We start from the raw sequence: 72,089 nt of genomic DNA on the forward strand, positions 1-72,089 counted from the left end.
TCATTTTAATAACATAATGAATAGGCTTATATTATTTTTATTTATCTAGCATATTTCTCAAAAGTAAACACCTCCTAAATAATTTAAATATTTAGTTATTCTTAGAGCATGCACAGCGAGGCTCAATCGAGCGGCTCGAGCTGGCCCTTAGCAAGCCCCGCCCCATTGTCGAGCTCCCTGGCTCGAGAAGGGGTGCGATGTGGAGAGCCCGACTCTAGGGAAAAAGTGTGGGGCGTGTGCATTGCACGTGCTCCTTTTAAAAAAAATTAAATTTTTATATTTTTAATTCTAAAAATAATAACAACATAATTTTAAATGTAGTTTTTCTTTCTATAATGAACTTCACGTTGTAGAGAAGCCTACTCTTTTCATATGGAATCCAATACAAAATCAAATTAATGTAGTTTCTCTTTTTTATAGTGCACTTCACATTGTAGAAAAATCTACGCTCTTCGATGTGCGACTCAAAGTGTATATTTTTCTAAATAGCTTTAATTGTAATTATTGTTATTTTTAAATTTAAATTTAATGAAATTTTTTATTTAACATTCAATATTTATTTTAATCTTGAAATGTATTATTTTTACAAAATGAAATTTAAATATATAGAGCCCTTAATAGAGCCCCCAATGGGCTCTTCATTGTGGATGCTCTTAGATCATCCAAAAAAATATACTCCGTCCATCCCCATAATAATTTTGTAGGATGGAAAGACATGAGTTTTAGGAAGAAAATGTGAAAATGTGAAAAATAAGGATAAAGAGGTATTGGGAGTGCTAAGGTGAAAAATAAGGTTAAGTGAAGTATTATTAGTGGTGGAGTATAGTCCAAAATAGAAAGGGAAGTTTTTTGGGGCACAATCCAAAAAAAAATTATGAAGTTATTTGGGTGATGGAAGGAGTATTATCTTCTGAAAATATGAATTTTCTAAAATTTGAGAATAATTGTGGCCCAAAAAAAGTCAAGAAGTTATTAGAAAGGCGGAGGGAGTATTATCTTCTAAAACTATAGTAACTTTTTAAAATTTGAGAATAAAATTGTATCTTTTGCTAAAGCTTGTTCCTTCCTAATTCTAATGATATCTTGAAGCCTCAATCCCCTATCCTTATACTGCCTTTGATCTTATAAAAAATATTCATTTTTAAATGACACATGTTTTAATAAAGTAGTTAAATGTGTTGTGAGTGGAGTACGAGTCTTACTTTATTGTGAGCGAAAAATTTATCAAATATAGTCTGGATACATTTTATGAGGACGAACAAAAATGACAAATTTGATACATTTTATAAGGAAAGGAAGTATCATTTTAAATGGAAAATTTAATTGATTACATCACTCAAATAAAGTGATTCTATTGGGCATTTACTTTGCATAATTGGTAAAATGTATGATTGAGTATTTTTACATCACTCAAATAAAGTCATTATGCAACTGCTAGCTACTCATCACTATGAGCAATGTCTCAAGTAAGTTCTTGTCGGGTCAAGCAATAGTTGGTTCGGGATTTTATCACGGCGAATAGTCTGAATAAGGAACTATGCCCGTATCACAGACTCATGTGTGACACTCTTCTTTTCGTCTCATTGCATTTTTCTCATTGAATTCTCGTGTCTCTTCAAGTGACATTTGATGTTCTTCCTCTTGCTTAGCTCTTCACTATGGCTATAGTGAAAGATAACTGAATTTCTACCTTCTACTGTTCTTTCGTAACAGTGATCGTGCATTCTTAATATTTCTAAGTTTATTGAGATATCTAATCAATCAATAAGACATAAAACTTAAATATAAGCATCTATACATTCGCATGAAACGTGAACTTTTCAACGTTTGATAAAAAAATCATTACCTCTTTCTTTCTTGTTGAGCGTGACGATGTGATGAAGTGATGATCTTTTGTTGACTGACTCTTTTATACTAATATCAAAGTTAGGACTAATTGGGTAACTCTTGGATTCAGAGCAAACGAACTGCTCTGATACCACTCTATCACGACCGGCCCTAATTAAGGATAATTAAGCCGGGGAAATCGTGACTAATGGAGGGAGATTAGAAGCGGGGTAGAAAGGGGAATAATCAAACAAGGAAGGATCGCATTTCATCATTGTTAACAAAAGGGATATTTAAAATATAACGGAGGTTTAGTCGTATAGACTCAAATAACTAGTAAGTTCGGATAACTCCAACTTAGCCAAAATAACATAAAACTTCTGAGTACGCAGCGGAATAAGGTTCTGATTACATGTATGAAGACATGTATCCCTAGAGTTCATTAATACATAATAAGACAAAAGAGTCCCGCTCGTCACTTCATCACCATCGGCAGCTACTCAACCTGCACATTTAGAAATATATGTAGGGCTGAGTACAAAAGTACTCAGTGGGCACGTATGCCTAAGTATAAAAATACATGCTTCAAAATTTTAAATTGTCATGCCATCACAAACAGTACAGCAAGGGAGTTTTAGCTAAAAGGCCCAAGCTTACTAAATTCATTTGTGATTCTTAAAGTTCGACTGCAGTCTAAGTTCTCTTGTAATCTATCATATCTGGAACTTTGTGCCGGAGAGGTGGCCACCTCTCACGGTCACTTGACCGGCCAACCCGCTAGATGACTCACGGTCACTGGTGTACACTAGCCCTGGCAGGATAGCTATCAACTGCTCAAGACCCGAATTCGATTACATAACTGGCAAAGCCACATCAGATAGATATCATACTAAAATTCAAACATTTTATGGCAAGACAACAGTTGTAATATTTTCCAGTTCAAAGATTTGTAACGAATTAACTTGTTCAAAGGTAGCATTAAACTCGTTTGATAGATATATAAAACTGAAATTAACAGTTAAATCATCACATGCATTCATTCGTATAAGAGGCCTACGACACGCAGGGGATCTCTATACGTATAGTAAAAGTAATGCCCACCTGATAGAAACTTTCTGTGGTACAGTAGCTCCTTGTCTGATTATTAATCTTGTGCTTGACCTTTATTACGATAATATAAATAAGATACTGCTCGAGCAAAATCCTCAAATAATGAGAATATGAAATTAACAATGCATGATCCTCTTATGCATGAATTATTATTCTGAAATAATAACCGGGGAATTTCTATTGTTAATCCAGGCTATTGGATTTAAACTAAAGCTAAGTCTCGTCTCGTGAAGCCGGATAATTAACTAAAATTAATCCGTTCTCTGCAGGGTGTTCTACTCCGCCGATTAAATAAACCCCGCTCTTCGTAGTCGATAGAAACGAATAAATAAATACTTCGACTTACTCGCTTTTATTCTCGTAAAACTCAATCGGGCTTAATAAATAGGAGAAAGTACTGTTGTCGGTTTAAATAATTAAAAGGCTCGACATAAGGCCGTGCGCCTAATAATTAATATGAACGGCCCAATTGAAATAATTCATTGGCTTAAGTAATTAAATAAATCTTGGCCCAATGAATAAATAATGAATTGTTGGGCTCAAATAAATAAATCAAACAAGGCCTAGTTAATATAATACAATAGTCCAAAAAGATAGAATGAGTGAGGCTCAATTCCTTTAATAATTCTCAGCTCAATAGAAAATAATAAGGACCCAATTAATAAATGCAGTTGGGCTTTTAATATATTAAAACTCAGCCCAAAATGGAAAAATGGCTGCGGCCCAATGAAAAATAAGGTAAAGCAGGCCCATCCTTAACAAAACAATTGGGCTTGATTTAAATCAAGGTTCAGCCCGAAGTCAATTAAAAGTGGCCCAGAATAAAATACACCAAGGCCCAAAAGAATTACTCTCTCTCTCTCTCCTTCATTTTCAGTCGACCCTCTTCTCTCTCTCAACAATGATTCGAAAATTCCTTCTCTCAGAATAGTCGAAAATTCCTTCTCTCAAAATCAGTCGAGCCTCATTCGCCGTCTTTGCTCCGACCGGCGTCGGCTGCCGCCGAGCCTAGGTCCGGCGTGGCCGCACCTGCCTCTTCCTCCTTATCCTCTCTTCACCGCTGTACGAGCAGATCCCCAAATCGAGCCCTAATTTTCGTCCGCGATGCCGCTGCTGACTTTTCCGGTCGTTCCAGCTGCCGGCGTGGCCGGCGTTCATCTGTTGACCGCGCCGCCATTTCCTTCGCGTTCATCCGGCGACCAGGAAAAGGTCCGCCTGTTGTTGCCCTCTGGAGTCGGTGGGTTCGAGCTGTGCTCTGCCGCTGTCACCTCGGCTCTGAAAATCCAGCGACATCGCCGCCTCCTGAAGTCCGACCCATCGTCTGTCCCCTTCTCTCCCAGGAAGCGAAGCCGAAGCCGCCGCCGATTTTTATTTTCCTTTGTGAACGTTGTCGCTGCGACTGTTGCTCTGGAAGCAGCGAAGGTCGCCGCGTCGTCGCGTTGCCGACCCTGGGATCAGCGAGTTGTGGTCGTCGTCGGGGTTTTTCTCTAACCGCGTCCGGCGAGCAGCAGAGCTGTGCCTCCGTCGACGCTCTTCGGTTCGGCGGAACAGGGCAGCCTCCCCTCCGTCCGATTTCAAGTCTCTCACTCACACAGGTTTAAGGTGTTCTAAACGAAAATCCATCAGTTTGGTTTCTAGTGTTATTCCAGTTGGTGCAGCCCATAAATCATCTTGTTTCCTATTTGATTATGCAAGAGATTAAACTAAACATGTAGTTATTTCCATATCATAGGAATTCTTACTGACTTCGTGATTCCTAAGCCCCTTATGCATATATATACACACCTGTATACTATGTATTTCCTTCTAAACATATGCTTGATGATATGATGCATGAACTGGAGCTGAGCTTAGTATTTACCTTGCAATTGTTTGGTGTTTGGCCGTCTGTTGTTGTTGTTGAATTCATTGGGGAAGAAGCTGAAAAGAATTGTGGGTTCATCTTAATAAATGCAGGTTGATTAAGAATGGAATGGGGAGTTGAAGCCAAAGCTTACCCTCCCTTGAAGTCTGGTAGCAACAGCAAATTCTTCTGCTCTCTCTCTTTCTTCAAATTCTTGTGCACTAAGGAAATTTGAAGGGATTGTTGGGTGTAGTATAAAGGGGTAGATAGGCTGTCATAGGGTGGCTGATAGAGGGTGGTTGAAAGACCCCTTACTGCTCCAGCCGCATGCGCCGCAAGCTAGAGGGGAAAGGATGGGACATGAGTGTTATCAGAACTACTGTTGTTGCAGCTATTTTATTCTATGTACACACACGCACCTTTCTCTTTCCTTTCCCCTTTTTCTTTTCTTTATTGCTGCGTGTACTAGCTATATGGTAGGAGTAAAGTGAAGAAAATCCTTCAGTCTTCGATAAATCTATATCTTGTGTATCTGTAATACTAATCTCGAGTTTTGCTAAGAAAATTGCGTGTTTGCAATCAAACATTGATTATTCCCATTAATCACGTATCTTGAATATCGATATCTAATTTCTTGCCTGCTAATTCTACATCAAATCCGTAAATTCAATTCGCTTCACATGTCGTCTAATATCTAAATTAAATCCGTAGATTTAATTAGATTAACAAGTCGGAATATATCCACGACTCAAGTAACAATAATAGATAGAAATAATATTCTATAGCATATAAAATTAATAACCTGACTTTGCTAAGTCAGTTATCATTCTAGAAAATAAATCATTGTCTACTCAATGAATAAATCACGATCATTTCACGTGGAAATATCTAATTCAGAATCTCAGCTGGATTAACATTACTGGAGGATGCAATAATTAAATATCGCATTTACTAATCTTAATCATAAATAAAAGAGCGGGCTACTACATACTACCCCTCTTAAAAAAAATTTCGTCCCGAAATTTGCATATCATCGCAAAAGTTCTGGGTATTTTCTCTCGTCTTGCTTTCAAGTTTTCGCGTAGCTCTTTTTTTTTTTTTTTTTTTCATATAATGACTCATAAGGTGCCATATTAATGATCGCCTGATAACTATTATTATAGGCAAACTCAATCAATGAATGAATGCACTAATTCTCAACTTCCACCTCTGTTTATTACTACTACTCTTAACATGTTTTCGAAAATCTGAATTGTTCTCTCAAACTGTCGATCTGTTTGTGGGTGGAAGGTAGCATTGAAATTAAACCTTGTGCCCAATTCCTTCTGTAAGTTCATCTATAGTCTGGGTGTGAACTTTGAATCCCGGTCTGAAGTGATTGACATGGGCACGCCGTGCAATGTACAATTTCTCGAATATACAGATGGGCTAGCTTGTTCGATCTGTAACTAATCGGTATTGTTATAAAACGAGCGCATTTCGTGAGTCGCTCCACTATTACGCAAATGGCGGTGTTTCCTCTTTTCGACTTGTAAACTAGTTACAAAATCCATTGTAATGTGCTCCCATTTTCATTTTGAAATGTTCAATTGTTGTAGCTTCCACATGGTCTTTAGTGCAAAGCTTCGCTTGTTGGCATGCTAGGCATCCCTCAACAAATGAAGCTATATCTTTCTTCGAACCTTTTCGCCAAAAATTTTCTCTAAGTCCTGATACATTTTGTGCTTTCCTGGTGGGCAGTATACGGCGGGTCATGAGCCTTACTCATTATCTCATCTTTGAGTTTGTCATCATGGGGGATATACAATCTTTCATGAACATTAACGCATTATCCATGTCTCATGGTACGTCTAGGCTTGCCTGATCTTATTGCTAAACATATTTTCTCCCAGGTCTCATTCTTTCTTTGCGCATTATCAGCTTTCCTATAAAGTTGGGTGTTATTACCATCGTGGCAATAATCCCTTCTACAGATTCTAGTGGTTGAACCACTTCTAAATTCATTCTACTAAAATCTTTCATGGGTTCCTTTTCCTGAGTGAGGGGAGATCCCAACTTAAGTTGAGTCTTACGACTCAAGGAATCGTCTACCTAGTTAGCCTTGCATGGGTGGTAGTTAATACTACAGTCACAGTCCTTCGCTAGTTCGAGCCATCTTTACTGTCTCATGTTAAGATCTTCTTGCTCAAAAAAAAATATTACAGATTTTTATGGTCTGTGAATATCTCGCACCTGACTTCATATAGGTGTTGTCCTTACTGTAGTTAATTCTAGTTTATGAGTTGGCTAGTTCAATTCATGTGGTTAATACTACCGTGATGCGTATGTTGTCACTCTTCCTTCTTGCGTTAACATGCAACTAAGTACTCTCATTGGACACGTCTGTATAAATCACATATTCTTTGTCAGCTGTTGGAACAACTATGGTTAACTTCTCCTTGAGCTTCTTGAAATCTTTTCTTACATACTTTTGTCCAAGGAAATTTAATTCCCTTCCTGAGTAATTGGGTCATTGGTCTTGCTATTTGGAAAATCCTTCTATGAATCTCTTATAGCAACCTGCTAATTCCAAGAAACTTTTGATCTCATTGAGGTTAGTAGGCGATCTCCACTCATGTACAACTTGTTCTTCCTCAGGTGTTTCTCATGGTCCTTCTCGTTCCACGAGTAGATCAAGACATCATCTACGAAAACTAAGACAACTTGCCTAAGTATGGATGGAACACTCGGTTCATGAGGTCCACAAACATGGCTGGTGCATTGGTCAAACCAAATGACACCACTACGAACTCATAGTGTCTATATCTGGTTCGGAAGACCATCTTGGGTACATCTTCTTATCAAATTTATAGTTGATGGTACCTAGACCTTAAATCTAGCTTTGAGGACACACTATCTCCTCTGAGCTGCTTGAAGAAGTCGTTTATCCTCGATAGAGGATACTTGTCCTTGAGTGTCACCTTGTTCAACTCTCCATAAGTTGATGTATATCCTCGGTAGAGGATACACATTCTCAATGTGCCATCTTTATTCTTTACAAAAGAACGGGTGCACCCTGGTGAAATCTCTAGGAAACATTTGGAAATTCACGTACGATTGTCACGTCTCTTATACTTTTCTCGGTTTCTGGTTTTCTGTGCAACTATACAAGGTAGGTTGGGCACCCTTTTCTCATCATCTTTGTTGCTTGAGGGGCGGAGATGATCGTCTTTCTCCTACCCATGCTAATCCCATGAAAACGTGTCGATTTCTTCCCCGTGGTCGAAAAGAAATTTGACTTTCATGGCAAATGATGTTGGCATAGTTCTCAACTAGCCATTCCATTCCTAAAATTATGTATATGTCTCTCATCGACATAACATACGAGTTATTCACTCCAACTTTGAATAATTTTTATGCTCAGCTCTAAATTTAAGCACACCTGTGCTATTATTGTTGTTGTTGCTATCGCTGGCGTGGTTACTGCTATTGGTATGGTTGGGCAAAGCTTGGATTGCTCAAATGCAGAGTCTGAACAAGCGAGTTTAGCCTGAGACCCGCCCTTTGTTGCTTATTCGGGTAACGATTTGTATAATGTTCATTCCACTTGCTATGCAACAACCTTCATTACCAGTCCTGGAGAGTTTCCCATGGTTCTTGTTCCACTTTAGGCAGGGTGGAGTTCCATACTTGTTATCCCCCATCTATTTTGATGTGTCATAGCCACGTTGTTGGGACGTCTGCCCCTGCCATGGCTCTTTTCTTAGCTTGGCCAGGGTTACTATATCCCATTCTTTTTTTTCTTTCTCAAAAGTTTTGAGCCCGAGTCTGTGGAGGTGCAGACGTAGGCGCAGTTGCTGGTCTCTCTCCCATCATTGTTGCCTCAATGCCTAACGCTTTGCTAAGCGACTCCACGTAAGACGATCCACCATGGCTTGCCAAAGCCATTCTAATCTCATGCCTCAGTCTGTCACAGAATTCTTTTAACCATCTTTTCATATGTGTCTACTTGCTCTAGCGCATATCTTGACGTATCGCAGAACATCCTGTCGTATGGGGTAATTATTGTTCTTCCCTGCTTCGGATTGTAAAATTCCACTCCTTTCTTTTTGCGATAGCTTTTGGGTGTATACTTGTCATATATTCCAGTCTTAAACTATTCCCACGTTAAATTCCCTAACTACTTAGATGTCATTGTCTTCCTCCTTACTTCCCACCATAAGTCAGCTGAAAGGATACACGAGACATTCCTGCGCAAGAAATTGAAGATGCGCTCACTAGCTTCTCAGCCTTCGTTGGATCTCCTATCTTATCGAAGACAAGTGGGTTTTCTCGTAGAAATAGTTATTCTATTCTACATTTGTTGTATGGTTAGTGGGGCTTGTTCTGGCCCCGGTACTGGGCCTCTTCCATTATCTCGGGGAATTCTTCCCCTTCCTCTCAGACACCCCCATTTAGTGGCATACTGATGAGTTGACATATAGTCATTAACGCATTGTAAAACATACAGATGCATATCATCACTTCTGTAAATTGTTTCTTGATTCTCAAATCTTGTACGGACTCTTTCTCATGCAAGCATATAAGTAACACGTGGCATAAGTGACTTGCCGCAAAAGACCAAATAGGTTGCTAAATACACATAGGAAATTTACATCAATAAAGACTATTTCATCGACATTTGGATATAGATCTACTCATCTATCCAAGTACTACATGTGGTGGACTGGTTGTCTAGCAGTTATCACAAAAGAACTTAGTCACATTGCGCCCTGTGGACCAGCGTTTCAGTACTAGTCCTAGTCAAACAACTAAGCCAGCATAAGGGCATAAAAAGCATCAGAACAATCAACATTTCTGAAAAACACAAATAACGTTCTACTAAATCCATAAGAGATGGTCTAGTTGGATCACGTGCTTGACCCTTCGGTCGAGGCATACGTGTCAGATGGATTTAATCTGGTGAATACTCGTTTGTCTTTAGGTCACTGGAAATCTACTAACAACTAATAAACTACAATGATTGAAATCACAAAAGATAATTAGGCAAAGTGTTTCAACAATTTTGTCAAGTGATTGAAAATGAATGACCTTAGGGTAGAAATGAATTGACTAGAAGGTCGAAACGAAATGACCTAATAATCTGAACCCGTTTGGCTTTTCAGATGAAAGTTTGAATATATAGGTTTAGAGACCCATATACGATGACTACTGAGATTTTGGTCATGTGGACTGGCCAGGTCCAACATAATTATTTCTCAGTCACACGGAATTACTTTTTCGAACTTGGTAACTCTTTGTTTATTGGGCTGCAAAAGGTACTTCTGGTCTGAGATCTCTACTTTTTTTTTTTTTTTTCACATCTAAAGTTTATCCTTGAGAATACGCTGAAGCTTCCCAAGCTTGGGGTCTTCTTCCTAAAATCAACACTTTTTTTTTTCTTAAAATCTTCTTTACACGAAACAAGACCATTCAAACACATTCGACCTTATTCAATATTCATCCTTTGAACGATCTTAATATCGTACTTCTGGTATCTAGCGTTCATTCTCATAATGCTTGTAATGCATTTATGTAATTCGAAGCACTCTCTCACGCTTTTACAGGAAATGGATTTTGCATCTCTGAGCATCTTTGCAAGGTATGTGTCACCACACACAATACTAAATCATGGAACGACTTTAGTTATTGCTTTCATTCTGATTACTAGACTGGATGTTTCACTCGAGACGTTCTAGTCGGGGAAATGTCCCTGATCAGCTAAGGTATGTACACTTAACTTGAGTATACCCCCAGGGTCTCATTAGAATCTCATTATATTGACTTTAGCATCGAACCGTTGTCGATACTTCTAGCTCTTGTTAAACTCCAAACCATCTTCGGGAACTCCTATCGTCTTACGCACTTGTGTAGATTTCTCTGGTCAATTATAATAGTCGGTAACTTCTAGTTGCCTACGTCACATCTCGTCTTTCCGGTTCGTAGTAGGCAATCCTAATCAATAAGGTTCTAAATCATGCTCGTGTGTAATGTAATTGGTAACTGTAGTAAAAAGGTTCCGAATATCTGAAATTGCAAGGTGACAGTTCTAATTGCAACACTATAACATCTTTACACAAAGCTTTATGACTCTATGTGAGTCTAATTCTGAAGTTCAATCATAAATCATGAAGGTTCTCTTCACGCCATAACTGGTGATAATTGAGGGGTTTGAAATGAGGCTTAGCTCATTATGCAACTGCTAGCTACTCATCACTATGAGCAATGTCTCAAGTAAGTTCTTGTCGGGTCAAGCAATAGTTGGTTCGGGATTTTATCACGGCGAATAGTCTGAATAAGGAACTATGCCCGTATCACAGACTCATGTGTGACACTCTTCTTTTCGTCTCATTGCATTTTTCTCATTGAATTCTCGTGTCTCTTCAAGTGACATTTGATGTTCTTCCTCTTGCTTAGCTCTTCACTATGGCTATAGTGAAAGATAACTGAATTTCTACCTTCTACTGTTCTTTCGTAACAGTGATCGTGCATTCTTAATATTTCTAAGTTTATTGAGATATCTAATCAATCAATAAGACATAAAACTTAAATATAAGCATCTATACATTCGCATGAAACGTGAACTTTTCAACGTTTGATAAAAAAATCATTACCTCTTTCTTTCTTGTTGAGCGTGACGATGTGATGAAGTGATGATCTTTTGTTGACTGACTCTTTTATACTAATATCAAAGTTAGGACTAATTGGGTAACTCTTGGATTCAGAGCAAACGAACTGCTCTGATACCACTCTATCACGACCGGCCCTAATTAAGGATAATTAAGCCGGGGAAATCGTGACTAATGGAGGGAGATTAGAAGCGGGGTAGAAAGGGGAATAATCAAACAAGGAAGGATCACATTTCATCATTGTTAACAAAAGGGATATTTAAAATATAACGGAGGTTTAGTCGTATAGACTCAAATAACTAGTAAGTTCGGATAACTCCAACTTAGCCAAAATAACATAAAACTTCTGAGTACGCAGCGGAATAAGGTTCTGATTACATGTATGAAGACATGTATCCCTAGAGTTCATTAATACATAATAAGACAAAAGAGTCCCGCTCGTCACTTCATCACCATCGGCAGCTACTCAACCTGCACATTTAGAAATATATGTAGGGCTGAGTACAAAAGTACTCAGTGGGCACGTATGCCTAAGTATAAAAATACATGCTTCAAAATTTTAAATTGTCATGCCATCATAAACAGTACAGCAAGGGAGTTTTAGCTAAAAGGCCCAAGCTTACTAAATTCATTTGTGATTCTTAAAGTTCGACTGCAGTCTAAGTTCTCTTGTAATCTATCATATCTGGAACTTTGTGCCGGAGAGGTGGCCACCTCTCACGGTCACTTGACCGGCCAACCCGCTAGATGACTCACGGTCACTGGTGTACACTAGCCCTGGCAGGATAGCTATCAACTGCTCAAGACCCGAATTCGATTACATAACTGGCAAAGCCACATCAGATAGATATCATACTAAAATTCAAACATTTTATGGCAAGACAACAGTTGTAATATTTTCCAGTTCAAAGATTTGTAACGAATTAACTTGTTCAAAGGTAGCATTAAACTCGTTTGATAGATATATAAAACTGAAATTAACAGTTAAATCATCACATGCATTCATTCGTATAAGAGGCCTACGACACGCAGGGGATCTCTATACGTATAGTAAAAGTAATGCCCACCTGATAGAAACTTTCTGTGGTACAGTAGCTCCTTGTCTGATTATTAATCTTGTGCTTGACCTTTATTACGATAATATAAATAAGATACTGCTCGAGCAAAATCCTCAAATAATGAGAATATGAAATTAACAATGCATGATCCTCTTATGCATGAATTATTATTCTGAAATAATAACCGGGGAATTTCTATTGTTAATCCAGGCTATTGGATTTAAACTAAAGCTAAGTCTCGTCTCGTGAAGCCGGATAATTAACTAAAATTAATCTGTTCTCTGCAGGGTGTTCTACTCCGCCGATTAAATAAACCCCGCTCTTCGTAGTCGATAGAAACGAATAAATAAATACTTCGACTTACTCGCTTTTATTCTCGTAAAACTCAATCGGGCTTAATAAATAGGAGAAAGTACTGTTGTCGGTTTAAATAATTAAAAGGCTCGACATAAGGCCGTGCGCCTAATAATTAATATGAACGGCCCAATTGAAATAATTCATTGGCTTAAGTAATTAAATAAATCTTGGCCCAATGAATAAATAATGAATTGTTGGGCTCAAATAAATAAATCAAACAAGGCCTAGTTAATATAATACAATAGTCCAAAAAGATAGAATGAGTGAGGCTCAATTCCTTTAATAATTCTCAGCTCAATAGAAAATAATAAGGACCCAATTAATAAATGCAGTTGGGCTTTTAATATATTAAAACTCAGCCCAAAATGGAAAAATGGCTGCGGCCCAATGAAAAATAAGGTAAAGCAGGCCCATCCTTAACAAAACAATTGGGCTTGATTTAAATCAAGGTTCAGCCCGAAGTCAATTAAAAGTGGCCCAGAATAAAATACACCAAGGCCCAAAAGAATTACTCTCTCTCTCTCTCCTTCATTTTCAGTCGACCCTCTTCTCTCTCTCAACAATGATTCGAAAATTCCTTCTCTCAGAATAGTCGAAAATTCCTTCTCTCAAAATCAGTCGAGCCTCATTCGCCGTCTTTGCTCCGACCGGCGTCGGCTGCCGTCGAGCCTAGGTCCGGCGTGGCCGCACCTGCATCTTCCTCCTTATCCTCTCTTCACCGCTGTACGAGCAGATCCCCAAATCGAGCCCTAATTTTCGTCCGCGATGCCGCTGCTGACTTTTCCGGTCGTTCCAGCTGCCGGCGTGGCCGGCGTTCATCTGTTGACCGCGACGCCATTTCCTTCGCGTTCATCCGGCGACCAGGAAAAGGTCCGCCTGTTGTTGCCCTCCGGAGTCGGTGGGTTCGAGCTGTGCTCTGCCGCTGTCACCTCGGCTCTGAAAATCCGGCGACATCGCCGCCTCCTGAAGTCCGACCCATCGTCTGTCCCCTTCTCTCCCAGGAAGCGAAGCCGAAGCCGCCGCCGATTTTTATTTTCCTTTGTGAACGTTGTCGCTGCGACTGTTGCTCTGGAAGCAGCGAAGGTCGCCGCGTCGTCGCGTTGCCGACCATGGATCAGCGAGTTGTGGTCGTCGTCGGGGTTTTTCTCTAACCGCGTCCGGCGAGCAGCAGAGCTGTGCCTCCGTCGACGCTCTTCGGTTCGGCGGAACAGGGCAGCCTCCCCTCCGTCCGATTTCAAGTCTCTCACTCACACAGGTTTAAGGTGTTCTAAACGAAAATCCATCAGTTTGGTTTCTAGTGTTATTCCAGTTGGTGCAGCCCGTAAATCATCTTGTTTCCTATTTGATTATGCAAGAGATTAAACTAAACATGTAGTTATTTCCATATCATAGGAATTCTTACTGACTTCGTGATTCCTAAGCCCCTTATGCATATATATACACACCTGTATACTATGTATTTCCTTCTAAACATATGCTTGATGATATGATGCATGAACTGGAGCTGAGCTTAGTATTTACCTTGCAATTGTTTGGTGTTTGGCCGTCTGTTGTTGTTGTTGAATTCATTGGGGAAGAAGCTGAAAAGAATTGTGGGTTCATCTTAATAAATGCAGGTTGATTAAGAATGGAATGGGGAGTTGAAGCCAAAGCTTACCCTCCCTTGAAGTCTGGTAGCAACAGCAAATTCTTCTGCTCTCTCTCTTTCTTCAAATTCTTGTGCACTAAGGAAATTTGAAGGGATTGTTGGGTGTAGTATAAAGGGGTAGATAGGCTGTCATAGGGTGGCTGATAGAGGGTGGTTGAAAGACCCCTTACTGCTCCAGCCGCATGCGCCGCAAGCTAGAGGGGAAAGGATGGGACATGAGTGTTATCAGAACTACTGTTGTTGCAGCTATTTTATTCTATGTACACACACGCACCTTTCTCTTTCCTTTCCCCTTTTTCTTTTCTTTATTGCTGCGTGTACTAGCTATATGGTAGGAGTAAAGTGAAGAAAATCCTTCAGTCTTCGATAAATCTATATCTTGTGTATCTGTAATACTAATCTCGAGTTTTGCTAAGAAAATTGCGTGTTTGCAATCAAACATTGATTATTCCCATTAATCACGTATCTTGAATATCGATATCTAATTTCTTGCCTGCTAATTCTACATCAAATCCGTAAATTCAATTCGCTTCACATGTCGTCTAATATCTAAATTAAATCCGTAGATTTAATTAGATTAACAAGTCGGAATATATCCACGACTCAAGTAACAATAATAGATAGAAATAATATTCTATAGCATATAAAATTAATAACCTGACTTTGCTAAGTCAGTTATCATTCTAGAAAATAAATCATTGTCTACTCAATGAATAAATCACGATCATTTCACGTGGAAATATCTAATTCAGAATCTCAGCTGGATTAACATTACTGGAGGATGCAATAATTAAATATCGCATTTACTAATCTTAATCATAAATAAAAGAGCGGGCTACTACACACTATTAGTGCCAAAAGTACCAATAGAAAAAAAAATTCCAAGTAAATTGATACTTTTGGCACAAATGACAATATTAGTGCCAAAAGTACATACAGAAAGCCAAAAAAAAAAACCAAGTAAATGACAATATTAGTATCAAAATTATCAACAGAAAAAAAAAAGTCCCCCAAGTAAATTGGTTCTTTTGGCACAAATGATAATTTTAGTGCCAAAAGTATCATTCGATAATTAAATCATAAATAGAGAATTTAAACCATAAATCGAGAATGTAAATACTAAATGGGGAATCTAAACCCTAAATGAGAATCTAAGCCCTAAATGGAGAATTTAAACCCTATGGAGAAGTGTTCAAAATGGTCATACAACTGCACCCATCTATATAAGACAAGGTAGTGTATCAACACAAGTATATGTCACTATTGGCACTAATATGGTCGCTAGTATCATTCGTGCCGCGCAATTAGGCGTGACCAACGGGTAAAAAAGGCAGAACGCGTAAAATATGGCCAGATTTTGTGTTTTTCAAAGCAGTGGCCAAAATTTATATTTGCTTGTTCAAAATGGCCATATGACTGCATATTTTCTTATTTTTATCTATTAAGACTAATTTTTTAGGGTGTGTTCTCTATGGTTAATAAACTTTCATGAGAAAATGAGGGATAACAAAAAAAATTCTCCTTTAAATGTCTCATTTCCTTTTCCTCATTTTCTATAAACAAAGAATTTCATTATTTCTCATTCATTATTTCCACTTCAAGGAGGGAAAGTGTAATAGTATTATTTCTTCTTGGAGTGAAAAGAATGAATGAGAAAAGATGAAATTCTCTTTTTGTAGAAAATGGGGAAAAAGAAATGAGATATTGAATGAAGTTTTTTTTTTTTTAATCTCTCTCATTTTTTTTATGATAAATTTATTAAAAGAGAACAAACACCTATGAGAGTAAAGGCGCTTCAACGGACAAATTTACTCTAATCCACATTACATCTATCTATACTATATTAAAAAGGGAGTTTTCAATTACAAATTGATTTCAAATCAATTTCAAAATTGAGTGGTAATTTTGTAATTAGAATAAAATTGAAGGTTTATTTATAAGTTATACATCTTTTTTTTTTTCTTTTTCTTTAACTTCTTATTTTTCTATTTTATTTCTTTTTAAAATTATGAAATTCGACTAATTATAGAATGTTTGATATGCATGTCAAATTAAAGATCATGAAAAGAGCTTTAATTTGATATATGTTATGTAAATATTGGATTTAAAATAAAAAAATTATATTTATTTAAAGATTAAAACTTAAGAAAATTCTCTCTCCTCTCTCCTCTTTTTTTTGAATAAATCTATTTTTTTCAATTATCTTTTAACCTATATTGTTTTCTTTTTTTACAATATCAATTTTTATTAATATGAATTATTCTTTATTATTTTTATATTAAACTAAAATATATTTATCTTAAATTATAATATTTTAAATTATATTTAGAATTTTTATATAATAATCAAATTAATATTAATTTTATATAAAATAAAATTTAAAAATATTTTTCGTGTGTTGCACAAGTGCAAATGCTAGTATGAAATAAAAGGCAAGAAATGTGCGGATCCTCTTAGATGTTCATTGCATTCATTCAACGTTTTGATACATCATTGGTTCAATTCATGTAAATATACATCCAAAATAAAATAGAAACATACCATATTGCGCTTCGTAGGCAATAATAGTAGTTAAATTGCGTAATTAATGTCTTAATAATGAGTAGCTCCCATGGGGCTAGATTCCCCTAAAAATTTAATTTTTTTATCCTACTTTTTCCTTTTCCTTTACTGGGAAATTTCTATATGACATACATATACTTTTCACTACAAATGAAGGATAATATTATCACCATTTTTGGAGGGATAAGATTGTAAATGAGAAATGAGTAAGGGTCAACTAGAAAATATGGAAAAAGAAAGGAAGAATTTAAAGGGTAAAATTTTGTTAATTTTCCCATGATAAATTTACAATCAAAGAGAACGTGCCCTTATGAAATATATTTAAGAGGAAAATCTTATTATAGCCCTCTTTCATAAAAACATAAGTTTTATAGTCCTAATATATAATAGATAAGTTATATAGCCATTTTAAATTTAAAAGACTATAATACCCTTTGACTTTTTTGTATTTTCATTTACTTGATGGCACCATCGAGTACTCAATGGTGTACTCGATGACACCATTGAGTACTTTGATTACTCGATGATGTTATAGAAAATCTTCATTCTTTTTCATTACTCGATGGTGTACACGATGGTGCCATCGAGTACGGCGACGGTGATTGGAATGGCGTGGCGATGGCGACCCGCCGGAGGCAGTTTTGATGTAGAGAGAGAATGTGTAGAGAATAAAATGTTAAATAAAATGAAATATTGAATAAAAATATAATGTAAAATGTTAAATAAAAATTCAAAAAAGTCAAAGGGTGTTATAGTCTTTTAAGCCTAAAATGACTATATAACTTATATATTATGGGATGGAATTTAAAGTACCCACTTTGGTTAGTTATCTTACAAAATTACCCACCCATATAAGATGTCTTATAAAACTACCCACTTTGTAATTGATGGTGATAGGCTTGCATCGTTTTCCGTAAAAGTTCTTACACTTTTCTTACACAAGTACACTTGTGTAAGAAAATGTGTAAGAGAGGTAGTTAAATATGACTCTAAATCTGAGGAAATGACATTATTTGCTAACTTAAGTCATTATTTGTAACCCTAAAATGCCTTAAGTTCGAAAAAATAAGGACATGTTTTCATGTTATTAAACATCTATAAGAAAGTTGAAAAAAAATTAAATGAAACGTATTATGAAACAAGTTTTTTTTGAAGCTAATACAATAATTACCCGGCAGTTAATCGTAGCCGTTAGAAGTAGCCGGCTGGAAATGGATCCCAGCGGCTACTTGGACCGGCTAGTATTAACAGGCGGGTAAATACTTAATTAGCTTTAAAAAAATTCTAGTTTCATAATATTGTTGATTTTAAATTTTTAAACAGCCATAATTTGTATAATTATTATAAACTTAAAGGGTGATTGGACAATTCACGGGCATAATGCAGCTTTATAGGGTGACAATCTCTTTGCAGTAAATTCACGAGAAGGAGATTCACAAAATAAACTCAATAAGTCTAAATTTATATAGTTTATTTGATTGAATATGAATTAATATTGTAACACATAAAATAATAGCAACTAGTCGATAACAAAACTACAAAATCACATATTATGAATCAATGAATCATTATACACCTTACAACCCAGTACCCGCCAGAAATATGTATCCGGCTGACGTAGCCGTGGGTAAGAAACTACTCACGGCTACAGAGGACGGCTACTAAGTACTGGCGGGTAAGTTGTTAAATGTCTTTAAAATAATTTTTCATATCATTTTATATAATATTCGTATTTTTTACCCTTAATTTACTATTATTTCTTCTATTTATACACGAAAACCTAATTTTTTTTAATTATAAGCTTAAAGGGTGATTGGACAATTCATACGGCTACAATGCAGCTTTATAGGGTCTATTTCTTCTTTGCAGTAAATTCACGAGAAGGAGATTGACAAAATCAACTCAATAAGTCTAAATTTATTTAGTTTATTTGATTGGAATATGAATTAATATTGTAACACATAAAATAATAGCAAATGATGGATAAAAAAATTAAAAATCATATATTATGAATCACTGAAACATAATACACCATGCCACCAAGTACCCGCCAGAAAAATCGTAGCCGTCTTCCTTAGCCGTGGGTAAGAAACTACTCACGGCTAAATCGTACGACTACACTTTTGTGGCGGGTAAGTTATTAAATGTGTTTAAAATAATTTTTCATATCATTTTATATAATATTCGTATTTTTTACCCTTAATTTACTACTATTTCTTCTATTTATACACGAAAACCTTTATTTTTTTAATTTATAAGCTTAAAGGGTGATTGGACAATTCATACGGCTATACAGATAGGCGAGAATCGCGGAAGCTTTATTGGGGGATGTACACGGCTGTATCTCAAATTCACAAGGCAATTGAAGGGTTGTTTGACCAAGAAGGTTTGAATTGGGGCCATTTACATGTATAACAATTACAACTTTTAACCTAGCCGCATTCCAATTTGAATTCACGGCATCTGTTTATTTTTTGAGAGAGAGTGAGAGAGAGAGGCAGCCGAGAAAGAGAGATAGAGGAGAAAGAGCATCTGGTCCATTTTTGAGAGAGAGGAGAGCATTCACGTCTTGCATACACCGAAGGTAAATTGGAATGAATATTTTTTTTTTGCTTTGTTTTTCTTGTTTGTCCCATGTTTGAATGAGAATCAATTTTTTTGAACTTGAAGGAGGGCTTGCACGATTTTTTCAACTTGAAGGCATATACCATGGCTTCTTCTTCAAACGAAGTAAGTATCCTATTTCGTTGATTTTATTTAAATTCTTGAATAAGGATGTTATTTTCCACAACAAGTTGAAGCATGTTATTTTCGTGAATTATTTTGGTGACATTGTTTAATTCGAATTACTTGTGTTTAATTATGTTCGTGAATTGGGTAGTCATTTTGGTTGAATTAGTTATGTTATTTGTGAATTACTTAGTATATAATTTGATTTAGTTTAATTTTAAAATCATTTCAATAATTTAAATAAAATACACAACCAAAGAATTGAATTGGGTAGTGCATAAATTGAAACTAACGAGAAGATCCTCTACATGTACATAATTATTTTCGTGAATTAATAATAATAATAATAATTCTATTTGGTTGAATTACTTATGTTATTTTCTTGAATTACTTAGTATATAATTTGATTTAGTTTAATTTTATAATCATTTCAATAAATAAATTAATTCAATAATTTAAATCTGACTGCCAACCTAAGAATTGAATTCGTGTATGGTATGATATAGAATAAGTATTTATTTGAATAATAACATTTTTTCATGTTTTTCATAATGTTTAAAATTTATTACATTTTTTCATGTTTTTCACGTTTATGTTATTATTAAATTTTGTGTTATTTTTAGTTGGTGTTTCTTAATTAATTATATTTTGGCTTTTTAATTGATATATTTTTGGTATTGAATAGATGGGTTATCGGAGGCCCGAAACAATAAATCGCCCCGGGACGCAGATCAGTTCTTACTACAAGACCAGTTATTTGTCCCTTGTACCCGAGCAACTGAGGGAAATTGGGGGCGACGCACTGGAGACCACGTTCAGGCAGGGTTGCTTTGGACATTTGTTGGATTGGGATCCGGGCAACAGGTGCAACATGGCATTGCACCATATTGTCTCTCGTTCTTTGCTGGATTGTGACGATGTGATGTGGTTCTACATCAACGGCAGGAAGGTTTGCCTTGATCACGCCGCATTCGCTCTTGTGACCGGATTGCCATTTGGGCCACATCGTTTCGATCCAACAGCAACCCACAATTTGAAGAATTGTGTAGCCTACACACGAGTTTGTGGCGGGCAGCGCTTGTCAGTTCAGGAGTTGGCAAACATTTTTTTCGAGAGGTGGACGGAGATTGTCGACCCCGACGGCTCGATAGCACTGCGTGTGGCCCACCTGTTGGTGCTACACGCATTTGTTTTGGGCGTGGATTTGCCACGACCCGTGGAGATCTGGACGTGGGCTTTGGTGGAGGACTTGTCGGAGTTCTCCACATTTCCTTGGGGTGCAGCGGCATATAATCGCTTGAACTACAGGATGAGGAAGATGTCGAAAGAATGGAAGTACCACTTCTATGGGCCTTCTTGGGCTCTATATACTTGGGGTCTTGAGGTTGTTCCCGGCTTGGGCAGAGCCGTCGCTATACATAATGCCGGGATATTACCTAGATTCAAGAGGTGGACCTTCAGGAGTAAAATCAAGGAAGATTTGCAGCCCCTATTTGAGTCACCGGTAATAATTTAAGTGTTTATTATGACATTATATTTGATGTTATGAATATTAATCATCATGTACATATATTTTTTATTGTAGGAGAACGGGCTTTATGAGTTGCAGCCCGAACAGCAGGAGGCGACGACGCACTGGTGGCTATCGGTCGCGAATGACGGAGATGTCCAGTTTCCAGGTCCGGGCGTCTTCGGCCAGAGGCATCCTCGAGCGGACATGAGTGGTGGGGACCGCTCTGAGGCATCTATTCAGAGGGCACCCCGACGTCGCAGTTCAAGGCGCGAAGATCGGGGAAAGCGGCAGAGACCACAGGTGGTTTCGTCCTCGTCGAGCAGTGGCCAGCGGGATCAGAGTGGCGGCGACGATCGCCCCGTGACTTCCGGGCGGAGGTCACAGAGTCAAAGGAGGCCCAGATACGGGGGAGAGAGCAGTGCTGCTCATGGGCCTTCTGGTTTGAGCGAGCAGGAGTGGCAGCGCATGGAACAGATGGTGCGCGAGAGTGAGGGCCGGGTGGCGAGGCGTGTGGAGGAGGGCCTATTCACGAGGCTGAAGAATTGGGCCGAGGAGACCTTTGGGTGTATGCGTTGCCGATGCTCGCATAGCACCGATGTACGTCAGCCCATGCCTGCTCCAAGACCTCAATCGGACAGGCGACGTGAGCCCGAGCCCGAGGCCGAGCCCGAGACCGAGCCCGAGCACGAGGATGCGCCATCGCAGCAGAGGTCTCCTGCTAGGGACGCGGGTCACTCCGGCAGTGATGATTATCAAACCCCACCGGGCCCGCATACTGGTTTTGGTGTGCCCACGACTTTTGGGGCTGGCCTACAGTTGACCCCATATCTGGGGCCACGCTACTCGTACACTGAGCAGCCCTCGAGCTCAGCACACCCATTCGAGCCGCCTCGTTCTTCGCTGCCGATTCTGGCCGAGGCTGGATATTCTCAGGAAGAGATGGAGCGTTTATGGCAGCAGTTTAGTGGGGTAAAAGCTCAGTATTTGTTTTAAATTTTACTTCTAATTGAAATTACGTGTCATTTATGGACTGTTTATATGTTTAACTTGTGTTGTTTTAATGTAAATATAGGGAGCTTCTGCTTCTGGGGCAACACCTGCCATTCCCCTCAGTGTTTGTCCACCACCACCAGAGGATGCGCAACTGCGCCGAAGCTACCGTGAGCGGCAGCCTTCGGCTGCGCTGAGATCCCCATACGTTCACAGCAACGAGCCGAAACCCGTCGACAACAAGTATATTCAGGGATTTACTCGTATGGCGGAGCGTCTCCGTGGTGGGAACTACAGGAAGTTGGTGGTGACAGAGAGTGGGCACCCGATCAAGAGGCAGTTTTGGGTGACTCTCATGAACAGGACTAAAGAGCTCGAGCCCGAGGTATCTAATATTTTTGATGCACTTGTTACATGTTGTACCCTCAGTGTTTACTTAATATTAACATTAAAGTATGTGCAGCATGTAGATGCGTACATGATGACGCTGAGGCATAGGCTGGTGAGCGGTACAGACCTGCTTCAGGACATCGATGACAGGAGCCATATCATATTGGATGCGGAATTCTTCGTAAGCATTAACATATTTTGCGTTTATAATAAAGTATTATTTGAAATAATGTTTTTCTTCTTTGCAGACTTATTTGGATAGAGAATACAATGAGCTTATGGCGAATGCGCGCCGTATGTTTAGCTCTCCTTCAGAGCAGCGTTTTATAAACTCTGAGGCAATTGTGATGGGGTGGCAGCCGCACGCCAACCGTATGTATTCAGTGTATGGCAGGGGTACCTCATCGAGTCAGGGAGATTGGATGGATGCCATTGCGGTACACAATTACACCTACATCATAAATAACTTTGACTGTTGATCAATAATGATTGTTGATCAATTATTTCTTCATGTACAGGTCATTGTTCCTGTGTTTGTCCTTCAGCGTTTCGTTATCTGTAGCATTGATATGCTCACGGGTAAATGCCGCGTCTTTGATCCGAACTTGTATCGGATCCTGGCACAGGAACGCCACGACATGCTGCGCGCTCTTGCTCCTTTGGGCCTCCTTTTCTACCGGGTGCTTGAGGTGTCCCTTTGGTTCGAGCGGACACGCATTGTGGAGAACCCGAGACAGAATCTCGAATGGCGTCAGCTCCAGATCGAGTATGCCGATCCTGCCGAGCAGTTCTCACAGGCTGACCGATGGAGCTCTGGTGTTTTCGCGTGCATGGCTGTAGAGCGTTTGATCGCAGACTCGCCGAGCCTGTCATGGGGCAATGACCATGTTCAGGAGTATAGGCACAAGATAGGCAGTGCCATCTTTGAGTTCTGCACGACCCCCAATACACTTTGATAGTGTATTTTCATCCTTATGACTATTTTGTTTAACAACATTTTTATATTACATTCTAGTATCATTTTATCTATATTTACTGCCATGATGACTTGTGATGCATATAAAACTGTAAGATAAGATGAAAAAACTAATTAGCCGCCACAAAAGTGCAGCCGTGTGGATTAGCCGTGGCAATCTTCATTACCCACGGCTACATCTTTAAAAACTAATTAGTGGCGGCTAAGTCGTTTTTCAAACTTAAATGACATGTTTAATGCATAATCACATAATCTCAAACTCTGTAATGGTATATTCTAAAATTATTAGTACAAGTTGTTGGTTTTCCCAAATTCTCATTCATAATTTCAACTCATAATTGTAGTGACATGTAAATGGTGATCATTGTTAAGTAAGTCTGATTTGTCGTTTGAATTTGTCAAATATTACAGTTGAATATATTTATCAACGTCAAACAAACCAAAATAGAACAATTAGCCGCCACAAAAGTGTAGCCGTGTGGATTAGCCGTTCTAATGTAACTACCCACGGCTACACATTTTTTAGGCACATTTTGTGGCGGCTTTTTAATCATTTTAGTTCCTAGTTCATTATAAATTGTTTAACTCAAACTTAATTTATCGAATTTCTTCAAATTACAACGTTATGATTTAATCCATCAATCCGGTCAACTTATGATATTTTTATCAAAATTATATAGTAATTCATTTCTATTTCTAATGTAATAATAATAATTATTTAATATTTAAAAGAAAAGAACAATGAAATTGAAATAATATCATAATAATTAGAATAATATAATAAACTAGGGAACTCTAAATGAACTTAAATAAAACAGAAAAATAAATACGACTACGCATCGGTGGCCGTACCCTTGCACGATCGACGTGTGTGACCAGACCCGCCACATAGACCACACGTTTTGGGTGCTCGTTTCTTGCTACTAGTTGATGCCTCCGCTGTTGATGTGTTTTGAGTCGGTCTTTCACCTGCGGATCGAACTCGAGTTTCCTTTGGACGACCAGCTTGTCGCCGAGAGAGATTTGGTAAAATAAGCTGAGATGCAATTCGGAAAGGAATATTCCAATTCTCTATGGGAGGCAAGTGGTTAACGTCACCAGAGTATGTGTCAACTAGTGAACTGTTCCAGTAGTAAGAGTGCACGTAATCCTCCACTGACTCGTTCGCCTCACTGCAAAACAAACGATTATACTTTTTGTTATTTAATAATGGTCATGAATAGAAATGACATACGTAATGGCTGCAATCGCATGAGAACACGGCATCTGGTCCTCGTTGAATTCGTTGCATTCACAGCTCTGCTTTTGAAGGTCAACCATATAATGGCGACCACTAGCACGAACCCTGTATTTTCTCTCGGTGGTCCTCTTGGCTGTGTAACGACGACTTTTTACAAGTTCTGCACTGAGCTTCTGTTTTGCCTCCGGAGTCAGATTTTCATCGCTCTCTTGTGCGGCCGCAAGCCTGTCGTTGAACCACTGCTCGACAACTAATCTGACTGCCTCCAACATCGAGCAGATTGGAAGACGCCTGGCCCACAGCAAACGTGCATTAAAACTCTCGGCGGCATTGGATGTAAGGAAACTGTAACGGGACACAGGACATTGTGATCGTGCCCACTTCTCCGGGCCTACGCGCAACAACTTCTCGTACGCCTTTGGCTTCAGAGCAGCCATGGCTGACATTGCACGCGTGTAATCTGATTGCTCGTAGGCGTATGCAGCCTGGCGGAAAAGCTCAGCAACACCGGGCCCGTAACCCTTCATCTTGTTCAACAAGTGGTAGTAGCAAATACCGTGAGTAGCATTTGGAAACTCGCTCTTCACAGCATTAGCGATGGAGACATGCGCATCAGATACAATAAGTAAGTTATCGGGCTCGCCGCAAGCACCTCTCAGATGTGACATAAACCACTTCCACGACTCATCATTCTCGATCGGACCGACACCGATCGCCAAGGGAAAAACTGCCTCGTTTCCGTCTTTTGTCACGGCGACAAACAAAATGCCACTATTTTTGCCCTTCAGGTGTGTGCCGTCAACCACAATCACTGGTCGAAGGTGAAAGTAGAAAGGTGAGATGGAAGCCCACAGAGCAACAAACAAATGTTTGAACCGGCAGTCTACATCTACGTCCAAATCATATACGGTGCCAGGATTCGCTTCCTTCAGGGCATACAGATATCTTGGGAGCAGGAGGAACGAATCATCAACTCGACCGTATATCATATCCATCCCGAGATTTCTTGCACGCAGCGCGACATCATATTTGATTTTGATGCCGAAATCGCGTACTAACTCAGCCATGATGGATTTCGGCTTAATGACCTCTCCATCATCGCGTATTCTGTTTGCCACAAACGCTGCCACCACCTTCGAGTGCGCCTTGATTTTTTTAGCTGTGCGCAAGTCCCCTTCGCATGAATGCTCTTTCAACTTATGCACTCTCCACATCCCTCGGCCGTGAACAGACGCACGAAGATCGAAATTGCAGTTGTCAGAGTGCTTGCACGAGAAATAGACTCGTCCCGGATCTGAGCGGACAACTTTTGTCTCAGTGCTTCGCTTCATGTTCCACAAACCAACAGCAATGATCAGGTCGTCTTTGCTGTTGTAAAAAGAATTCTTCTGCAGATCATCAACTCTAGAAGGGTCACTCTCGCGAGCAACCAGCGAAGCCGAGGCGTCCACTGGAATCAAGGGAACTAACCAATTAGTTAGATCACCGGTCTCGGCTGTCGGTTGTCGGATCCAACCTGCTCGCTCGGTCTCCGTGAAATCAATTAGATCGTCGTCTAATAAATCCTCAGAGGCATCAGAAGCAGTGCCCACCTCCAGCGCAGGGTCAAATTCTTCGTCATCAGAATCATCATCGTCTCCTGATGCAACCGAGCCTTCAGCTTCGTGCTCAGGTTCATCATCTGTCCGCACATCGTTCAATCTCCCACATACTTCATTAAGCCTTTCGGTTTGATTCCATGCAGATTCGTCTAGCGGTTGTCCATCCCAATTAAAATATTGTCGTGGAGGCGAGCTCTGGACACCATGAAACGACGTATGATGATAATACGGCGTCTCATACTGACTGCATTGTGCTTCATCTACGTGTCCCGAAGGTTCAGCAAAATTAAAAGTAGGGATGTAGGCTTCTTCTACAATCGGACCGTTGTAGTGCTCAACGTACACCATGGGATAGTCGGCAGTTGCCAACAAGGCTTCCACGTCATCGTCTGTGGCCAAGCCACATTTCATCTCCCTACCAAATAGATTGGTCGCCAAATAATACAATTGGTAGCTCGAGCTCAACGAATGCGTCCTCATAATATTGTTGACGCTGCACATCAGGCTCTCAATAGTTTCGTTGACGAGGGGAAGGACCTCTGTATCCCCACCAACATAGTGTATACCATCGACGAGTCCGTTGTATCTCACATATATGTATCTAACGAATTCCATCTATAAAAACACATAAAATGTAGTATTAAAATATGCATAAACACTTTAAAAATTCTCATAAATATAACATAAAACATTCAAACTATTAATTACACAAACAATATATGAGAAAATCACCTCTTCAAGTAGAATTTGAACACCAATTGCACCAACTATCGCACAAACCACTTCTCAAATCTTTGAGGGTTTCAAATTCTCAATTTTTTAACTGAATGCTCTTTCTACGAGTATTTGGATTTATGTTTTCTCATTCACAAGTGTAGCAATTATAGACTAATATTAGATTCCTTTGTACAAATTCACGTGAAATGTATTGTTCATTCATTCAGTACACTTCAATCTATTATTCAATGTGCAATCAAATGCATGCAGAAAGTGAGCATTAAAGCCTCATTACAATCCAAATTTGTGCAGTCACCTTATCTCTTATTTCATGTGGACATGTACTTTTTTGACTAAAACATTAACAAATAAATAGAAATAACAAGGTAAAAAATTTTACAACCATATGTATTACTTCAAAATGATTTTTTGCTCCCAAAAAAACTTTTAGCCGCCACAAAATCGTAGCCGGATTCACTACCCGTGTGTGAAAAATTTCACACGGCTAGTACGACCGGATTTGCATTTCTGGCGGCTAATTGTTTTTTTAGAGCTCAAATATTTTTTTGGTTACATTTCATGAGTTTCAAGTGTTTTATTCAAAAATAGCCTATTATTTTATGTGTTTACTGTATTATTTTGTGTTCAATCAAATCATGCATACAGTGAGTATTATTACCCCACTATAATCCAATTTTTTGCAGATTCAGTATCTCTCATATTTGACATCAATGTATACTTCTTGTAATATAAAAAAATAAAATTTAAAATTAAAATAAAAACTCTAAATTAAGGTATTCGTGTTATAATATAATATTACTAAGAGGGCTCAAAAATTCACTATTATGTATATTATGCAACAACAAAATATTATGAAACAAATGGATTAATTAGCCGCCGGAAGTTCATAGCCGCTGACCAGTAGCCGTGTATATTTTGGAACACCGGCTACTGTTCACGGCTATGAATTTCCGGCGGCTAATTGTTTTTTTAGAGCTAAAATATTTTTGTGTTTACATTTCAGGAGTTTCAAGTGTTTTCTTTAAAAATAGCCTATTATTTTATGTGTTTACTGTATTATTTTGTGTTCAATCAAATCATGCATAAAGTGAGTATTTTTACCCCACTATAATCCAATTTTTGGCAGATTCAGTATCTCTCATATTTGACATCAATGTATACTTCTTGTAATATAAAAAAAATAAAATTAAAAATTTAAATAAAAACTCTAAATTAAGGTATTCGTGTTATAATATAATATTACTAAGAGGGCTCAAAAATTCACTATTATGTATATTATGCAACAAAAAAATATTATGAAACAAATGGAGTAATTAGCCGCCGGAAGTTCATAGCCGCTGACCAGTAGCCGTGTATAATTTGGACCGCCGGCTACTGTTCACGGCTATGAATTTCCGGCGGCTAATTGTTTCATTGGTTTCTAAATATTTTTTTGTTGCATAATACACATAATAGTGAAATTTTTAGTCCTCTTACTAATGTTTTTATAATGCAAACGTAAGCTAATTTTTTTATAAATTTTCAAACATACAGTATACATTAGAATGTGAAAGTGACGTGAGTTGGGCAATTATTGTCTCTTCATCACATTTTAAACTTGTGAAATTGACGTGAGTTAGACATTTTACAAAAACCGAAGCATGTCAGGTCTGATTTTCCAAAAAACCAAGCATGTCGGCTTTGACTTTTTGGACTTTGGCTTGGGTGGGTACTTTTATAAGACAAGTTATAAAAGTGGGTACTTTCGCCTATTCACAGATATATTATTATAAACTAAGGCTATAAAACTTATGCTTTTAAATAAAAAAAGGCTATAAATAATTCTCACCACAGTTAATGTACTTTGTAAATATTTTATCTTTATTTACTCATTCAAGATGAACATATTGTATTGCATGTTATGAACATGCATAAGCGTAAATAGAAGTATAATAAACACATAAAAGAAAGAACAAATTATAATAAATTCACTAATTTGGATATTAAGGCATTGTTTAAAGAGTTATTATTTGTCTATAAAAAAGGTTATTATTAAAAATAACCTCGAACTTTGACTTCATGGTGATTTTTAGTTCGAATTTACAAAAACTATAAATATAGTATGGACTTATCTTTCTCGTTCAATTTATATCCTCAGTCAGAATTTCGACGAACTAAAAGGGGGGGGGGTAACGTGGCTCTTCAAGTAGCTTGTCGGAAATTGATTTGGAAAGAAATAAAGAGAGCGCTTTTGAAATAGCCATTTTGAAGAAGGAAACACAATATTTGGTCACTAATTGAAAAAAATACAAAATCTGGCCATTTATTACGTGTAAAGACTGTTTTGCCCTTAATTAGGGCGGACCGGATTCAGGTCTAATTCATGTTTGCTCGCGGGTTAGGCACATATGGCACTAATAGTGTCATATGTGCCAACCGAAAAAGAAAAAAAAAAGTCTAAGTATATGGCACTAATGGCACTAATATGGTCACAAGTACCGTTCGTATGGCACTAATGACACTAATATGGCCATAAGTATCATTCGTGCAGCACTGAACATATGACACTAATAGTGCCATGTGTGCCTAACCCGCGTGCAAACCCGAATGCGACCCGAATTTTGTCTGCCCTAATTAAGGGCTGCTGAAATAGAAATTTTATTAAAAAAGAAAGAAAGAAACAGAGGGGAAAAGGACTAAAAAACCTTTGAAAGCACAAACGCTAACAAAGATGCGAATCTCAAAGGATCCGTCAAAATGCAAAAAACAACGTGAAAACACCCGCAAAGGACCATGAGTAGTCTAAACAAAGAAAGCGAAAACTATGTCTCGTTTTCATCACACATATCTCCCCAATTTTCCTTTTTTCTAGAGACCACTGCCGACATAACTTGGGCTGCGTCGGAAGATGAGTGAATCACAAAGTTTTGCAGAATCGCTCCTCCAGACTGAGCCTTCTGCACTTTATTCAAGAACTCCACCGGCAACTGAGTGTCAAGAACGTCGCCCTGCAAAACGGCACCAGTAGCACGGCCTGGAGGTTTTTGGAAATCCGAAGACATACCATTCTTGATTATACGCCTGAGTCTGTGTTTAATAGATGAATCATAAACCTTCCCCTTCTTGGTAGACCCCTTTGAGCGCCCTCGGCCGCGAGTTATCGAAGCTAAATCAGGATTGCTACTGTCTTGGAGCATCTCCTGAGCTCGCTGCACATTTATGGTCTTGTTTCCAAGAGTCTCGTTCTCATTAGCGCCCAAAGAGCTCTCTCCCAACTCCGGAGCAGCATCCATTATAAGCACCTCATCGATCTCCTCTTCACTGTCTGACTCCTGTTCCGAGGAATGTCCCAGCTGCTGACCTCCGTGTGGTTGAATCAACTCTTTCCCAGAATGCCCCTTCTCAATCAATTCATTCCCAGAATGCCTCCCTTTATCCGCTGTCTTCTGTCGTGCAATGGGAGATGACTGAAAATTGGCAGGAGTCCCAATATTCCTTTCTGCAGAAAGTTGTGCTATCTGCCCCAGAGTAGCCTCACCCGCCTCCCTTACCGGCGAATGAGACACTTTATCCTTAAGCGCATCTTCATTAGCTAACGGCCCAAACGGATTAACATCCAAAATCGCAACACCCTCGACCGATTATCTCCTCTGATGCAAAGCCTTCAGAGCATTCTTATCTACAATAATATCGGCGGGATGGCGCTGTCCCGCTAAAAGAGCAGGCTGGTGTACTTCCTTAGAAGATCGATCAATAGGCTGCCAGTTTCTGCCCTTTGCTCTAGCGGTAGCCAAACCATCCCCAGACGGGTCTTTGATATGAGCATCCTTCATGGTGTCAATCAGCTCCGGCCTCGGATCAACATCCTCTTTCATCGCCGCTTTTCTCTTATGGCACTTATCTCTACTATGCCCCGTAAGCCGACAATGAGAACAGTAGAGAGGTAACTGCTCGTAGGAGAATTCGATATAGAAAGAGTTATTCCCACAGCCAAGCATCATAGATTCTTGGAGAGGCTGAGCCAAATCCACTTCCACCAACATCCTGGCAAAGTGTCCCACTTCTCTATGCACTGAAGTGCTATCAAAACGTATTGGAAGTCCTATTGTTCGACCAATGGAAGCAAAGATTTCCGGATGCCATAACTCAATTGGAAGATAGTATATTCTGACCCAAACATGGCATAATGAGGATATTTCTTTATAAGGATCAAAGAAACTAACCCATTCTCTGATGCGAAGAGAACCTTTTGACAGTTCCCATCCAGTTCGCTGCTTCACCAACGCCTTGTCCTCTGCACAGCTGAAATTTAGGATATAAAATCCTTTAGCCATCGGGGTAAGAGTCCAGCACTCCTTTATGTGCCAAAGCTGTTGAAGTTCCACTTTAAGATCGATAATAGTTCTCGGTTTATCTCCCTTACAGAGCAGAAGACTTCCAATAAGGGCATGGCGGAAATCTTCGACTTGCTTCTTGTAGAAATCCATCGGAATATCAAGGTTATAAGAGTCTCCAATCTTCTCGGCTTGTAGGGAGATGAATTTAGTAGCCAAGATATCTGGTTTGCGTGGCGCACGTGGCTGAATTATCGCAACATAAGAGGGCTTGATCGCAGCCTGATTGACATCGGAGGGATTCACTGGTTTCTCGTTAATCTCATTCATAGAAGAAGAAGCCATAATATGCTTTATGTGAGGAGTAACAGCGTTAGCAGTTTGGTTCACTGGGGGAGAACTAGTGTTCTCGGTAGATAGATGCAGAGATGGTGTATGTTTGCTAGGGTTTGTGACGCTCCGAGAGGGAGATCGAGCAGCAGGAGGCGGCTGGAAGTTGTTGGTGACAGGAGGTAGATTGAGCGCTGAGCGATCAGCGAGCCCCGCCATCGCCGGAGCGGCGGCCGGCGCCGCAGAGATCGAAGGCTGCAAAACTAGGGTTTGAGGAAAGCCCTAGAGAGAAAAAACGTCCCCCCTCCAATATTTTGTGTTCCACCTAAAACGTAAAAAATGATCAGATTTTATGTTTTTTCATTAGTGGACAAAAATTGTGTTTTCTTATTCAAAATGACCATGTGAGTATGTTGTTTCACAAAATAAAACTGTATCAGATGTTTTATCCACACATAAACTCTCAAACGTCACTATTTTACTCAGATTTAAATCTAATGTTTGAAAGTTGATGTGGAGATAAGACATCTGATGTAATTTTTATTCTTTTATTACCAAAGTTAACTTCCGACGAGTCATGTCACCCCTCAGTTAGCAAGCATTTTGACTTATAAACTCAGCAACATAAATAAATTCAGCCTTTATTTTGAATTTTTGTAAATTTAAACTAAAAGTCATTGTGAGGTCAAAGTTCAAGCTATTTTTTAATAATAACTCTAGATTAAAATAACTCAAATGCATATTACTCCCTCTGTGCAACTTTTAGTATTCATATTTCCATTTTAGTATACCCCATAATATGGTATTCATTTCTATTTTTGGTAAAAGTAGGTGAGACTCTTACTCTACTTTAATTATTTTAACACTTACATAAAGATGATACCCTTATTCCAATCACAACACACCCAACCACTTTATTAAAATTTGTGTCACTTTGACAGGTACTAAAAGCTGAGACGAAGGAAGTATAATACTGTTTTTTGAAAAATAAAATATTTGAGATCTCACTTATCCTAGTATTAGGACAAAAAAAAAACACCTATTAAAAGTTGATAATCTTGTCTATTTGGTAAATCGAATTTTTCTCTAATGATAATGTTAAAAGATTATATTGAACCCATAACTCTATGAAATTATAAGAGCACTCATATCGGGTTGATTCATCCATCGGCTCGAGTCAGCCTTGATCACGATGAGTCAACCGATTCAGGCGGAGGGGGGAGGGGGCATGAGTCCTAGCATGATTATATGAGCTGAGCCCGTGAGGTAAAAAAGTGTGGCGAATGTGGATAGGTCACCTACTGTTCCAGACGATAAAATTGGTTTTTTTTTTGTCCTTATTTCATCTATAAAATTCTCATGCTCTTCACTATTTCATCAAAACTTCACTCACTTTCTTTCTTCTTTTCAAATCTTTCTTTCTTTTAAATTATTTCTTCTTTTTGAAACGATGGGAAAAATCGAAGAAGGGTTGATTTAGAGTTGATGTTGATGCTTTATTTGACAAAGATAACAATGCGTTTGTCGTAACCATATTCAGGTGGTCGTGGCAAAAGGACGAGTCCGACGTCAACGACGATGATGGGGGAGGTAATGATTACTGTTCATGGTATTATTACGAGCATGGAGCATGGATCGCCTCCCGTGGAGATCTACATCGACTCCATTCTTGGTGCGCAACTTATGGCAAACTCCGAAGAGGAAGCTCATTTCTTGCGAGATGATATTCTTTATATTTTGAGTATTACTATGCAAAATTTTCTTGTAAAGATTGCCGATGTTTATTGAACTGCTGACCAAGCGGCTCATAGATTAGCTCAGTTTTCTAAATCTTGTTCTCAGCCGATTTGTATGACCATGGCTTTCCTTATTGGCTGAGGGATTTTGTTTCAGATGACATTTCTTGAATAAATGTATGGCTTTCCTCTCAAATTCTTTTTTCCTCTCAAATGGATCCCAATAATTCCAATTTTTTATCTTCAAATTTTTTTGTTCATGGATACGTAGAGAATGAAACCAGAATAAATAGAAATACATGCGCAAAGGTGGTTAAAATTCTCACACGAAGAGGAGTTGAATATGTCCCATTTTCATATTTTAAATTTATGTAATTTTAATTTTTTTTCATTTAAATTTAAGTAATTGTCTTATTTAAATTTGTGTCATTGCATTAATATAATTTTGAATTTAAATTAAATTAAAATTCAAAAAATCAAAACTAATTCATATGATATAACATAATAAGCTAACTCAATGTAGCAGTTGATTCATAAGTTCACCCAAAATATGGATGAGTTAAAGGTTGGCGCAATCAATGTTGATTCCCTTAGAAAAAGAAGTAATTGTTTTAATATAGTCATGACACAAAATCTATCTATCTTCTATCAATTCTATAAAGCAATACATATTAGACACACCACATTCATCCTCAATCCTAGGTGGCATATTCTCCATTCACTATTCTTTGCTATCTTAATTCATTTATCCCACATTGAAAACATATCAAACTTTATCAATTCATTACCTAAATAAAAGGTCATTCACATTCTTACATTAGTCATTCATTATTCCCACATTGATATTATATTTAACTTTACCATGGGAAAATTTGAATTACTACAAAATATAAATTTTTGTATCCACCAAGTGAATTAAAATTGTATGTTTGGTATATAACTACGACTTTCATTATAATACACCCATAACATAAAATTAAATATGAGAAAATAAATTAAATTCCTGCAAGATATGAATATAATAGGCTTCAAATGTAACATATAAAAATCTATATAGTAAGAAAATAATTACAAAAATAGTAATAATGAAAATACGTCACAATTAAATTTATAATTTTTTATTTTTATTCATCAAGAAAATTAGGCCCGTGTCAAAATTTTAGTAGACCTAATCATTTAGATATAACTTAATCAAAAGAACAATAACATTAAATTTAGATTTCACAAGAGAATATATTCATCCTCAATCATGGTTCAATCAATTAAGATGATGACTATTATTCTATAAAATTGAACTATGAAAATGTGTATGTAGTATTCTATAGTTCAATCATTTTGAAAACTTTCTAATCTCCTTTATTCTCATTTTTTTTGCAAGTCACATCTCTTATCCCACATTGATTTTTAATCAAACTCCATCTTAACTAAAGCCAATATAAATACTTGTATGTAGTATCTCATCCTTTATATATTCTCTTGTGAAATGGAAGTTTAATCTTAGAGTTCTTTTGATTACGTTATCTAAATGATTAGGTCTACTCAAAGTTTGACATGGGATCTAAATTTTTGATAAGTTTAAATAAAAAAATTATAATTTAATTATGATGTATTTTCATTATTACTATTTTTGCAATTATTTTCTTACTATGTTATATTTTAAATGTGTCATTTCATATCTTGCAATAATTTAATTTATTTTCTCATATTTTATGTTGTGGATGTATTATAATGAAGGAATACCTCGGATCATTCTCCTCTGGTTATGAGATGTCAGTCAGCTCTTCCTTTCAGCAGGAAGTTTTTCCGATTTTTGAATATGTGGACCTTGCACCCGGACTTCTTGGATTTGGTTAAAGTCTCCTGGTCGAACACGGTAGATAACTCTTGCCCCATCTATACGGTTATGATCAAGCTTAAGAGATTAAGAACAGAAATCCGTAACTGGAATAAAAGCACGTTTGGCAATGTGGATTCGATGATTATGGAAAAACAGCAAGATCTGTCTGAGATTCATGAGAAAATCGCTATTGAGGGCTACACTGAAGAACTGTTTGATAAAGAGATTGTGGCGCAAGCTAGCATTAATGATACGCTTTCCAGGAAAAACTCTCTGTTGCAGCAGAAAAGTCGCGCAGCTTGGCTGCAAGATGGGGATCGGAATTCGAATTTCTTCCACAACATGCTCAGGTACAAGAAAAAACCTCACTTCATTCCTCACCTGACCATTGATGGGAATACGTATGTTGATCAGAATAGAATTGGGAACCACATTGTGGATTTTTTCACTAATCTTTTCACTGAGATCTCTCATGTTCAAGCCAACATTGTGGATGTTGAGGCGATTTTGGATCAGGTTATCTCTGATCAGCAAAATGATATGTTATCTGCCATTCCTAATGAAGAAGAGATTACTGCTGCTGTCTTTCAAATGGACTCCAACAGTTCGCCGGGTCCGGATGGCTTCTCTGGGAAGTTTTTCCATCATTGCTGGGACATCATCAAGAAAGATATCTGCCGCGCGGTCATTACTTTTTTTTCCAAATCTTATTTGCCGCTTGGATGTAATGCCAACACTCTCATTTTGATTCCTAAAAAGGATACGGTTGTCTCTGTGGCCGACCTTCGCCCTATTGTTCTTTCAAATTTCTTTTTCAAGATTATTTCGAAAGTTTTGGCGGTGCGTTTGAGTATTGTCGCTGCTCAGCATGTGTCGAGTAATCAATTCGGCTTCATTAGTGGGCGATCGATACACGATTGTATTATACTTGGTTCGGAGGGAATCAACTGTTTGAGACGTTCTAGCGGGGGACAAAACATGGCGTGCAAGGTCGATATTTCCAAGGCGTTTGACACTCTGCGGTGGGATTTTCTTCTTAATGTGCTCAAAGTTTGTGGTTATAACTGCCGGTTTATTAGGTGGATTGAGGTTATTCTTTCTTCGGCCCGGCTCTCGATTCTGTACAATGGTGAGCTCCGCGGTTTTTTTGGGTGTTCGAGAGGTGTGAGACAAGGCGATCCTTTGTCTCCTATCTTGTTTGGAATTGCTGAAGATGCTCTCAGTGCTCTCTTACACAATTGTGTTCGCTCGGGTCATCTCGATCCCATGCAATTCTGTAGAGGCGTGCCTTTCCCGACGCATCTTCTCTACGCCGATGACATTATGATCTTCTGCAAGGCCTCTAAAACTAATGCTAGAACTCTGCTGAAAGTTCTGAACTTCTATGCTGATATTTCTGGCCAGGTTTACAGCCCTTCCAAATCTCAGATCATCTTCTCTGACCGCATCACAGTGAGAACTAAGAGACATGTAACGCGGATACTGGCGCTTCCTACTGGTGATCTGCCCTTCACTTATCTGGGAGTTCCGATGTTTCGTGGCAAGCCCAAAGCCTCTCATCTTCAGGCAATTCATGACCGTATTGTGAATAAATTTGCTCGATGGAAGGGTCTTCAACTTTCCATGGCGGGAAGATTGTGCTTAATTAACTCGGTGATTAGTAGCTCTCTCACCCACTCAATGATGGTGTTCAGATGGCCCCGTTCTCTTCTGAAAAATTTGGATGCCAAATGTAGGAATTTCCTTTGGAATGGGGATACTAGTAAGCAACCTTCTTGCTCGGTTAGTTGGAATAGAGTTTGTGCTATAAAAGCTGAAGGTGGTCTTGGAGTTCGGTCGTTTCTGACTATGAACAAGAGTTTTCTTATGAAAATGGCTTGGAGGGTGATTGATGGGAATAGTTTTGGCTACGACATCATTAAGCGCAGATATCTCACCTCTTACTGCAAAGTGAAAAATGTTGCGCCTTCTTCGGTTTGGAGTGGGTTGCGTGATGAAATCGGGGACCTTATCTGGGATTCGTTCAGCTATATTGGAAAAGGCGACTCTACTCTCTTCTGGTTAGATGACTGGCTTGGGTATCGTCTCGCGGATAAATGTGGTGTCCCTTTCTATATGGAAAACTCTCTCAATCAGACAGTGGCAGATTACTTTTTTGATGGCGTTTGGCATTTCACGCAGGAATTTGTGAATTCTTATCCGCTGGTGATTTGTGACATTCTTTTGTTGCCTATTGGAAACTCGGATACGCGGGTTTGGAAGCCTTCTTTGCAAGGAAAAGTGTCTGCTGCCCTTGCCTTTTCGCATCATGCTCATAAATTCCCTAAGGTCTCTTGGGGAACTTGGATTTGGGAGCCCTTCATTCCAATCCGCCGTTCCTTGGTTTGTTGGAGGTTGCTCCATGGTAGAATGCCGACGTACGACCGGCTGATTAAACAAGGCTTGGTTATGCCGAACTGGTGCTCTTTTTGTCATAGAGACGCTGAAACGCCGGAGCACCTCTTCTGGAACTGCGATTCGGTGAGACCTAGTTGGAATACTTTCTGCATTTGGTTTGGCTTCCCGGAAGCTTTGGGTTCGGCTGACATTCACAGTTTTTTGGTTCTTGCTTGGGGAAGAAAGCTGAGCACTCAAATAAGCAAGTACTGGAAAGCTGGAATAATCACTATGATTTGGGCTATTTGGAATCAACGTAATAAGTGCATCTTTGACAATTACAAGTTTTGTCAGAGGAGACTTCTTCACGTGGTGAGAGTGGCTTTCATGGAAATGGAGATGAACTTTAAGAAGCTTGGTCACATGGACAATAGCTGGGCGGACTACATTGTTCTTCGAAATATTGGGATTCAAGGCCGGGCCGCGCCTCCACCGACTTATATTTCCGTGAGTTGGTGGCCTCCTGTGGCACCCTGGATTAAAGTTAATACGGACGGGTCGGCTTTGGGCGCCCCGGGGGCCTTAAGTTATGGAGGAGTTTTTAGGGACCATTGGGGATGGGTTCGAGGATGTTTCCACTACAAGAATAGCGTGGGATATGCTTTCGAGGCAGAGTTGCTGAATTGCACGTGCTAGAAACTGGACCAACCTTTGGGTTGAATCGGATTCCACCTATGTTGTTGGCTTGCTTCGTAAGAGGACGGCAGATGTGCCTTGGAGATTTAAAGTTTCTTGGGATGAAATACTGAGCTCGCTGGCTTCGTTTCGTCTGCAAATTACACATATTTATAGGGAAGGAAATCAGGTTGCGGACTTAATGGCGAATCCTTCATGAGAAGAGGGATGGTGGCCTCATGAGATTGAAGAAATCAAGCATGCCGCAAGACAGGATATGCCAGTACACTTCGTATCTCTCGTTGATGCCGGGTTTGCCTGCTGGGTCTGGACGATAGCGCAGGGTGTCTTCTCGGCTTGCATGGGTCTGGAGGACCAAAATTGGCTGAGTATTTTCATCGAACATTTGGCGGACTTTTCTATTTGGTCTGTTCTTTTGAGCTGTGGGGATTTTCTGGCTACTTTTTATTGCAGCGCTCAGACTAGCAGTTGGTGGGATGGTGATACTGAGGCCTGGTTCGTGGACTTGCCGGAGTACTTTCACAGTTTCGGCGCCGTTTTCTGGTCTAGTAGGGCTGCTACTTACGGGGTGGTTGACGCAGCTGGTGCTCTTCTTGGCGGCATAGTTTCTGGCGACGGTGTCATTTCGGCCGAAACTATCAGCCTCTTGTCTTCGGTTTGGGTTTGGGTGGTACGCTCGGCGACGGCGTATAACCGGCCGTTTGTCTACCACCTGGGCCCGGGGTTTGTTTTGTTTGAGCTTACGGTGACGGAGTCTTGCCGGCTGTATAGCTCGCTTCTCTGGGCTTTTTGGCGACGGCATATAACCGGCCATTTTGCCCCCTTTCGGAGGAGGTTCTTCTGCTCGTTCGTGACTTGGATGTTGGGCTGCTGCCTTTGCAGTTTTGCTTTTGCGACACATGCTGCAAAGGAGGTGTAACGAAGGTGCGGGGCTGCTCAGGCCTTCTATCGAACAGTTGGCACACAAGATTCTGTTGGTTCGGACGTTTCTTCGAGCACTTGGTGATCGGGCTCCTTTCTGGTTTTGGTTTTTCAGCGGTCGAAGGCTTCATCTGCTCGTATCTTTGGAAGGCTTCGGTTTCATGAGGTACTACCGGCGACGGCGTATAACCGGCTGTGTAGTTCTCTTTTTTATGTGGCTTTTGGAGTTGGGTGTTGTGGAGAACTTACGGCGACGGCATATAACCGGCCGTATAGTTTTCTTTAATTTATGTTTGGGTTTGTTTGTGCTTACGGCGACGGCGTCTAACCGGCCATGTAGCTCGTTTTTGTTGGGTGAGAGCCGGGATAGTTTGGGGACGATGGTTAGGCCGGAGTTCCGGAAACTTTCCCTTCCGCTCTTCCCCTTCTCCTTTTTTGTTTTTAGACGAGTACTCTTTTTCCTTTTCACGGTTTTTCCCACTGGGTTTTCCGTGAAAAGGTTTTAATGAGGCTCGGCCCTTAGTCTGCTTTTCCTGTGCTTTCAAGGGTTCTTTTTTAGGTTTTTCTTTTCTTTTTCTAATAAAATCGCATTTTAATTAATAATGAAAGTCATAGTTATATACCAAACATACAATTTTAATTAACTTGGTGGATATAAAAATTTATATTTTGTAGTAATTCAAATTTTTCCATGATAAAGTTTAATATAATATTAATGTGAGAATCTTCTTTATAATAGGAAAATGGTTTACTATGTGGCATATCTAGAATATCACCATTTCAAAAATTATCTATTATCTTTATTCTCATTTTTTTTTCACAAGTTTTCCCACATTGATTTTTAATCAAACTCCATCTTGATCACATACTATATAAATACTCCCTCCGTCCCGCTATTGATGGCACGTATTCCATTTTGGGTTGTCCCAATATTAATGGCACGTTTCTATTTTGGGAAATAATAAGGGATCACTTAGAGCTTAATTAATTCACTAATTGTCCACCTAAATAAATCTCCCCAATTATTTTGCAACTCCCTCTCTCTCCTCTAAACTCACGCACGTCCCTTCCATCTCTCTCTATCCTCTTCTTCATCCTTCACCACCAAACCCTAGCGCCGCCTCCACTGCCTAGCTCCGCCACCACCCTCCGCCGTCTCCACTGCCTAGCGCCGCCGCCATCCTCCACCGCCTGCTGCCTCTCTCCCACAAAATCTGCTCGTTGCTTTCCCTCTCTGCTTGGCCTTGCCGCCTTCTCCATCTCGACCCTTTTCTCCACCACCCCACCGCCGCCTCAATCTCGCCGCTTTTCTCCATCTCGACCCTTTTCTCTGTCGCCCTCGTGTCGCCGCCGACCTCCGCCCTCCAGTCTCGCGGCTTCCACCCACCTTCTCGTTGCTTGACAGAGCAGGGAGAGAAATAGAGAGCAGGACAGAAAGGGGTTTCACCTCCGTCCGCCAGATAGGTGCGGCGGCATCTCTCCACCTCCGCCAGATCTACGGCTCCTCCACTTCCGCCAGATCTGCGGCGTCTCCTCCACTTTCGTCAAATCTTGAGTTGGTCCTGGGTTTTCTTAATTTTATTCGTTTAGCTTTTGATTCAAGTTCAGAGACCTGACTCCAGATCTGCGGATGTCTGCTTCATCGTTTAAAATAAATTGCTTAAAGAAACTTTTTTTGCACAAGGAAATTGTCAGATCTTCATCACATTTCTGTTTTTTGGGGTGGAGGGTGACGAAAAGGTGAAGGGACGACGGCGGCGCCACCGGCCTCGCCGGTGATGAAAGCGTCGTCGACAGCAACATCATAATATTGGATGAATGAGATTTTCTTTTGTTAATAATATTTAAAACTAATTAATCATAACATTAAAGATGTGGGACATACACTTTATCTCCTAATATAACTCTCCTTAATACCCGTGCCGAAAAGAAACGTGCCATTAATACCGGGACGGAGGGAGTACTTGTGTAGTATTTCATTGTGTATATATTTGCCCCATCAATTTAATTTGGTCAATTAACTTTTAGTTGACCAAATAGGTAGTTATATTTTTTATTAAAAAATAATTTAATTTATCTAGCATTATTTTGACCAATAATAAAATTTAGTCAATAATGTGAGTCCACGTATTAAAATAATGAATTAATAAATTTGATTTTTCTTACATTATTTATATTTTTATTAATTCTATAATTCAATATTTAGCGTTATGATATTTTAAAAAGTGTAAAATCTATATAAAAACATATTTATAAAAATAAAATTATGCAATTTAAATTTCATATTGATTTTTATGACACTTTTTTTTATTACATTTTAGAAAATGTAGAATCTTTGTAGAAAAAGTATATATTAAGATACTCCACATGTCTTATGACATTGGTACCTATTTATTCGCAAGTTCATATTGACTACAACCTATATAATATTTGTATGTGGTATCTCATCTTTTATATATTTGCAACGCCAATTTAATTTCGTCAATTAACTTTCAGTTTGCCAAATAAATAGTTATATTCATATTAAAAATTAATTCAATTTATCTAATATTACTTTGGCTATAATTATATTTAATGAATAATGTGAGTTGATATATTAAAATAATGACGTAATACATTGCATTTTTCATATGTTATTTATATTTGTTAAATAGTTATATTTAAAAGGGCAAATTGCATGAAATTAACTCACTTTATACCAAAATTTGGTTTTTTGACAATCTTTTCAATTGTAGCAAAAATTTGAACTACCTATCAATTTGTTGCAATTGACTTCCGGAGTAATTTTCCGGCCAACTTAATGCTGATGTGGATTCTCGTAAAGTTGATGTGGCATGCCTCGCCGGACGACAAATTGCATGAAAATACCCCACTTTATACCAAAATTTGGTTTTTTGACAATCTTTTTAATTGTAGCAAAAAATTGAACTACCTTTCAATTTGTTGCAATTGACTTCTAGAGTAATTTTCCGGCCAACTTAATGCTGATGTGGATTCCCGTAAAGTTGATGTGGCACGCCTCGCCGGCTAATCAAACGACAACGTCTCTAATTACCTTAAACAATGTCATTTTCCACGATTTTAGGCAAATTACAATTTCTAGTTTTATATATTTGTCGATTAGGGCTTCAAATGTCCTCATTTCTTCTCCCAAATTTTCTCATCTCAGTTGAAATTCTTGTTCCATAAATTCTCATTTGAAGCAAAAATCTTTGAACTGATGGATTCTTCTTCTCAAACGGGATGACTGAGCTCATACAATTTCCTCTTACCTCCAAAATTCTGCAGATGCGAAGAACCAGAGCTGTGCATCTTGCGGGCTTCAAATAGTGTGACTAATCCGAAGAGGCGCTACTTCTCATCATGTACAAAAATACCCACATCAAGTATCTTGTACTCTTTAAAATATACTTTTATTTAAGAGTAAAATTTTGAAGTAGCCAAAATGAAGCATAAAACACAATTTATGGCCACACATTGAAAAAACACAAAATTTGGCCATTTTTATTGATTTGGACGTTTTTACCCTTAATGAGGCGGACCGGGTAGGATCAGGCACGCGGGTCGCGTGCCGGGTCGGGTTAGGCACTTATGGCACTATTAGTCACATTGGCATTTCTGATGCCACATTGGCATTCCGGCTACCAACGCAAATTTAATTTGGTCGGAAAATTTCTCCGGACGGACATTGCAACAAATTGAAAGCTCGTTATTTTTTTTGCAACAATTAAAAAGATTGTCAAAAAATCAAATTTTGATTAAAGTGGGGTATTTTTTTCATGCAATTTGCCCAGTGACGTGGGGGGGGAGGGTGGGTGTGATTTGGCATTTCTGATGCCACGTTGACATTCCGGCTGCCAACTCAGATTTAATTTGGCCGGAAAATTTAACGGGTCGGACATTGCAACAAATTGAAAGGTAGTTGAAATTTTTGCAACAAAAAAAAAGATTGTCAAAAAACCAGATTTTGGTATAAAGTGGGGTATTTTCATGCAATTTGCCCTATTTAAAAAATATCAAATAATTTAGCTTTGTTATTTCCTATAATATTAAATCAACCAACTATAGTACAAATTATTATTATTGAGTTTTTAAAAACTAAATATGCTACTTAGTTTGATTGGATTAATTAAAAATCGGATTGAAAATTTCAATTATTTGATATATGTTTAAGGAAAATGTAGTTTGGCGTAGATGTGAAAACTCTAAATTTTTAGTTATCTAATTCAATTTTAAAAAATGACGAGTTTACAACAATATTAACATTGAGAAAGCTGAAAATTATAATTGTGCGTTAAACATAAGATGATTTTCTAATCACTAACATTTATATAAATAAACTAAAATATAGTAAATTTTGGCTTAATATTTTTAAAACTAATTTATCTTGATATGTCTGCATAAGTTTTTTATTTATTCAAGGGAAAATTGCACCTAAATACACAAACTTTGCCGAAAATCCATATTTGACGCGAAGTTAGGAATTTACATTTTAATACACCAATTTAAGAAGTTGTTCAATTTTGACACATTTTTCAATTCCGGCGACCGGCATTCTGACGTGGACGCCGGAATGCCACATCATCACCACGTCACACACACACACACACTCCACTCTCTCTCTCTCACACCCTACTCTCTCTCTCTCTCTATACACGTCACCTTCCCCCTTCTCTCTCATCACTCTCGCCGCCCTCCACCCTCTTTCTCCCTACCTCTCTTCCCTCTTCTCTCCTGCCGGCGCCGCCCCATCACACGTCACCTTCCCCCCGTCGGACCCTCCCCCTCCCCAGAACCGCATCGCTGCTCTCGGCGGTGCGCCCCATCACAGCCACCTTCCCATCGATGCGCCAGCCGCGCCATGACGCTGCCCGAGCACAGCAGCTCGCCGCCGCCCGAACAGAAGCCGGCGAGAGTCGGGCGAAATCGTGCAGATCCAGAGCCTCCGCGGCACGCACCACCTAGATCTGTTGCTCAGTCAAACCGCGCGACTCACCGCAGCACCCACTCACAGTTTCAGATTCGAAAACTCAGGAGCTCCCACCTCCTTCTCCGGTCACCATCCGGACTTGACGGATAAGAGTGGTCTGAAAACCGCCGCGATAGAGCCCGCCGCCGCCTCTAGCCAGCCTATCAGGCTTCGCCGTCGGATCCAGGAGAGCCTACCACCTCCTCTCTTCGATTCTCGGCGGACGTCGAGATCTGAGCCATCGCCGCCTTCATCAAGGGCCTCCCATTCCCGCTCAAAGGCTCAACTTTAGCCTTCTCTTTCAACCAAAGGCTGAACCCTAGCTGGTCAAGGGCCGCCGCCGCTCACGGCCAAGCACAGACCCTAGATCTGCAAATCTGTGGAGGTGAGGGAAAACGGTGGTGGTGGGAAATCCGGTTGGTTTGGTTGGTGGAGGTGGCGGGTGCGCCGCGGTTCTGGGGAGGGGGAAGTGGCTGACGGCGGGAGGGAGGGCTCGGCGGCGGTGGTGCGACGCGGTTCTGGGGAGGGGGAGGGGGAGGGTCCGACGGGGGGAGGGGGGAGGTGACGTGTAGAGAGTGAGAGAGAGTGGGTGTGTGACGTGGCTGCGACATTGGCATTCCGGCGTCCACGTCAGAATGCCGGTCGCCGGAATTGAAAAATGTGTCAAAATTGAACAACTTCTTAAATTGGTGTATTAAAATGTAAATTCCTAACTTCGCGTCAAATATGGATTTTCGGCAGAGTTTGTGTATTTAGGTGCAATTTTCCCTTTATTCAATGTAGAAAATTGTCAATTGTACTAAATTAGTGATAATACAAATTGATTAATTTATTTATAAGCATTTTCGTTTGGTATATGTTTTTGTATAGCTCTAAACAAGATGATTCTTAAAATTCACTTTTGATCTTTCAAACTCCGGGTGAAAGATAATGTTAAAAAATCAGAGATGGTCTATCAAGCTTCATTTGAGATGCACTCAAAACTCAATTTTGGCTCCAAACAATATGATGCTCATAAGTTATAAGTGCTTTGTCAAACTCCAAAGGAGATGATGTTTATAACTAAATTTTGGTCCTTTAAGATTCAAATAAGATAATTCTTAGTACTCATCTGTGGTTCTTCAAGCTCCAAATGACTGATGCTTAGAACTCAGCTTCAATCTATCAAACTATGAACGAGATGATGCTTACAAGTCAATTATATAGTCTTTCAAGTTCTACACGAGATGATGCTTACAAGTCAGTTATAGTCTTACAAGTATTTTGGCTTCTAACAATATGATGCTCACAAATTAGATATAGTTTGTCAAGTTCCAAACAAAATGATGTTCACAACTTAATTTCGGCCTTTGAAGCTTTAAATGAGATAATGGTTAGTACTCAGCTCCAACCTTTCAAGCTCCAAGTGAGTAATGCTTAGAACTAAGCTCTGTCTATCAAACTATAGACGAGATGATGTTCACAAATAACTTATATATGGTCTTTCAAGTTCCACACAAGAAGATGCTCACAAGTTAGTTATAGTCTTTCAAGCTTCGCACAAGATGATGCTCACAAATCAGTTATGGTCTTATGAGCTCCAAATGAGATGTTGCTTACGAGTTAAGTTTTATCTTTTCAAGAATAAGATGACATGATACACATAAGCCAAATCTCATATAACAAGCTTCAAAAAAGATAATGATTAGAAGTTCAATGTACAAAGTTTAATGTGATATTTCAAGCTACAGATAAGATGATGTTCAAAAGTTTTGTAAGGTTCCGATGAGATGATATTCATATATAAGACATGGTCTTAAATTTTGTCTATCAATTTATAAAAATTACACTCCTGAAAATTAGTAATTTTTTATATATAATTAACAAAAAAATACGACGTGTCAATTCTTCATCATATATTATGTCAAATAGACCTAAATCTTTTTCTTATTAGTTTTTAAAATCGTCAAGCTTACATCAACTTTTTATGAAATTTAATCAAATAATGTATAAAAAGACAATCTATTTTAACTCTCAATAAGAACTATAACTAGCCAAAAGGCTTGATCTATACTAGCAATTTATTTTGATAAAATAAAATTAAAATTTTAAATAATTTATATAAAAATTATTTATATGTTGTAATAAAAAAATGTACAATAATAATTACAACATAAAGTGGCTCCCCGTCGAATTTCGACGGGTTACGCACTAGTTCAGTTTAGACTTATAATAATTTGGAATGAAGCCTCAAGATGAAATCTTGTTGAATTATATTGTAGCTGAATTTACTTCTTGTATATAGTACTCTCATCGTCCCATTGATAATGACTCATTTTTTTTTGTCTATCCCATTAATAATGACATAGTATAAAAATAATCTTTACTTTACACTATAAATTTATTATATACATCATCTTTATATGTGGTTTCTACTTACTCTCCTCGTCCCATAAAAATATGCATAGTTTGAGACAGTACGAGTTTTTAGATGTCATGTAAAGTGTAGTATGAGTGGAGAAAGAGTCTCATATTGATTGTGATGTTTAGTGAGAGAATTATTACTATAAATAAATTATGCTTATTTTTATGGGACGGATGAAAAGAAAAATTATGCATATTTTTATGAGACCAAGAGAGTATTTTATATTTGAAAACATTTTTTTTTTTTAATTTTGGTGTCCAACTGAAATGAGTTATTATGATGGTGAGTAGTATGTTAGTATTAAAAATAAAGATTATGTAAGTAGGTGGTGTATGCGATGAGGGTGGCAGTGCACATAAAGCTGGTTGTGGGGCTCAAGAGTACACGTGGCGGCATGATAGGAGGGGGTCACATGGGGGTGGTGGTGGGTTCAAGGGATTCATGTGACCGCATGTGCTCTTCGCCTCTTTACGGACCCCCGTGGCCCCCTATCCGGTTCCCTCCCATTTCCCGTTCCGTCCCCTAATTTCTTACCCCAAATCTTATCAGACTCCACCTCAATCATCTAATTTCATTTTTCTTAGAATTAGATGGTTTCAATCCAGATTACAATTCCACTACAACAGTCTTCACATATTTTGGTGTCGAAAAATATAATTGAAACATTCTTATCATAATTATAAAATGATTATTCCAAAATTAAACATATATGTTAATATATTATTTGCATTCAGTCTAAACGTTAAAATATTATCTGGCATTTTCCCAATATCATACTTACAATTTCATTAATAATATAAAATAAAATATTAAAATTTAAGTCATATATAATTTCATTTATATACTAAAATTTAGATCACAAGATTCACAACTCATGGGAGTCATCTTCATCCATCCGTGGAAGTTCAAACCATCTTATCTACTAGAGTATCCACATCCAAAGAGTTCCTTTGGGGTGTTTAAAAAGGTCGGATCTCATTTAAGACTGTATTCGGGGCTCTAAAATGGATTTAAATGTATTTTAAAGTAAGAATAGATATTATAAATGTATTTAATTTTATTCTAAAATATTAAATTATTGAAAATGTACACTCAATTTGATTCTAAATTTGTTACAAAAAAAATCTGTTTGAATTTATTATTTTCTATAATTTCTTTTTAATTTTTCTTATTGTTGTTTTCCAATCCAAAAAAGGATAATAATAATAGGCCGCAGACTGAGAGGATTAATCCAAAAGCAAAGCCGTGATCAGGGGATTATAAGTAGGCCCCACCTGGGTTGGCATTTGACATTTCTCTACTTACTCCATTCATTCAACCCCAATAACTCCTCCTCTCTCCATTCTCCACCACCCCACCCATGAACACTCAAACCACGGCGGCGCAACACCCCTCCTCCGCTGCCGCCCTCCGCCTGAGGAGCACAAGGAACCACACGAAAAGTGCCCACGGCGATGAAGAAGCGGATGACAAGGCTGAGGTGGAGAAGAAGATAGTGGCGCTGCAGAAGATAGTTCCCGGCGGAGAGAAGCTGCCGGTGGAGGAGCTGTTTCAAGAGACGGCGGAGTATATATTTGCGTTGGAGAGCCAAGTTGAGGCATTGAGGTTTCTTGCTGCCTTCGTTCAAACCTCCCAGAAGAGAAAGAGGAAGCTTGGTGGTTAATTAATTTTATTTTTTTTTCTTTTTTCTTTTCCAGATTTGTCTTTTTTCCCTACCTCGTTTTATTATATATGGAATTTCTTTAGGTCAAAAATATAAATACAATAATAATGGTTAACTATATGTGGATTTTAGTGGTCAGTTTGGATAATTCTTATGATAGGAGGAGAATGGACTTTGGTGTATATATATTTGGTCGGTTGATATGGTTTTCAACAAAAATAGTGAGAATCAAATGGCAAAATTAACCAAATTGAAAGTAGATATAAAGTGAGGGATTTGATTATTCGCGTCGATGTTAATTCTTCTTCTTCTTCTTCTTCTTTTTTTTGTTTCTAATTTTTGTTATCAAATTAAACGGAGATATATCTATATATATCAAGGCATGATGTTCAACACTTCAACTTAGTTTTGGAGAGTTTGCTAATACGTTTGCATTTTGGCTGATAGTTTTACTTTTTATTACAATTCTTGAGTTTTGGTGTGTGCTTCATAACACATGCAACAAATGATGTTGCCGCCGTCTCTTTGTAATTATAAATACAATAAAAATATGTTTTTGTTGAAGTGCAATGATGACGAAGTTAACACATGTATACTATCAAATTAAAATATCTTTCATCGTGAGCGGACGAAGGATTTAAGGTTAGGGTTAGGGGAGGCTCAATTTGGTGAACTATGCCGTTTGAAAATATTTACACGGGAAACTTACACGGGATTTGGGGATGAGAACCATCGAAGTAAATTTTTTTGAGCATTCCATTCACTTTATTTTTATACAATTTTTAACAATCATTTAATATAATAAATAATTATTTGCAATTCAACATCAAGTAGATTGAAAGCATATAAAAATAGTATATTTTTTTAAAAATATTTCATCTTCTAAATAAATAAATTAATTTTCATTATTAATAATTCGTAATTTTACTTTTAACTTGAGAAATTGACTCAAATTCAATATTAAAAATAAGAAAGAAAAATAGGATAAAAATAATTAACATAAATATAACAAATCAATGTACAATATTTTTTTTTATTAGAATTAATCAATGTACAATATATGTTAAATAAGTAATATGGATAGTTGGATATTATAAACAATGTATTATATTTTTTTATTGTATTTCTTATTTAGACACACACACGCACACACACACATATATATATATAATAAAATAAAAAATATATATCTATATTTAAAAAAACACAAAAATTAGGAGGGCCCCCGGGATCCGCCAGTGTCTTTAAAATAAAGTGCAATATTTTGTTGCAATTATACATACGATAAGAATATGCATGTTTTGCTCCCATACTTCGATTAGTATGTTTCATTAATATTTCAATAATTTATATTAATATTTCAATATACAATAGAATTATGTATATAATTGTGTTTTGAAACGACGGACAACTAAAATAGGTTGTATGCTGGAGCTAGTATATATGATGTTGAAATATGAGTGTAAACAAAATATATATTGTCCATGTCAGACGCATCAGAGCCTGATATGAAAATATATGTTCCAATTTATAATTTGATAGTTTTCATATGAGTCCAAAACAAGGGCGCCCATGTGAGAGATTTATGGTGCAAGAATTGTCATCTTAAGATATAAATTGTCAAAAAATGTTGAAAAGTCGACATTAATTTTAATTTGTTGAACGTTAGAGCATTTTTTTTGGAAAAAAGCACAAACCCTTGAGCGTAAAATGATATTTGCCCAATTTATATGGTGGTTGTGGGTTTTCATTTTTTATTTTCGTGGATGAGGAAATTATGCTATAAGAAGCAAATAAGGTATGGTTAGATGATCCCATCAATTTAATAAGGGGCGCTAATTAGCTTAAATTGGTATCCAGAAAGAAACTGATTGAATAAATTAGTACACCATTAACATATATCGTTAAATTGTACAAGTGAATCACCAAAATTCAAAATTTTAAAGGTTTGCTCTATTGTGGCGTAGCCCATATTTATTTTTTATTTACATCTTCATGTAAGCATTATTTGTAAGCAGCGCTCTCATTTAATTTACGTTAGCATTTTCTTTTATTATATATATTTATTTTGATTCTAATACCAAAAAAACTATTATTGGCATCATTTACTTTTACTAATTACATAAAAATGTTAACTTATTTTGTTATTTTATTCATTTATTTGAAGTTATAGGAAAAATGAATAAATCAAGCTTTAATTTTTAAGTAATTGTAAAATTAATGACACTAATTTCTTTTTGAGATATTAAAATCAAAATAAATGTATATAATAAAATATACTAAACTAAACAAGAGTGATGTTCACAGGAGGCAGGCAGAGCCGCGGGGGGGGGGGGGGGGGGGGGGTGCTAGGGGGGGCTAGAGCCCCCTCCCAAATTTTGAGGTTTTTTTTTTATTTTATAATATATATAGATATATGTTTATACCTATTATAAAATAATTTTGTTTTATAAAAGAGTATTTGGTTATTATATTCTCTCATATATACTTAATTTAAGGATAATTTTGTTATTTAAAACTATATAATCTATGAAATATTGTTTGTTATTATTACTATTATACCTTTCTTTTAATAAAAAATGCCTAATATGTATGAAATGCTAAAAAAATTATAATGTATTGAAACTAATTTGTAATATATAGAAAATATATAATCTATGAACATGTTGTTTGTTATTATTATTATTATGCTTGCCTTTTAATACAAAATGTATTAAATATACGGAATGTCCAAAAAACGTTTTGTGATATATTGAAACTATATAATCTATGAAAATATTGTTCGTTATTATTAGTATTATGCTCGTATTTTAATAAAAAAAATACCTTAAATATATAGAATGCCCAAAAAAAATTATCGGGGGCGGAAAAATGCCTAATATGTATGAAATGCTAAAAAAAATTATAATGTATTGAAACTAATTTGTAATATATAGAAAATATATAATCTATGAACATGTTTGTTATTATTATTATTATGCTTGTCTTTTAATAAAAAAATATTTTAAATATACGGAATGTCCAAAAAAAGTTTTGTGATATATTGAAACTATATAATCTATGAAAATATTGTTCGTTATTATTAGTATTATGCTCGTATTTTAATAAAAAAAATACCTTAAATATACAGAATGCCCAAAAAAAATTCTCGGGGCAGCCCCCGAACTTAATTCCTGGCTCCGTCCCTGACAGGAGGTACGTGGTATAGTATTCTTACATCTTTAGTGTCATAGTGTGTGCGTGTGTGTGTGTTTTCACTATTTTCATTATATGAATATGATTATGGATACATATAATATTTCCAATGAAATATATATACGTCAATAGTATCGTAAAAACTAACATCCTGATATATTAAACATATTATGGGCCTTCATATAAAGCCCATGTATACTTGGAAATTTCACAAGTCCAAAAATTGTCGTAACAAAAAATAAAAAGAACGCAAAAGCGCAATAGTTTAGTCTAAATTAAACCATGGTTGCCACACCATCATTTTTGTTGTCAGATTAAGAAGAGTTTTGGTGAAATTTAAAAGGAAAGATTTCATCGCAAGACTTCATCACTTGATTATAGTGTGTGCAAACACAGTAGAATTGCATTTACATCTACCTAAGCTAAGATTAACAGAAAATGTTGTTCTATTCTACCTCGTTCGGCCAGACTACAATTTAGGCAAGCCAAATCAAGAACTTCAAATTTAACTCATTTATTATTAAACTAGTGCGTAACCCGTCGAAATTCGATGGAAAATTATTTTAAATTATTATTTAAATTATATGATACTCCATCCATCCTTTAAAATTATGCAAACCTTTACTTTGTGGTACGACTCCCAAAATTATTCTTATCCTATTTTTAAACACTACCACACATATAATTCTTATAATTTTACCCTTTTAACTTACACTATTTACTCATAATCTATTTAACAATACCTTTACCGTGGGACCCTTTCTCCACTATCATTACTACAAACTTCCATTCCATGCATAATTTTGGGGGATGGGGGAGTATTATTTTTGTATAAATAATTATTTATATATAAATTATTTTTAATTTTATTTAATTTAAGGTAATATAGTTCAAATTATATTAATTCGAATCATATTCCTCAATTAAATGTTAACCTTTTGTTAGAATAATAAATATTCTTTTTATATAAATTTTTAATTAATAATATTTTGGAAAAAGTTCAATATTGAAGATTTTATTTCATCTGAGCATCATCTCGTCTAAACCACCCTGTAGGATCATATCATCATCTAAAGCCCGAAAGACGATATCTAATGTTTGAACACCAGACTTTTGAGCATCATCTCGTCTAGACCTTAAAATACAAAAAATGAACTTTTATTCGTCAATTTTTTTAACATCACTATCAGGAGGTTTAAAAATCAAATTTGACTTGTGAGATTGTATGAGTTGAAGCTTCTAATATCATAACTAACTTGTAAACATCATTTTGTATGGAACTTGAAAAAATCATGACAAACTTTTATGCATTATTAGCTTCAAATATTATAATTGGGTTCCAAGAATCATCTCGTTTGGAGTTTGAAAGAGCAAATTTAACTTGCGAGTATCATCATTTAATTGGGTTCCGAGAATCATCTCGCTTGGAGCAATTCAAATTGTATTAGTCTCAATCATTCCGTCAATTAAATATAAATTTTTAATTTGGAGAGCAAGAGCTTCTTCTTGTATAAGTTTTATTTTAGTGAAACCTTATAAAAAAAATCAATATGAAATGAGGTGATTTATATGAATTCTTCACTCGATTGAGATTATTATCAATGTAATACATAATTAAAGATTTCTAATGTATTTTAACATCATATCCTCTATTGTTCTTTATCTAAATTCTTCATTTATGCATTACTAATTTCATAATTTATTATTATTATTATTATTATTATTATTATTATTATTATTATTATTATTATTATTATTATTATTATGTCACAGCCCACCCTAACTATGGATAGTTAGGCCGAGTGATCCACGACTAGGGATGGGGTTAAAGAAGAAGGGGAAGAAAAGGGGCGTCATTTATAGCCGTAAAACTTACTCATCTTAATAAAACTCGTCATTTTTATTCATTAATACTCAATTGAAAACAGTCTATGAAAGACAGCATAAAACTTAATTAATATCATTAATCAAGTTATACATCGTATGAAACCATTCTCTTAAGACTCAAAGTATGACATAACATACTATAACATCAACAACATCTTGCAGCGGAAAGTAGCTAGACATATGTATGAAGACATATTCTAGACAGGTTAACTATTTATTAACAACCCTGGAGACTCCGTTCATTGCAGCACCATCATCACATCAGCTCAACCTGCACATTTAGAAAACATATGCAGGGCTGAGTACAAAAGCACTCAGTGGGCACGTATGCCTAGGTATAAAAATACATGCTTCAAAACTGTAAATTGTCATGCCATCATAAACAGTACAGCAAGGGAGTTTTTCGCTAAAAAGGCCCAAGCTTACTAAGTTCATTTGTGATTCTTAAAGTTCGTCTGATCAGACTAAGTTCTTTTGTAATCTATCATATCTGAAACTGTGTGCCGGAGAGGTGGCCACCTCTCAGGGTCACTTGACCGGCCAACCCGCTAGATGACTCACGGTCACTGGTGTACACTAGCCCTGGCAGGATAGCTATCAACTGCTCAGGACCCGAATTCGATTGCATCATTGGCAAAGCCAAAGCAGATAGATATCATACTAAAATTTAAACATTTTATGGCAAGACAATACTTGAAATAACTTTAACTCAAATATTTTGTAACGAAATAACTTGCTCAAATGTAACATTAAACTCATTTGATAGATATATAAAACTGAAATTAACAGTTAAATCATCTCATGCATTCATTCGTATAAGAGGCCTACGACACGCAGGGGATCTCTATATACGTATAGTAAAAGTAATGCCCACCTCGTTGTGTCTCTGTATCAATGAGTAACGTCACTCTCTCCCTCAAGTCGTTACTTCCCAAAAGGACCTTCATCGTTATGAAGAATTGGTGAGAAGTTATAAAAGAAACCTCGATTAATAATCTAATCTCTTTTATGAAACATTAGTATCTCTAATGTTCATCTCTCTTGATTGTTAATCAATATAACAATTATTATCTCTCGTCATTACTCATTAATTATAACATCCTTATGTTATAATTAGCAGCGCTTCAATTAAAAGAAATATTTAACACATCGAAAAGTCCACTTTCTTAGCAGATCTATTCGCTCTCATCTCGTCTAATTAACCAATTAGAAAGTTAAACTTTCCATTAGGTATGTATTTGAGTCACAGGTCAACAAGAATTGACTATGCTCAAATTCTAATTTCACTAAAAATTTCGACATGACCTATTCATATATAATGTCAGCCACGAGATTTCAACGCGTGAATCTCACTACGTGAACTCGTCTCTCGACTCAAAACTTAACATCTTGACATCTTTTCAACGCAAACCAAACAATTCAAAATCATCAAAACTCTTTATCAGTAAACTATCATTTATACTCGACACCAATTGTTCGAGTGTCAGATACCAACATTTATGTGCGTTAATCATAACTCTCACAACTCACACCATTTAGTCATATCGTGTCATCCATCAAAACAAATATAATCAAGTTGTTTTCTAGAAAGTTTTGCTGTTTTTGTGTCATCTTTAAAAATTCATAACAACCAACTCAATCATCATAAACTCTCATACCAATTGATCTCAAAAACTCCATGAAGTGTAGTTCACTCTAAAAATGGTAGTTAACCAAAAAGGTTAAAGGTTTTTGGAGATATTGCTCTTTTAGTGCAGGCTGTCAAAGATTGATAGTTTCTGCCAATTTTGTTTAGGCCATTAGAAACCAAGGCAAACCTTAATAAAATTCCATCAAATTTAATCAGCCAAAACAAAAGGTATCCTTGAAGATTTGGTTAAAATTTCACAAGAGAAAACGTTCATATGATCTGCCAAATAAACAATGAAACTCATACACTTTTACTGTTGGAAAAATATGACAGCAGAACAGGGCATTTTTGAAATAATAAACTGCTCTGTTTCAGAGGTCATAAAAATCGAAATCTTATGTTTTTAGAAAAGTATTGAAGTCTAGTTTCGTTTAAAAAAAACGGTGATGCAAAATCCTTCATGGATTAATAGATATAAACGTTTTTGTGAAGTCTACCAACAGTTGACAGATTCTGTCAAGGATTTTTTTCAAAATATCTTTAAAATACCAAACATCATCCAAAAGACATGAAATTTTGCAGCGACGAAATACACATATCATAGATAAACATACTAAAATTTCAGAGCCATCAAGCAATGAAAACTCATCGAAACATAAGCTTGAAACTGCTGTAAAATTTTGACAGAATTCCAGTTTTAATTTCGTTCAACAATTATCATCCATAAATTGTAAATCAATTAGCATGCTCATGTGATATCGTAGAACACATATACGCAATAATATTCATTATGCAACGTCCCAAACTTCACGAATTTAAATAATCATACTCTAAAAACTTATACAATTTTCGTGCTTGGAAAAATACGAATTTAATATATATCGATTCTAGCATACCCTTAAGCACAAATATCAAGTCAAAACGATCAAACAAAAATCGAAAGACAAGCTAATATGTGAAAAACGGGGCTGCCCTCATGGGTTTCATAGCTACGGTTCGTTCCGTTCTTACTCCCTTCATTAAACATGCTCAACATCTACCCAAGAACAACATACTAAAATTTCACGACGATCCGACGTCGTTTCAAAATAAAGTCGAGAATCGACGTTTTTCGACGTCGACGAAAATCGAAAAGAAAACCATCAAAACGTAGGTAGAGATCTTACCTACTTAGATACGTGATCGAAAAGATGATCGGCGCTCGTCTCGGTGCTCAAATCGGAGGTCAAAAGCTTAAATGGTATTAACGTTGAATATAGTGTGTGTTTTGGGTGTTGTGTGTGTGAGTTTGTGTGTTGTGTGTGAGTTTGTGTGTTGTGCGTGAGTTTAGAGTGTTTGGTTGTAGCAGCCAACACTTTAATAGGGAAAGGGGCTTTGGGAGGTTTGGGGGTGGTTAGGGGTAGGGTAGGTTAGATATTTAAGATATTAACCCGTTAGTCGTTAAATATCTCGTCTCGTCTCATTTTAACAACTAACAACCCATACTCTTTGTTACTCGCCCTCTCAACCTCTACTCACTTTCATTGCACTCGTAATTCTATATAAATATAGAAAACGCAAGCTCGTTCTCGAAATTCTGATAAACGAGCTCATTTCGTTTATCGAAAAATCTCGATTTACTATTCACTCGTCGTCCAAAAATAAAAACTTTCATTATTGGACTCGTATCGAAAAACTAAGAATATTTCTCGACGACGTGCACGTAAGATTTTGAAAGTCGACAAAAAGACGAAATAGCAGTATTTTACTATTCATCGTCAAAAAGTCAAAATCTTGAAAAACGTCTTAACGGACTCAGATCTCACTTCGAGTTTATCGTTCTCATTCAAATAATTATCTCGAATTATTCAAATACTCAAACTCAAATACGGATATAAAATCCCACATCATTCTCACATCATCGAAAGAACATCTCAACATCTTAAAAAAATAACAAGAAAACTTCATATAACTCCTCATCTCTTTACAAAGTAAATCAAACAAGGGATCTAAACCCTAATTACTCAAACTCAAGCAATTAACACGTCATCAAAAGCCCGGGTATTACATATTATTATTATTATTATTATTATTATTATTATTATTATTATTATTATTATTATTATTATTATTATTATTATTATTATTATTATTATAGGCTCTCTTTCGATGACGAGCAGATGACAAACCCTAGCGACTTCCTTCCGCTATGAACACGACGGAGAAATCCCTGACGGCGGCCGCCCTTCCGGTGACTTCGCTGCCCACACACGATAAATCGAGACTTAACCTTCCGTTGGTTTCCACTAATTTCATGCCAATTACCACCGCGGCTTTGAATCCAGGAAGCCCTTATAGGGTTCATAAGCAATCTAGGGTTTCTGACATCCAACCTACTCTTATGGTTAGAGGAACTTCTTCTGCAGGGATGGAGCAACTAACCATCGATGAGTCCGGAAACCACGAGGCTATACCAGATAATAGTACTGCTACTGCGAAGCAAGTGGAGAGTTCACAGGGAATCCACAAAGAGACGACGAGGAACTCCTACGCCAATGTTATCAGGCTGGCGGCTGCTAGGAAACCTGACGTGTTGGTTCACAGGTGTGCCATGATCACGCCGGAAATCAAAAACGGAACGATCTCTATCAAAATTCCGGAGGCCATGTACAAGGAAAGGGTGAAGCAATTCCAACACGCTCTCATCGGACGATTGCTTCTTCACAAAGGTGAGAAACCGCAACTTGCGGCGGAGGTGAAACAGGAACTTCAAAGGTTATGGCAATCGAAGGAAGAATGTCACTTGATTCCTATGAGCAAGGGATTTTACACGGTTAGATTCTCGAATGCTGAGGACAAAATAATTGCCAAACGTTCTAACGTTTGGAATTTGAGGTCGGGCTCATTAAGGAGATCGTGAATGAGTGAGAAACTTCGACCCTTATAAGGAGATATCGTCCCTTTGTCAAGTTTGGATGCGCATCTATTATCTCCCTGTTGAATATTGGACAAAAGAGATTATATCAAGCATTGCTCGTTCGGCGGGTATGCCTATTAAGGTGGATGGAGCTACGGCTCATGGGGAAGTAGGACATTATGCTAGAGTGTTGGTGGAAGTTGATCTGGCGCATCCTTTACCGGAATCGGCTTGCGTGGATTGTCATGATCGCTCTATTTACGTGGAGTTTGGCTTCGAACAACTGCCTGCTTTTTGCACTAGGTGTAAAATTACGGGTCACGCTTTGGATAAATGCAAGAAACGATCTGAGAAGGTTGTTAACAGTGGTACCGAGAGCGGCAATAAACAAACGGATAAGGAAGGCAATAATGGTGATGAGGTGATTACTAAAAAAGTTGCGGACGCTGCAGGTCAGGTTCAGAAAAATAATACCTTGGATGCTATCAAACCAAAGCCAGCATGGAGGCCGAGGGAGAACATTAATCAGGAAACTGCTGTTGGCAACAGATTCAATGCGCTAGCTCAAGTTCATATTGAGGAATTTCCGGGTGCAGATCTTCTGGAACAAGTCACAAGGGATGCAGGCGATGGGCTCAATAAAGGAAAAGAATGTGAGTTGGCTGATGCGGAGGATTCAGATGGGGATACTATTGAGCACTTACAAGTGGAAACTTCGGAGTCGCCCCGGCTGAACGTGGCGGAGGAGAGAAATCAGGTTGAACGTTTGCGGAGAGATGAGCAAAAACAGGCTACGTTAGCGGATAATAGCCTCAGTAAGGACGAGGGGGGCAAAGTTGCTGCTCTAAAGAGCATGGAAAGAGACATGCAAATTAACCGTGACTTAGCGGATGCCAAAGCGACCGAGCAGGTGCCACTGGTAAAGAAAAGAGGCAGACCCCCGGGACAAACGAATAAAGAAATAAGGAAGCAGCCACCGAGAGCAGACAACATTAAGGGCAGATTGCGCAAAGCTCAGGAGGTCGAACCCAATCCTGAAGCGGTTGAAAGCATTAAAGAGCAATTGTACAAAGCTTGGATCCCCATTTTTTGAAGGTATTTCAAGTACAAAATGTTCACCGCACTTCCGGAATCTACGAAGACGCGATGTACTATGCAGGTTGCTATATCCGCTGTGAAGACCAATGCATCATCGTGAGGGTACATTAGCGTTCTCAGGTCCTCTGCCCCGAAACTAATAACTGGCTCCTCTGCCGCGCCTGTGATCTCCATCACTTGCTTGGGGTAGTATCCTGTTTTCACCGCAAGTACGACTTGTTTCTTGGCCCGATTGGATGTTGGTATTCCATTCTCCCCAAAAATCATGTGTACTTCCCTCTTGGCTGGGTGGGGAGGTACTTATCCTTGTATGGCCCCTCTGCGATTATCGCGGTTTTCCTCTGGTCGACGGTCTCGGTTATTCCCCTGATCCTGCCTTTGATCATTTCTCTGCTCTGGCCTCTGACCCTGGCCTTCATTCCCTCTGGCTATGAACTGATCCAGATTACCCTGTCGTACCAAAAGCTCCAACTGGTGCTTAAGATGCCCACAATATTTGGTATAATGCCCGTAAGAATTATGATATTCACACAATTTGTTATTGGGCCCCGGTTGTGGCTGCCCATCCCTGTGAGTGCCCGGTGCCCTAAAGAACGGCTGATTTTTAATCATATAAAAGATCTCCTCCTGTGGCCTGTTCAGGGGGGTGTATTCATCGAAGCAGTTGACCTCATTCACGGTCCGCTGCTGGCGAGGTGGCATCTCTGCCTGGGGAGGAGGCACCCTCGGGGGCAACCCTCTGAAAAGAGCCCGGTCCTGGTTTCTATTGTTCCGCCCCGGTGCGTCTTCGGCCTTTTTAGCCTTGTGTTTGTCGTTTTCAGCTTTCCGCGCCATCCTGGCGTGCTCCAGTTATAAGTACCCCGGCAACCTTGCCATGATATCATCGAAATCCCGAGCCGGTCTGATTTGTAATTCATAAAAAAAGAGCCCCGACTTCAACCCTCTGACATAGGCGTAATTCTTTATTTGTGACTCCGCCTCTGGTACTTCCAAAGCAGCGAGATTGAACCGAGCGGTATACTCTCGTAGTGTTTCGTTTTGGTTTTGTTTTATGTCCATCAGGGAAAGAGCTGACTTTCCAACCCTTCGCGAGCTCGCGAATTGCCTCAGAAAACGTGTCTGTAAATCTTCGAAAGAGTGAATAGAATTTGGTGCGAGCGTTCCAAACCACAGCTGGGCGGGTCCGGACAAAGTGGTGGAGAATATTCGGCATTTAATGACTTCCGTGTACATGTGAAGTGTAACCAGTCCCTCGAACCGGTTAAGGTGTACCTCTGGATCAGTGGTACCGTCGTAATCCAGTGAGATAGGCTTATAACTTCTTGGCAGAGTGGCCGCCAGAATATCCGCGGAGAACGGGCTCCGGCTGATGGTGGTTGGGACCACAATAGCACATTGAACATCTAATGCTTTTCTAGACCTAAAAATTAAATATAGAATAAGCTATGCTATGATAAATATTCGATCACCTGATATTTGACTACGTATGGTAGCATCATAGACCATTAAATGAGTCTCCCAACAAAAGCTAGTATTTCACTTACACAAATCTACTTAACAGAAAGTTTGTGACAAATCTCCAAGTGCCTTATTACTTTCATGATCAAGAAAGGGGAAAAAAGAAAGACAGAAGAAAGAGCCTGAATATTACAAAAAATACATAAAACATTGAGGAACCAAACAAAGTTGTGATTCTCGATTAAACAAGATGGAAACGGATGTCAATAAATGCCATTAGGTTTGCCATGGAATAATTAAGATAACTTCATTATTAGCTTCAACAGTTTTGCCATGAAATTATTATGGTAATCTAGCCTGGTATTTGGACCGGCCATTAATATAACTAATCCAAGAACCAACAAAGATTTCTTTGCCAGTGATTTTGGAGAATTGGACATTTGAAATGTTTGTAGTATCAATTCGTCCGATACCAACTAGCTGGAGGCCTTAGATCTACTGTCACATTCAACATGCCCAACGTTCATTTCTTTTAAAAGAGATATGCTATATCTATAGTGTTCATCATAACAAATGTTGTTTGAAAGGAGATAGAAAAATAGCAACGTTCAAGCACAATCAACCGAAATCTTGCTAATTCCAAACCGGGTAATGTGTCTAAGCCGAAGAAACACAATGCAGAATATGTTTTTTTTTTAAGCAACTACAATAAATCCACAAATTCATAATCCAAAGGGAAGCATGGCAGAAGGCTCATTTTGTTGCTAGCAGTTTTTAGCCAATTCGGTAAACATATCTCTAGATACTAGTAGGTACTCCAACAGAAACCAAATTTAGCCTCAGAAGTTTCTCACAAGAGGTGTCTAATAGCTTCACTCCATGATTTTTTGTATAGCTACATTCAAGAAGGTATTTTTGTTTTGTCATTAGTGGGCGGCGAGCGCAAAGTTTATTGTTGATCGGCTATTTTCAAAGTTGTATACAGAGAGCTCTCTATCATGTTTCAACAGTATGTTTCCAAGACCTTTAAGTATTGGATGAGAATGAATCAAGTTCAGACAATGTAGCAAAATGTATATATTGATCAAAATAGACAATATATGTCTAATTAGTAAAATTGGATAGCAACATAGTTATAAGTGAGACTCACTCCAATGTGGAGACCTTTCCTTGCCACATGTGGAGCAAAACTAGATATGCAAAGGGGGACAATGACATTGGGAGCCTATGGGGAAACTGTGATTTTCAAGAAACCTCCACCAAAGGAAGTTCCCCAGAATGAAGTGGTTAATTTGGCTGACAGTTTTCTAGCAAATTCGGAGGATGAAGAGGTAGAGAAGAATGAGCTGCCCAAGTATGAAGCCAAGAAAAAGAATCCAAAACCAAAAGAAGTTCTGACTTTTGAGATGTGTTTGTTTTTGGAGCATGATGGGGGGGTCTTTGAAAACCCATACTCCCAAGAAGAAGAAAGTGAAATTCCGAATTTTTCGGAACAAGAATGAGAAGGGGGCAATGCTTGTGGAGGATGTTCGAGCCAAGAGAAGTGTTTTGGTGGAGAGAGCACCCAAGAGTAGAAAAGCTTTCCAATGGTTAGAGTGTTGTTTCCGACCTCCATGAATTTTTGATGTATCGTCGAGCTCTAGACGTTAAATTAAGCACTTGTTGGGAGGTAACCCAACTGTTTTTCTTTGTTTTGTTTTTCTTTCTTTTAGTTTTGTTTTGTTTCTTTTTGTTTCTTTGTTTTGTTTGGGAGTTTTAGTGCAGTGTTGAGCTTGGAAGTTGAGAGAACTCGCGCTTTGTTCATACTACCAGAGGGATCATGTGTTTCTCTGCCAGATTTCTGGAATTTTTGATCCCGCTGCGCTGCCCCTTTTCTTGATTTCGCTGCCCTACCCAGCGCCGCCACTCTCTACTCTGCCCAAGGTCACAAACCTCACTTTTCACCGCCTCGCACGATGCTTCAGTTTCTCCATGCCGATAATCAGGGACGTTTTCTCAACTCTTCTTATTTCTTTTGTGCCCTGAGGACATGGCATGCTTTAAGTGTGGGGGGGTGTTTTGTTGCTTTTATTTTTCAAAATTTGGGTGAGATCAATCTTTCCACGCTTAGTTTTTGGTCTCGAATCTTGCTAATTTTTATGAATTTGTGGAAGAGAAGATGGTTTTCAATGTGCATTTCGGGTTTGTGTTTGTTTGGTGGTTATTTTTATTTTACTTTTAATATATGTTTCTTGATTGTGCAAAGAATTATGAGTTTTGTTGCAACACTTTTGTAAGTTAGTAAAACGTTATTTGTCCGGTAGATGCTAGAAGGAGTGTTGTCATTGTGATTTCCTACGATCATATCTTATCTGTGAAAAATAAAAAAGTTTGGACGAATTGCCAACTCTGAAATTGCCAGCTCTGAAACATCTGGTCTGTTCTGAAAAAGTGACAACTCTGAGTCTCTGCTCCTCTAGTCTAACTATTAGCATGAGAAATCACGTGAAAAGACTTTGGATTACATCCAAATAGTTTTATTTCATGAATTATGGCTCAACTGTTGAAAATTCTAAGCACACAAAGTGTGAAAAATGGTGATATGGATTATAAAGGCGATCACATTAGGGAATTCACTTCTAGCGGAGAATTGGGTCTGATCGAATTACTTGCATTACTCTTTTGTTGCTTCTTAAACTTTGAGTTACTTGCATGATCGAGAGATGTGTGTTGATTGTAAAGTTTTGAATTGACTTTGTGAATGTTTGGATGGAAATTAACATTGTTGAAATCAATCTCTTCCTATGAATCATATAGATTTTGCTTGAGGACAAGCAAAAGGCTAAGTGTGGGGGAGTTGATTTATGCTTAAATTGCTCTATTTTTAAGGGTTTGTATGTGCGTGTTTTAAGATAATCTTCTGGAAATTAGTGCGTTTTATGGTGTATTTTATGCTTTGCAGGAGATTTAGGCTTTCGAGGTGGAAGAATGCAATTTTGGAGAATTTTGGATGAATTTGGCGATTTCTAGGTGTTCTGATCATCCAGAGCAGAGGAACCGACATCTCCAGAGCAGAGATGCACTCGCCAGAGAAATCAAAGTCCAGAGCAACGAAGTCTCCAGAGCAGAGAAGTCGTCAGAGCAGAGAAATGTACCAAGTCAGAGAAATGCTCAAGTCAGAGAAATCGCTTAAGTCAGAGAAGTCGTCAGAGCAGAGGAGAATAATGCAGAGCAGAGAAATAAGCCATTTCTCTGGCGCAAATAAGACAGAGCAGAGAAATCATCCATTTCTCTGGGACGATTAAATAAAAGTATACGTCGTCTCATCTACCTATTTATCAAAGCAAAATCCAAAAAACAAGTGAAAGCCAGCATGTGTTGATCTAGCGGTACTAAAACTTTAACTCTCAGCTATGGCAGGAACTTGACATTGGTATAACGAGATAATCAACTTTTATTTTTCTTTACACAAACAATTTGACATCAATATTTCATTTAAAGCCACCATTTATGTTCCACATCGACTTGGTCATGATCCTATCTCCAATATGTATCTGGAGTACTCTCTTTCCTTACGAGGCCTTTTAAGGGGATGATGGACCCAATTCTAATATGGTATTAGAGTAGACCCATATTTGATGTGGTTTGTCTATTATGCGCATTATAATAGCCAATGAGTTGTACCGACCTACACATGCAGGGCATGTTAAACCCACATTTTATATCCCACATCGATTTGGTAATAATCATGTCTTCAATATAAATTTGGAGTACCATCACCCTTTATAAGGCCTTTTAAGGAGATGATGTGCCCAATTATAATAGAAATAAATTCCTGCATATTCTAATCATTCATTTTTTTTTTTTTTTTTGACTTGGGGGAGTTGGGGAGGGGGAGCAGTGAGGTTTGAACCCGGGACCTCACTATTCACACACAGGAGGTCGCACCGCTTGGTGTCCCCTTGGGGACATTCTAATCATTCATTCTTCTTCCAAGATATGTTCCATTTTACCATGAAACCTTGACGGAGTCATGGTTTCAATTATTTTAATTATTTGAACAATAGATATAAACATGTAAAAATACATGCTTCTAACTTAGATAGTGGTCTCATGCCTGTCATTAGGGGGACTAATTTTTGAGATAATGGCCAATCAATTTCACAGACAATAGTTGCTCTCGAGTACACAGTTTCATAGATAGAAAACTATCTTCCCCAAGAAGTAACACAACCAGATAATTATCTAATCAGGATCAAAAGAATTTATGTGAGGGCTAAGCAAATTAAAGAAATGCATTAGTAGGAGTAGAATCCTTAGTTAACTCTTCGGTTTATACATTTTATCACGCACCTCAAATGTCATAGTCATAGAAATGCCTAAAATGATTTACCTAGCATGCTCTCCCCATAATCATATACGGTTAAGAAGAAATAAAATGGAGAATTAAAAAAAATAAGAACAAAAAAAAATTCTTAAATTCCACATATTATCAAGGATTATTGTGGTGGTAGGAATACGTATTGCTATATCTCATTAATAAATTACAGTATGTTACCATTTGTGTCATGGTGTGACAACGGCTATCCAAATTAATGAGGTTATATCAACACCTTATAATAGTATTAGATGCAACTTAGATGAATAATTTGCAAAATGACAAATATTTCAAGAGTATTTTAATACGAGACACTCAAGGTCAAACAACATCATCATCAATCGTACATTTGGACTACATACATAAAGCAAACAATAATGAGTTCAATGTTGAAAGCAATTGACAGTTTCTCAATCCATCTCTGCCAATGGGCAAAATTGCATTTATGCTTACGCTCAACTTCTGTAGCTTAGTACAAGAGATGATTTAGTCTAAAACTCACTAGCATGCTTCTTCAGGAAAAGGAAACCCAATGACTTGCATATTTGCCAATTTTCTCAAACTCTAGCAAGTCGAACTAGAAAACACGAAAATTTGGAGACAAATAAATCTCTATCTGAGAGGTTAATTCCTACTCATAACCGAAGCCGTCATCATCATCACCAAGCTCTACTTCAGCATCATTAGATCCCCCAAGAATGGAAAGGAAAATCAAAACAGCAACAAGCTGAGTAGCAAGAAAGTATTTAGCGCGTCTCCTGAACTTCTTCTCTTCCTCTGTCTTCTCCCTAGTAGGTTTGCTCTTTGGCTTCGAACCTAAATTTGTCACGAATGGGGTCAATTCTACGAAACATTCAAATAAAATACTAATACTGATGGAAGAAATTAAGCAACATGGGAAGACATATGAGTTATTTATAGGCAAAAGCAAGATACTATAATTTTTCTCCACTAAGTAGAGCTTTTTATCGTATTATAGGAATGCTGGTAGAATTTAAATCAATAGTCATGACTAACCATGAAGTCACTGTAAGCTAATTCTAGAGAAGACAAAGACTTTAGGTGCAATGGTAACTGACAAACAGTCAAACACTCAACTAGAGGCAGGATCCTTTCACGACAATGCTTCCCGAAATTAAAACAAGACATAGTTACTTCAAAATAAACCAGAAAAGCGATTAAAATAACCCAAATATAGTACCTAGCACCAAACATATCTCTAGATACTAGTAGGTACTCCAACAGAAACCAAATTTAGCCTCAGAAGTTTCTCACAAGAGGTGTCTAATAGCTTCACTCCATGATTTTTTGTATAGCTACATTCAAGAAGGTATTTTTGTTTTGTCATTAGTGGGCTGCGGGCGCAAAGTTTATTGTTGATCGGCTATTTTCAAAGCTGTATACAGAGAGATCTCTGTCATGTTTCAACAGTATGTTTCCAAGACCTTTAAGTATTGGATGAGAATGAATCAAGTTCAGACAATGTAGCAAAATGTATATATTGATCAAAATAGACAATATATGTCTAATTAGTAAAATTGGATAGCAACATAGTTATAAGTGAGACTCACTCCAATATGAAGGGCCTCGTTTTGAAGCTGATGATGAGGGATCTGACTGAGGAACTGATGAAGATGACGAACTGGCATCTATGTACTCCAGTTTAAGATTCTCAGCATACTTCACAAGATTAGCATGACCCAAGAGCTTACTTCTTAGAACAGATGTTTCCTATTACAGGTAAGAACACATGAAAAATGTATAATTCAGCCACTATATATACCTATTAAAGGAAGATGATTCAATATCTGTATCAACTAGTCAACCCAGTACCAAGTTGCTGAGAAAGTGTGGGCCACTCAACCATGCATACAGCACCAAATAAGCATGGCAACTTGTACACTTATATTTCAGGTTGAGGCATATATCTCAGACTTTGTTCTTTGCAGAAATACAAAATAGATAGGGAATTTTCACCGCACTGGATCCAAGCTTGCAGATAATAACAAAATCACTTATATTCTCAGATCTGTCAATTCGTAAGATAAAGCACAAGAGCCTTGAATATAAAAGCTTTAATATTACATGGACTACTACGACATCAAATCATCTGAGCCTAATGGTATCATAAATGCAGAAAGCCACAAAAAAGGGGCAGTTTTAAATAGTACGGGTTATCCATGATTGTAACAAAATCAGCTTACTGTAAAATTTTATGTTATACCAAAAAAAACTATCTCTCAATATATACATACATACAAGGTGTGGTTCAAATGAGTATTTTCTTATTGTGAGAACTGTAGTAACTTATACGTTCAGTGCAGTAAATTGTACGTGTTGTGCTGTTGTGCAATAAATGTGTACAATTTATGGCACTAAATGTATAAGTTACGCCAGTTCTGACAGTAAGAAGGTTCTCATTTGAACCTTTTCCTATATATACATGTAGGAGTGGTTCAAATAAAAACTTCTTATTGTGAGAAGTGCAAGAACTCTTGCACTAAACCTATAAACTAACTGCATGCACTGAACTCTACACTCAGCAAGTGTTGTGAATTTATTATAGGACTATAGGAGTTTAGTGTAATACTCAGCATGAACTTCACACACAGCGAAAAATTGCGAATTCGAGATATATGACATGGAGTTAATGTATAGCACAAGGCGTACAATATACTGCACTGAAAGTATAACTTATCTAGTTCTCACAATAAGACGGTTCTCATTTGGACTCTTTCCTATATACATATCTAAAAAGAAAACAAAACAAAATTCCAACTTTTAACAGATGACAGAATCTTAACAAGTAGAAAATAATACACCAGTATGAGTTCATAATTTTGTATCTGACAATTGTAAAGCTCAATAGATTCCAAAAAACAGTAACTCACTTCAGAAAGGAAGTCTCCACTTACAATGATGATTCAAATATAACCATTAGAAGTACTCACAGGTAAAGCAAAAAGCGTAAACAGAGCATGCCCAAGGAAAACTGCATCCAAACTTGTTGGCCTGCATTGGAAACATTGTGTTATGCAGTATTACCACATATAAAACAAGAAAAGCAGCAGCCATTAAGGCTTACACAGAGCAAAGGAAATTACCTATCTTCAAAGAAAAAGGTTTGTTCTCCCAACCTAGCTGACAAAGCACTATATGCAACAGTTGCTCTTCTATATATCTGCATGTAAAAACAGCACAATAAGCCATGCTTGCACAAAATGCATAAGAAACTATGCATACATGTAGATATACATATGTGTGTGTCTTCTTGATATTAATAATAAGCATTTCTATTCATCACGCAGACATTTACAAATGCTGAAAACCCAAATAGGCTAATCATATGTAATAACGTTAGGTCTTGATCTTGTTCAATCCAGAACCTTATAATTTGACGGATTTTCATGTATTCATTTGTGTACAGAATATACAGATGCTCGGTGTGCACATGGGCATTTGCAACATGCGTACACGTGCATCCTCACAAGAGTGCACATATCAATAGAGAAAAACATCTTAAATCACACATAAAAGTAGATGAGAAATACGTCCAAACAGAAATACCTCTTCTTCCCTTCTTTCTGCATTCTCTGATGTTATCCCAAGTAGTTGTTTCACCGCATAGACTTGCTTATAGTACAAAATATTTCCTATTGGCCAAGGGAGATCAGAGTAATAAATCTTGTGTGCTGACTTGCCATCAGAACCCACCCATAGTTCATACAAGACTGCATCAGCAAGCCATGACTCAACCATCGCCTTAAATGATACCCATTCAGGTATACCACTCACCTCAGCATCCAAGTCAACAATGTCATCTTCCTTTAATTTCTGAAGGACCCCACCGTTCTCATTGTTATAAGCAACATAATCACCAGACTCAACAAAGGGTATTTGATCTGGAAGAGAGACAATGCATGTCTATTATTTCAGACATACATACTTATAAAAATATAATGATTTTCAGTGCATAAAAAGCAAAAACCCAAATATCATGTTTGGTGTTACTAATAGCAAGATCAATGCCTATATTGAAAGTCAATGGCTCCACCAAAGAAAAAAGAAGCCTTTTGGTCAAAAGAAAGATTCAAGAAGAACATGAATCTGTTCCTTTTTCATTATAGAATCTCAACGTTCTTCCACAATAGCACATTGAACATCTAATGCTTTTCTAGACCTAAAAATTAAATATAGAATAAGCTATGCTATGATAAATATTCGATCACCTGATATTTGACTACGTATGGTAGCATCATAGACCATTAAATGAGTCTCCCAACAAAAGCTAGTATTTCACTTACACAAATCTACTTAACAGAAAGTTTGTGACAAATCTCCAAGTGCCTTATTACTTTCATGATCAAGAAAGGGGAAAAAAGAAAGACAGAAGAAAGAGCCTGAATATTACAAAAAATACATAAAACATTGAGGAACCAAACAAAGTTGTGATTCTCGATTAAACAAGATGGAAACGGATGTCAATAAATGCCATTAGGTTTGCCATGGAATAATTAAGATAACTTCATTATTAGCTTCAACAGTTTTGCCATGAAATTATTATGGTAATCTAGCCTGGTATTTGGACCGGCCATCAATATAACTAATCCAAGAACCAACAAAGATTTCTTTGCCAGTGATTTTGGAGAATTGGACATTTGAAATGTATGCAGTATCAGTTCGTCCGATACCAACTAGCTGGAGGCCTTAGATCTACTGTCACATTCAACATGCCCCACGTTCATTTCTTTTAAAAGAGATATGCTATATCTATAGTGTTCATCATAACAAATGTTGTTTGAAAGGAGATAGAAAAATAGCAACGTTCAAGCACAATCAACCGAAATCTTGCTAATTCCAAACCGGGTAATGTGTCTAAGCCGAAGAAATACAATGCAGAATATGTTTTTTTTTTTAAGCAACTACAATAAATCCACAAATTCATAATCCAAAGGGAAGCATGGCAGAAGGCTCATTTTGTTGCTAGCAGTTTTTAGCTAATTCGGTATCACCCAATCGTGTGTAAACAGAATCACGAAGCAAGAACTATTTGTGTGCAAACGCGAGAATTGCCAAGTACCCAATACAAGGTTCAATTTTGCAGAAAAATTACAAACAATAATAAAGGTGTGAAAATATATAAAACCAAAAAACCATAAAGAATCAGAACCAACTAGATATAATTACTTGATAAAAGTCTCGAGAGTGAAATCTGCAGCAGAAATTCAAATGAAAAAGGAAAAAGTTCTGAAACAATTGAAAAAGAAGGAATTACCAGAATCAGGATGGATGAGATTGAATTCCAAAGTGAAAGGGATGTTGGCAAATTTAAGATAAATGTAAGCAGGCAGACAGTTGGGGCAAGCGGTGGGCAGCGAGAAACTGGGCTTTCTTGCCACAAGTGTCAGCGCCTCTCTTTGGCCTCTCCCATCTTCCATTGCTCCCACAGATTAACTAAGACAATCTATACTAATATTAAAGCATAGATTTTTGGGGGAACGTGTTTCCCGCCAAAAGTAGCTGACTTTTATCCAGTAAATATCGAGCTTTTCTATCCGCTGGGTAAAATTTGTGACTTCGGGCTCAAGTTTGTGACTGCATTAAAAATTCCAAAATTTTATATTTCTTATTGCATATATGTTGCTTCTGTTTGTGCATGTGGAAAGCAGAGGCTGCGCAGATATATAATCTGTCATTGCGTGTACAAACTGCATTAGAACTGTAAAAATTTAATATTTTAATATTTATTTTTGCTTTATACAGCTGGTTCTTTAGAATTTAGCTCCAAAAACTGGCGCCCAGATACACATTTGAAATTCAAAAATAACCAACATTGGAGCCAAATTGATGAATACTCAGCCTATAAATACCAAATCATTTCAGACCATATTTCACTAAGGTAACTTTCTCTCTCTATTCTTGGTTGCTCTAATTATTTTTTGTCATTTTGTGTTTTATAATTTTTATGTGGTCCTTCTATTTATATTTTTTTTTAATTTTGAAAATTTACAACCCAATTATTACAATAAATTCTAAAACAATGATATTTGCAATTGATAGTAATTTTTTAATTTTGTATGCAGGTGAAGATCTGGAGCATGAAAATGAAACCACTACAATCTGCTACACCGAAAAGAAAAATGGTTTTAGTATATATTCATGATTATTATCATCAAGGAGAAAAAAAAATCATATCATGTTATTTTCATAAGAGAAATTTAATCTGGAGCATGAAAATGGAACCTCTCCAGCTCTCCTATTGCAACACCCACAAGAAAAATGGTTTTAGTATATATTCATGATTTATATATATTATCATCAAGGAGAAAAAAAAATCATATGTTATTTTCATAAGAGAAATTTAATACTATCATGTTATCTACCATTTCGGTTACCTTTTTTTTTGCTACAAATGAATGTAAATATAATATATAATGGCTCCTAATGATTCTTCTATATGATGCAAGGAGTATTGATATTGAATATTTTAGATTGAAACGAGATGAAAAAAGAAATGATTTTTTTTTCTGTATTTATTTTTCTTATCAAAAGACATTCAAGCTAAGTACACTAGCTGCCAAAACAGTGGTTTTTTAACAAAAGCTGAGCATACTAGCTGCTGTTAGCGGGAAAATTATCAGATTTTACTTCAAATTCATATCTAAATCTTATCTATATCATCCATTGAAAATTTCAACAAACCAGACAAACTAAATCTGTGTTCAGATTTAGAATACATCAAATTTATTTACTTAGCACACAATCCAAAAAACTACAAAATGAGCTTCAAATCCCATAAATATTTAAGCTCAATCGAGATGTTTGACTTGCAAATAACCTTAGTAAATTCAATAATAATTCCAATCCATGTGTATAGCTTAACATGAAAAATCAAGAAACAATACCCATCAGCATCCTAAATAAAAGAAATCATTTTAAAGAAAAACAAACTACACCAATCAGAAACACAAAGTTTTTCAAAGTTTGACGCACATATGAAAATACTTAGATGTAAGGTTTTCAAAGCTTTGATAATACTAATCTATACATCTCAAAATCTGCACTAAAATCAAAATGAAATACTCGTATTTTA

General features: G+C 37.5%; 6 protein-coding genes and 1 long non-coding RNA gene across 11 annotated transcripts in view; 4 read left to right on the top strand and 3 right to left on the bottom strand.

Moving 5' to 3' along the window:
* Window positions 1-19,331: 19,331 nt before the first annotated feature.
* Window positions 19,332-23,702, top strand: LOC131012227 (uncharacterized). Its single transcript, XM_057940135.1, has 8 exons — window positions 19,332-19,636; window positions 19,723-19,782; window positions 20,468-21,286; window positions 21,368-22,264; window positions 22,368-22,670; window positions 22,749-22,856; window positions 22,924-23,112; window positions 23,194-23,702. The coding sequence occupies exons 2-8, from the start codon at window positions 19,762-19,764 to the stop codon at window positions 23,629-23,631; spliced, it is 2,775 nt and encodes a 924-aa protein (XP_057796118.1). The 5' UTR covers window positions 19,332-19,636; window positions 19,723-19,761; the 3' UTR covers window positions 23,632-23,702.
* Window positions 23,703-24,442: 740 nt separating this feature from the next.
* Window positions 24,443-27,111, bottom strand: LOC131012228 (uncharacterized). Its single transcript, XM_057940136.1, has 2 exons — window positions 24,886-27,111; window positions 24,443-24,823 (listed from the first exon to the last, which is right to left on the bottom strand). The coding sequence occupies exons 1-2, from the start codon at window positions 27,105-27,107 to the stop codon at window positions 24,484-24,486; spliced, it is 2,562 nt and encodes an 853-aa protein (XP_057796119.1). The 5' UTR covers window positions 27,108-27,111; the 3' UTR covers window positions 24,443-24,483.
* An 8,314-nt stretch (window positions 27,112-35,425) lies between these two features.
* Window positions 35,426-38,518, top strand: LOC131008384 (uncharacterized). The gene has a single exon (XM_057935268.1). The coding sequence runs from the start codon at window positions 35,426-35,428 to the stop codon at window positions 38,516-38,518; it is 3,093 nt and encodes a 1,030-aa protein (XP_057791251.1).
* Window positions 38,519-47,811: 9,293 nt separating this feature from the next.
* LOC131012242 (transcription factor PAR2-like) lies at window positions 47,812-48,593 on the top strand. The gene has a single exon (XM_057940159.1). The coding sequence runs from the start codon at window positions 48,173-48,175 to the stop codon at window positions 48,473-48,475; it is 303 nt and encodes a 100-aa protein (XP_057796142.1). The 5' UTR covers window positions 47,812-48,172; the 3' UTR covers window positions 48,476-48,593.
* Window positions 48,594-53,604: 5,011 nt separating this feature from the next.
* LOC131012245 (uncharacterized) lies at window positions 53,605-56,481 on the bottom strand. The gene is made up of 3 exons (XR_009097242.1): window positions 56,354-56,481; window positions 54,432-54,498; window positions 53,605-53,828 (listed from the first exon to the last, which is right to left on the bottom strand). It is a non-coding gene; the product is annotated as an uncharacterized LOC131012245 (long non-coding RNA).
* A 1,732-nt stretch (window positions 56,482-58,213) lies between these two features.
* On the top strand, window positions 58,214-59,176 carry LOC131008385 (uncharacterized). The gene has a single exon (XM_057935269.1). It carries the CDS (start codon window positions 58,214-58,216, stop codon window positions 59,174-59,176), a length of 963 nt encoding a protein of 320 aa, XP_057791252.1.
* A 6,106-nt stretch (window positions 59,177-65,282) lies between these two features.
* Window positions 65,283-72,089, bottom strand: part of LOC131012232 (mitochondrial outer membrane import complex protein METAXIN-like) — an 8,720-nt gene continuing 1,913 nt past the window's right edge. The window contains exons 3-8 of one of the 5 annotated variants that reach the window (XM_057940142.1): window positions 70,272-70,591; window positions 68,564-68,898; window positions 68,101-68,177; window positions 67,948-68,008; window positions 66,568-66,727; window positions 65,283-65,812 (exon numbers count right to left, since the gene is read on the bottom strand). In XM_057940142.1, coding sequence (XP_057796125.1) covers window positions 65,628-65,812; window positions 66,568-66,727; window positions 67,948-68,008; window positions 68,101-68,177; window positions 68,564-68,898; window positions 70,272-70,434 — 981 coding nt within the window. In that variant the 5' untranslated portion in view covers window positions 70,435-70,591 and the 3' untranslated portion in view covers window positions 65,283-65,627. Of the gene's footprint in view, window positions 65,813-66,567; window positions 66,728-67,911; window positions 68,009-68,100; window positions 68,178-68,563; window positions 68,899-70,271; window positions 71,117-72,089 lie in introns of those variants that run through there. The other 4 variants (XM_057940143.1, XM_057940145.1, XM_057940144.1 and 1 more) reach the window with 4 other exon arrangements.

This window comes from Salvia miltiorrhiza, chromosome 2 (genome assembly GCF_028751815.1).
Source record: "Salvia miltiorrhiza cultivar Shanhuang (shh) chromosome 2, IMPLAD_Smil_shh, whole genome shotgun sequence".
Taxonomy (NCBI): domain Eukaryota; kingdom Viridiplantae; phylum Streptophyta; class Magnoliopsida; order Lamiales; family Lamiaceae; genus Salvia; species Salvia miltiorrhiza.

Bases quoted from the DNA above. Each gene is read 5' to 3' on its own strand.
- LOC131012228 (XM_057940136.1), bottom strand. From the start codon at position 27,107: ATGGAATTCGTTAGATACATATATGTGAGATACAACGGACTCGTCGAT. The intron at 24,824-24,885 runs GTATGTCATTTC...TTTGTTTTGCAG, and splicing joins CATGCGATTGCAGCCATTAC to TGAGGCGAACGAGTCAGTGG.
- LOC131008385 (XM_057935269.1), top strand. From the start codon at position 58,214: ATGCCTATTAAGGTGGATGGAGCTACGGCTCATGGGGAAGTAGGACAT.
- LOC131008384 (XM_057935268.1), top strand. From the start codon at position 35,426: ATGTGGACCTTGCACCCGGACTTCTTGGATTTGGTTAAAGTCTCCTGG.
- LOC131012227 (XM_057940135.1), top strand. From the start codon at position 19,762: ATGGCTTCTTCTTCAAACGAA. The intron at 19,783-20,467 runs GTAAGTATCCTA...GGTATTGAATAG, and splicing joins TGGCTTCTTCTTCAAACGAA to ATGGGTTATCGGAGGCCCGA. The intron at 22,265-22,367 runs GTAAAAGCTCAG...ATGTAAATATAG, and splicing joins TATGGCAGCAGTTTAGTGGG to GGAGCTTCTGCTTCTGGGGC.
- LOC131012242 (XM_057940159.1), top strand. From the start codon at position 48,173: ATGAACACTCAAACCACGGCGGCGCAACACCCCTCCTCCGCTGCCGCC.